General features: G+C 40.3%; 1 protein-coding gene and 1 long non-coding RNA gene across 2 annotated transcripts; one reads left to right on the top strand and one right to left on the bottom strand.

Annotated features, from left to right (window-relative positions):
• Nucleotides 1-2,318: 2,318 nt before the first annotated feature.
• Nucleotides 2,319-5,294, top strand: LOC104237573 (uncharacterized). Its single transcript, XM_070146161.1, has 7 exons — nt 2,319-2,543; nt 2,652-2,878; nt 3,089-3,280; nt 3,400-3,601; nt 3,909-4,276; nt 4,691-5,095; nt 5,210-5,294. The coding sequence occupies exons 1-7, from the start codon at nt 2,319-2,321 to the stop codon at nt 5,292-5,294; spliced, it is 1,704 nt and encodes a 567-aa protein (XP_070002262.1).
• Nucleotides 5,295-27,490: 22,196 nt separating this feature from the next.
• On the bottom strand, nt 27,491-41,740 carry LOC138891213 (uncharacterized). Its single transcript, XR_011407552.1, has 2 exons — nt 41,217-41,740; nt 27,491-27,702 (listed from the first exon to the last, which is right to left on the bottom strand). It is a non-coding gene; the product is annotated as an uncharacterized lncRNA (long non-coding RNA).
• Between the last annotated feature and the right edge of the window lie 30,349 nt (nt 41,741-72,089).

The following is a 72,089-nucleotide window of genomic DNA, read 5'->3' on the forward strand; positions in this document are numbered from 1 at the left end:
GCCTCTAAAGGAACATAAGTGCTGCAACATAGCCGGAACAGGGCCCCGACATACCCATAATGTCTATAACAAAAATGCATACCAAGACCAAGGCAAGTCCGGAGAAGGGATCTCGCCAATCACCACTGAACTGGACAGCCTACTGTGGTGGGGGAGTTGCACCTGCCTATCTATCAGGACCTGCAGCACGACATGCATCGTCCACAAATAAAAGGACGTCAATACGAATAAAACTGAGTATGTAAGGCAGGGAACCATAAATACGAACAGTAATGTAAGCAGGGATAGAGAATATACAACCTGGAACATATGAGTACCTCTGAGGGCTACTAACATGAAATGCATGATACATATGTATGTATACATAAACTTTTAAAACATACGCCTCTGTGGGTATCATCATCATCATATCGTACCCAACCATAATAGGCTCGGTAAAAACGTACCCGGCCGTCATAAGGCTTGGTAGAATCGTACCCGGCCACGTGGAGCTCGGTAAAACCCAACTGATCAGTGGTTACACAATATGTGCTGTACCTGGCCGACTATAGCGCGGCTCGGTAGAGTAAAATAGATACATATATATAATGCATGCTCGACTCATGGAATCACATTCTAAACCTTTCGGAGTGACGTAAGGTCGGTATCCTCTGTACACGTTATTAGGACCAACTCTTCATTACGAACCTTATAAGAATCAGGAAGTACCAACAACATTGATAACATAAGAATAAGAGAAGCAACATTAACATCAATCGTTCCATAAGAGGGAAAGCAATGTAAGTACTGCTAGCTTCTAAGAGTAGAGTATCTTTGGAAGCTCGTTCATTACATTATGTACAATCAGAGTCGTGCAAAAGAAGAAAAGGGATAGCCTCACATACCTTGTATATACTGCCCCAATCACAAGCTATGCAATTGTCACAACTCCTTAGTCTACAATAAGAGGAACGATACTATCGTTATCATTTAAGCGTCATAACTATTATGTATCGACCACAACCTATTTTACGTTGAAACAGACAGCACCTCCCCTATATATATGACTTCACTCCATTCAAAACAATCACCAAACAGCCCAAACAACATCAATAATAAACATATTGTGCCTCCCAAAATAATCCACGCACAACCTAATTACATCATACATACGACGACCACCGTAGTTGTGTCAAACGACCCGGAAATATGACGAATAACTATCAGCCCAAAACCCTACATATATATGGTGTTTCTCCACACCCTTCCACCTCCAAAACTCCACAAAATAGTAGTAAAACACGCAACCCAATAGTAACACAAAATAGTCCGCTACAAGTGAATAACTCAAACTCACGGCTTTCGATCACCATCCCGTGAGTTCTTACATGTATAGAACGAATTACCATGAATTCATAGCAGAGAAAAATGTATGAAAGATGGCAGTAACTTACCTTACTTGTTGGATAACTCATCCCTTCCTTTGGTTCTTCAAACTCTAGGTTTTACCTCAAATAGAAATTGAAAGAGAGGGAAAATCGATTAGGGTTTGTGTGGGATTTTTGGGGAGGAGTTGCAAGGGTTAACTTTGGTTTTGAGGGTCTGAAATATGGATGAAATAACTGAGTTCATAACCCCTTAAAAGTCCTCTCTTGGCCGACCTAGGTATTTTAATTTTGTCCTATCATTTTGGCAAGTAGGTGATGCACCTACTTGTCATCTACCAATCTGCGCAGGCTTGCGAAAATATGAATATCTCTATACTCCGAGGTCGTATTGACAAACGGTTTAATGCGTTGGAAACTAGACTCATAGATCTTTAATTTGCTGCATAGATCACCCCGTAATTCCTTGTAAATTAGGATAAAAGCTTAAAAATATTTAACCTAATGTTTAAGTAAAATTATGAACCTAAGTTGCGACAACGTTTGTCGACTTTTGTTTCATAACTCGTTTGACTTCAAGACTTATGATACGGATATTTTATGATTCAAATAACTTAATACATGACCTCTTTAGTGTATTAATAACCTCTAGGTTTACCTAAAAATACGACTTACAACATCCTTGATTCGTTTATCTTCTAATACTTGTTAATCACCCTTATACACCCTTGTATCACTTAAGACCAATAGGATTAACTTCTTATAATCTCAAAGGTAATTCCTTCTTGGATTTATGTTAACTAATATATGGCATGAACTAACGCGTGTGGATATGGGTTGTAACATCCATGTACCATTGGGAGTGCGGATTTTGCAAAGGCATTGTGTGATTTGGGAGCAAACATTAATTTGATGCCTTACTCCGTGTTCAAAACTTTGGGTATTGGTCAACCGATGCCTACTTCAATGAGATTGCAAATGGAAGATAGAGCGATGAAGATGTCGCTTGGTATTATTGATGATGTTCTTGTCCGGGTGGACATGTTTATTTTTCCTGCTGATTTTGTGATTCTTGACTGCGAAGTTGACTATGAGGTGCCTATAATATTGGGAAGGCCTTTCCTAGCAACTCAAAAGGTATTGGTTGATGTGGAAGCAGGGGAGCTCACCTTCCGTGTGGTACGAAAAATTTATCTTTCATGTGTGCAAATCAATGGGGCAGCCGAATAGTACTAAAGTTTGCTCTTTTGTGGATCTTGCCACGGAAGTGATAGTTGATGATACTAGTGCATGGTCAATGTGGAGGATCCTTTAGAAGAGGTATTGTTGAACCTTGATGTGAATGAGGACGAAGGTAGGGTGGAGTGTGTCAATGCTTTGCACGGAATGGGTTCTTATTCTTATGAGCCCCATAAGCTTTCTTTGGATCTTGAGAATATAAAGACTCTGCCAACAAAGCCTTTAATTGAGGAACCTCATGTTTTGGAGTTGAAGCCTTTGCCTTCACACCTCAGGTATGAATTCTTGGGCCCTAGTTCAACATTACCTGTTATTTTTTATTCTCGTCTTACTAACGTGCAGGTAAATGCCACACTGGAGGTGCTCCAAAGAAGAAATAAGGCAATTGGATGGACTCTAGCTGATATTCATGGAATAAGCCCCGCCTTTTGCATGCACAAGATTATACTTGAGGATGATGCCAAGCCCTTCATATAACATCAAAGGAGGTTGAATGAGGCTATACAAGAGGTTGTCAAAAAGAAGGTGATCAAGTGGCTAGATGCAGTGATTGTGTACCCCATCTCAGATAGTTTTTGGACTTCATTGATGCAATGTGTGACGGAGAAGGGTGGTATGACTGTGGTCACCAATGAGCAGAATGAGTTGATTCCCATAGGACTGTCAACGGATGAAAGGTGTGCATGGACTACCGAAAATTGAATAAAGCGATCCACAAAGATCATTTTCCATTGCCCTTTCTTGACCAGATGCTGGATAGACTTGTTGGGCGTGCCTTCTACTACTTTTTGTATAGGTACTCAGGTTACAACAAGATTTTGATTGCTCTGGAAAATCAGGAGAAAACCACATTCACATGTCCGTATGATAATTTTGCATTTTCTAGGATGCCATTTGGTTTGTGTAATGCACTGGCTACCTTTCAGCGCTGTATGATGGCTATATTTATCGACATGGTGGAGGACTTCTTGGAAGTGTTCATGGATGATTTCAGTGTTGTGGGTGACTCTTTTTAAGAATTCTTGGGTAAAATTGATAAAGTGTTGGCACGATGTGAGGAGACAAATCTAGTGCTTAACTGGGAAAAATGCCACTTTATGGTCGAGGAGGGCATTGTCCTCGGCCATAAGATCTCAAAGAATGGTATTGAGGTGGACAAGGCAAAAATTGAAGTGATTTCAAAGCTTCCTCCTCCTACTTTAGTTAAGGGGGGTTAGAAGTTTTCTTGGGCATGCGGGGTTCTACCGAAGATTCATCAAAGACTTTTCTAAGGTAGTGAATCCTTTGTGGAAATTATTGGAAAAGGATGCAAAGTTCGTGTTTAATGATGAATGCATGAAAGCTTTTGAACTTCTCAAGTACAAATTGACAACCACTCCCATTACTACCGCACCCAATTGGAGCTTACCTTTTGAGCTCATGTGTGATGCAAGTGATATTAGGGTAGGATCGGTCTTGGGTCAAAGAGTAAACAAGATGTTTCACCCGGTGTATGATGGAAGCAAAACAATGAATGATGCTCAAGTAAATTACACGGTGGCGGAAAAAGAGTTGCTAGCAATTGTGTTTGCAATGGAGAAGTTTAGGCCTTATCTCATGGGTGCCAAGGTGATAGTTCATACTGACCATGCAGCACTCCACTACTTGATGACAAAGAAGGATTCCAAGGCTAGGTAGATGAGATGGGTTCTATTGCTTCAAGAGTTTGACCTTGAGATTGTTGATCGAAAAGGGAGTGAAAACCAAGTGGAGGATCACTTGTCCTGCTTGGAGGAGGAGGGGAGGCCCCATGATGGCCTCAAAATTAATGATTCATTCCTTGATGAGCAACTCCTCTCCGTATCTGTGAATAGTATGCCTTGGTTCGCAGATGTTGCCAACTTTCTTGTGACCGGTATTATTCCGTGTGAGCTCTCTTCTAACCAAAGGAAGAAGCTTAAATGGGATAGCTTGGACTACTACTAGGATGAGCCTTATTTTTCTAAAATTTATAATGATGGTGTGATCCGGAGATGTGTTCTGGAAGAGGAGCAAATGAGTATTCTTGATGCTTGACATTCCTCTCTCTACGGTGGTCACCATGGTAGGGCGAGGACAGCTTTAAAGGTGGTTAGCTGTGGTTTTTATTGCCCTACATTGTACAAGGATGCGGGTGAGCTAGTAAAGAGATGTGATGAGTGTCAGAGAGCTGGTGGAATTTCAAAGAAGGATGAAATACCTCTCACCACTATTCTTGAGGTTGACATGTTTGATGTGTGTAACATTGACTTTATGGGGCCTTTTGTGAGTTCATGTGGCAACACGTACATTCTGGTGGCTGTTTATTATGTTTCCAAGTTGGTTGAGGCCGTGACTTTACCTAACAATGAGGCCCGGAGTGTGGTGGCTTTTCTCAAGACTAATATCTTTACTCGGTTTGGCACTCCTAGAGCAATCATCAGTGATGGGGGTTCTCATTTCTGCAATAAGGTATTTGACACTTTGATTGCAAAGTATGGTGTCAATCACAAAGTTTAAACTCCTTACCATCCTCAGGCTAGTGGGAAAGTTTAGGTCTCCAATAGAGAGATAAAGAGCATATTGTCAAAGACTGTCAATGTAAATAGGACTGACTGGTCAAAGAAACTGGATGATGCTTTATGTGCTTACAGGACTTCTTACAAGACTCCAATTGGTATGTCTCCGTGCTAGTTGGTATTTGGAAAAGTGTATCATCTTCTGGTTGAGTTAGAGCACAAGGCCATGTGGGTTTTGAAAAAGTTAAATCTTGAATGGGATGTTGCAACAAATCTCTGGGTAGAGCAACTCAATGAGCTTGATGAGTTCAGGTTTCATGCCTATTCCAGCTCGTCCTTGTATAAGGACAAGATAAAGTACTTACATGACAAGTATGACCGTTGTCACACCTCCTTTTTGTGCGCCCCGCCCCGAAGGGTTAAATGTGCGAGGGAGTTTTTCCAATTTAAGTGACAATATTCGAAATGAGATTATTTAATTCAGAGTCGCCACTTGGGAAAGGTTTGGCTTTTGGTGTCCCAAGTCACCGGTTTATCTTGAATCCCAAATCGAGGAAATTTTCGACTTTTCCAAATGAAGTCTGCGAACCAGAAATTCTAAGTAAGGAATTCTGTTGACCCGAGGGAAGGTGTTAGGCACCCTCGAATCTCGTGGTTCTAGCACGGTCGCTTAAATTGTTATAATGGCTGAATATCTGATTTAAATACATGTTATGACTTACGTTCTTTTATTAAGTTTAAACCGCTTTTATTATTATCATTTATTTTTATAGAATTGCAACGTCGTGAAAATGCATCTCGAACCACGTCACAATCAATGCACCCGTGATCATCAACACATTTGACTCTGTTGAGATTTGGATTTGGGTCACATCAATGTGCACCCGAATTTAAGAATATAATTTAATTAAGCCGCGCTTGAAGAGTCTAACACGTTATTATTTTTGGAGAAGGCCATGAGATTCACTAAACGGCCTGTCCTGAATTCTAAATATTTGTTATGGTTAGTTATTGAGGGCCCCGCAGTTTGCATTCTTATTTGGCGAGGCTCGTCTCATTATTTTAGAGAAAGGATATCCTGAAGCGACTACATTTCTATTACATTTGTCTCTAAAAATAAAAGAGAAAAATACCAAACTTACTTGTTTAAGCAACTAACATACTAAATCTCTACTATATGTGACGAGTCCGAATTTTGCTTGATTGCCTAATTGGTTGTTTATGAGGTGAGAATTATTTCATGCCTCATCTTCAAAGAGTGAATAAGCTTTGTTAATTTGATAAGAGAGATTGCAAGCAACAAATAACTCATACTAAACTTACATTAAACAAACCTTAAGTTTGAACTTTATAATTAACTTATTTAGGCTTGATAAATGAAATCGGCTACTTATTAAGAAAAAAACTACTATTAATTGGATTCGAGAATGCCTATTAGTTTTCCTCGAAAGTCATCGCATTATTCCGAAACAATGAATCTATATTGAAGCCCATATCGAACTTATATAGAAACAAGTAATCTAACAAAAGGGTTGGCATACATTATCACCCTGTTAACGTAACGCTGCATGAGAATTAGTTTGAGGTTCACTTATCTTTGAAATCAAATGGAACCGAATATAGATGATTCGATAGTTCAGAGATCTAGGCAAAAATACATACATATGCTTGCTATGATTCTATGTTATGATGTCATAACTGAAACAAAACTAATTGTTGTATGCATTAAAACACATCTGATCTAACAAGCAAATGCTATCTAATTGTTCATCTCAAATCAGAATGTATGTTAATTTATACAAAATATTTGCAGTTTGCGGTTAAACAAATACAGGCTAAACTAACATTCGACCTATTTTGAACACAAGTATTATAAAGTAAACATGCATTCTTTTCTTTATTTCTGCTTCAAACTTCAAACTTTCAACAACATATGGTTTCAGAAGTTGTGTACCTGGAAATGTTTGACAATTGAAGAAAAAGAGAAGTCAGCAATGGCAACAAGTGCAGCAGCAGTAACAGCAGGTAACCAATAGAACAAATCCCAGTGCAAGATGCAGTTAGAGCCGATGAAAAATGGCAGAATGAAGCAAATTCCAGTAGTATGGAATCAGAATTTAGGCAGAACAAATCCAGAAATGAACTAATGCTACAACACAACCAGTAACCTCAATCAAGACTCAGAAGAAAACCATATGGAGCAAGGAAATCCAGACTAGTGAGAATCAAGACAAAGATGAAAATGCAGTCCCTTTTTCGGTGCTATGCTTCTCCCTCTCTATTTCCGTCTGTGTGTGTATATATCAAAATCTGTTTCCCCTAGGTTTTGTATGCCTCCTCTTTTCTGATGGAAGTCCTCCCCTTTTATAAGCCTTAACATCAGCCCTTTAACAAACTGTTAGACCAAAAGAACACCCCTCCCATGTGCTATCTTCTTTTCAGTTTCCACTTAGCTATTTTAAGTATTAACCCCCCCATCACATTCCCTGGCAGACTTACTCTTTTAAATGAGGTTTAATACTTCTTAAACTAAAGCAGGGTAATGGGCAGCAGAATATATCTGACAGCATATGCTGTCAAACTATTTTTAAATCAAAAAGCCCTTTATGCAGGAACCAGGTTGTGCATAAATGCACTTGTGGTGCACAAATGCACATGTTGCGCACAGGTGCACATGCCCTCCAATTCAGAACTTAAACAAAACATTCCTTTTACATTTCTGATTCAAATTAACAACTATAAGTAAACAAACTCAGTTCCTAATTGATTCAAGCACATGCTTAGCAGAAGTAAGTCGATTTGTTATTGTTCGGACAACTGAAACTAATTGACGACATATGTCGACTCGACTATACTAGTTATAATACATACAATCGTAACCAAAAATCAGACATTTAACAGTATCACACAAGGGGTTCAGATTGCAATGTTAATACAGAAAGGCCCTAGGAACTAAATGAACGAACCAATTCAAATTCATTTGATTGTACAACTTACACATACACATTATCAGTGAACAGAAGAGGGACTTAATCAAACACGTAGGTTCAAACAAAGTGGACAGGACACAGTTGATAAAATTCAAAACACAAATTTTCACAAAACATGAACAGCCTTTTAAACAATCACATGGACTAAAACAAATAAAGAAAAGAAAGCAAAACTCACCTTAAACCCCGAAAAATCAAAAAACCCTAGCTTGGACTCGAACAGACCTTTCTTAAGGCTGAACGGACTTTAATCGAAGTGTTTCTCATATGAGAAACACTTCGATTAAGGTCCATTAGACCTTAATCTCTTGGTTTAAACAAGATACAGACCAGTGACGAGGAACCCTAAGGTTCCAAAAATTAGATCCGGGATTCATGCTTCCCTGGTCAGATTCGGACCAAACCAAGCATGGTTTGGTCACGAGGGGGTCTGGGGAGCGTCTGGTGTGAAGTTGAGGCCGACTGGTGTAAATCAGGTTCCGACTCGAATCTTCAAATGAAGATTCGAGAAGGTGGGAGGGGATTCGAAGTGTGTGATTGGTGGATTTGGGTTCAGGATGGTGAGGAGCATCTACGGTGTTAAGGGTGGGGTCACCGGCGTCCATGCCGCCGGCTTTTCATGGTGAAAGTATACAGGGGCGGCTAGGGTTTGAAGGGGAAGGGTCTGGTGAAGACGAAGGCTGGGGTATTGGATAGGGGGCAGGGTATGGTTGTAGGTTTATATAGTTAGTGGATAGGTGGATCCTGGCCGTTGGATGAGACATGATGAAGGGCCAGGATCCTTCGACTAACAGGGAACGGCGTCGTTTCAAGGGTAAAGGGTTGAGGTCGGTCCGGGTGAGACGGGTCGGGTCTGTTAGTGGGTTCGGGGTGAGAGATCTTGGCCGTTGATCTTTCAGAGATCAACGGCTTAGATCAGCCTGGATTAAAACGGTGTCATTTGGACGTTCTTGAAGTAGGCTGGTCACGGACCGGGCAAGCATGGGTTTTGGGCTGAGTTTGTTTGGGCCAATTTGTTTAAAATTGGACTGGCCCAAGTCCGAATTTTTTTTCCTTTTATTATTCTTTTATTTTCTTCTTTATTTTAAAAACAAAACCTAAGTAAATCAAATTAAAATTAAATAAACACTTAATACAATTATTTGCACACACATATTAAAATATTTAAAACAGGTAAAATCAAACAAAAACAAAATCACGGACAAAGATGCCTATTTATGATTTTCTATTTAACGAACGAATCCCGGTTCAAATTACGCATGACACATACATTTTTTGTATTTTGCTTTAATAAAAATTAAATGGGCAAAAATTATAAATAATTAACGAAGTGCCATGTAAAATCCAAAAAATTGTACAATAGGACCATTTGTTATTATTTTTATTTCTTTTTGGAGTGATTGTTGCGTAAAACAAAAATCACGTGCTCACAGCTGCCCCTCTTTGTTCGGAAACACGAAGAGTTTTCGTGCAAAGATAAAGTGAGCGGATATAAGCAATTTTTGCCTATGGACTACTCCGTGTGAAGCATGTTTTGAAAGTTTTGACCGAATCTTGCTTCAAAGATTTCCTACATATCCCGGGCTAAACAGGAATCAGGTCAATGTAGTTCGGGAAGCTTCGGTAGCTGGGACTACCATGGGATTGCAATGCTTGCTGTTACTGATGTTGCTGTTGTCACCTGCTTTAATGACCGCCTTATTACAACCAAAGAAAAATTGAAACTGAACTAAATACTTATATGCATGTCAACTGCTAGTTACAAGATCCCTATCTATGATTCTTCTGCGACTTGATCATGGGTCTTAGCTGATTTCGCTTGGAGACTTCGATCCGAATCTTGATACCTTCGAGACTTAGGTGCTTGTTTAACCTCTGGGATACTCAGTGAGATGTGACTGGCAGAGTTCTGGACCTCAATCAAAACTTGGAATGATCCGCCTTCCATTTTCTCCGGCATCTCGTGACATCTTCTTTTTGTCCTTTTCTTTCTTTTTTGGATTCTGAGTTGAGACTCATCTCGCGGGTCATTTCGATCCGTGTGGCTCGAGGTTAGACCTGCGGAAGAAAACAAACAAACGAACGAAATTTTCTGCCCCAGTTTCACTAGGAAAATTTCGTTAATTATTCGCCAGGAAGTTCATAAAATTGAGGAAGGAAGATAAAAATGCTTAGTTCAGGGTTGGAGCCCTAATACCGACTAGCTGGGGAGAAGCTCAGCTTAGGGTTTTAAAACCCAAATGCTGATTGCAAGGAAAAGCTCAGTTTAGGGTTTAAAACCCTAATGCTGGCTGAATGGGAAAAGTTCAGTTTAGGGTTTAAAACCCTAATGCTGACTAAAGGAAAAATTCAGTTTAGGGTTTAAAACCCTAATGCTGATTGCATGGAAAAGCTAAGTTTAGGGTTTAAAACCCTAATGCTGGCTGAATGGAAAAAAGTTCAGTTTAGGGTTTAAAACCCTAATGCTGACTAAAGGAAAAATTCAGTTTAGTGTTTAAAACCCTAATGCTAGCGGAATGGAAAAAAGTTCAGTTTAGGGTTTAAAACCCTAATGCTGACTAAAGGGAAAATTCAGTTTAGGGTTTAAAACCCTAATGCTGACTGCATTGAAAAGCTCAGTTTAGGGTTTAAAACCCTAATGCTGGCGGAATGGAAAAAAGTTCAGTTTAGGGTTTAAAACCCTAATGCTGACTGAAAGGAAAAATTCAGTTTAGGGTTTTAAAACCCTAATGCTGACTAAAGGGAAAATTCAGTTTAGGGTTTAAAACCCTAATGCTGACTGCATTGAAAAGCTCAGTTTAGGGTTTAAAACCCTAATGCTGGCGGAATGGAAAAAAGTTCAGTTTAGGGTTTAAAACCCTAATGCTGACTGAAAGGAAAATTCAGTTTAGGGTTTAAAACCCTAATGCTGACTGCATTGAAAAGCTCAGTTTAGGGTTTAAAACCCTAATGCTGGCGGAATGGAAAAAAGTTCAGTTTAGGGTTTAAAACCCTAATGCTGACTGAAAGGAAAATTCAGTTTAGGGTTTAAAACCCTAATGCTGACTGCATTGAAAAGCTCAGTTTAGGGTTTAAAACCCTAATGCTGGCGGAATGGAAAAAAGTTCAGTTTAGGGTTTAAAACCCTAATGCTGACTGAAAGGAAAAATTCAGTTTAGGGTTTTAAAACCCTAATGCTGACTAAAGGGAAAATTCAGTTTAGGGTTTAAAACCCTAATGCTGACTGCATTGAAAAGCTCAGTTTAGGGTTTAAAACCCTAATGCTGGCGGAATGAAAAAAAGTTCAGTTTAGGGTTTAAAACCCTAATGCTGACTGAAAGGAAAATTCAGTTTAGGGTTTAAAACCCTAATGCTGACTGCATTGAAAAGCTCAGTTTAGGGTTTAAAACCCTAATGTTGGCGGAATGGAAAAAAGTTCAGTTTAGGGTTTAAAACCCTAATGCTGACTAAAAGGAAAATTCAGTTTAGGGTTTAAAACCCTAATGCTGACTGCATTGAAAAGCTCAGTTTAGGGTTTAAAACCCTAATGCTGGCGGAATGGAAAAAAGTTCAGTTTACGGTTTAAAACCCTAATACTGACTGAAAGGAAAATTCAGTTTAGGGTTTAAAACCCTAATGCTGACTGCAGGGAAAAGCTCAGTTTAGGGTTTAAAACCCTAATGCTGGCTGAATGGAAAAAAGTTCAGTTTAGGGTTTAAAACCCTAATGCTGACTGAAGGAAAAATTCAGTTTAGGGTTTAAAACCCTAATGCTGATTGCATGGAAAAGCTCAGTTTAGGGTTTAAAACCCTAATGCTGGCTGAATGGAAAAAAGTTCAGTTTAGGGTTTAAAACACTAATGCTGACTGAATGGAAAAGCTCAGTTTAGGGTTTAAAACCCTAATGCTGGCGGAATGGAAAAAAGTTCAGTTTAGGGTTTAAAACCCTAATGCTGACTGAAAGGAAAAATTCAGTTTAGGGTTTTAAAACCCTAATGCTGACTAAATGGAAAATTAAGTTTAGGGTTTAAAACCCTAATGCTGACTGCATTGAAAAGCTCAGTTTAGGGTTTAAAACCCTAATGCTGGCGGAATGGAAAAAAGTTCAGTTTAGGGTTTAAAACCCCTAATGCTGACTGAAAGGAAAATTCAGTTTAGGGTTTAAAACCCTAATGCTGACTGCATTGAAAAGCTCAGTTTAGGGTTTAAAACCCTAATGCTGGCTGAATGAAAAAAGTTCAGTTTAGGGTTTAAAACCCTAATGCTGACTGAAGGAAAAATTCAGTTTAGGGTTTAAAATCCTAATGCTGATTGCATGGAAAAGCTCAGTTTAGGGTTTAAAACCCTAATGCTGGCTGAATGGAAAAAAGTTCAGTTTAGGGGTGGAAAAGCTCAGTTTAGGGTTTAAAACCTAAATGCTGGCTGAATGAAAAAAGTTCAGTTTAGGGTTTAAAACCCTAATGCTGACTAGCTGGGGACAAAATTCGAGAACAACAACTGACCTCTTTTTTTTTTTTTGAATTTTCTTGTTTTAGTAAAAGACAAAAGGGAGTTTCGTGGAAACTTACCTTTCGAGTGAATTCCTTATTGCCAAAATATTTCTTGTACCCATGTACCTTCTTCTTTGGGCGACGCGCGCTTCTTGCACGATTGTCTTGGATTAAACCTGTTTCAACTCTTCAGATAAAGAACAATTGTTAGTTCGGAAATGACGGTCGGTTTGGTGACCTAGATCGTTCCCGGTTGCTTTATTGCGTCTTTATTTCTGTTGCGAAGTCCCGCCATTGATTTGATTCATATGTCGGAACCTTTTAGACTGCTCAGGCTTGTATTTCTAGATTCTGTGATGATTTGCCTCGTAAGGCTCTTTTTCTTTCTCTCTTTTTTGTGTCCCGTTTTGCTTGGAGGTTCTCAACGCGGATTTTATTGGAGGTATTCTGTGGGGATTTGTACAAAAGGAAGCTCTGTGGGGGAATATTTACAAAGTGGATTCTTTGTGCGGATTTTTGTACAATGGGGCATGCTGGGTAATTGTTTCGAAGCGGGCTTTCCACGATTTGATGGGGTAAGCTTGTTGAGGAATTTTTACAAAGGGACTCGCTGGGGAGGTGCTGGGGAAATTCCAACGGGGATTTTTTCTTTTTTTTTTTTCTTTTTTTTTCTTTTTTTTTTATTTTGGGGAGACTCTGTGGGGGATTGTACAAGGAGAGACTCTGTGGGGATTCGTCCGAAGGCGGACTTGCTGGGGGAAATTTCTCTTTTTCCTCTTTACTTTGAACGCCATCAAACATCATGATTTATCAAGTTTGGACAGACGTACCAACGAAACGGGGTGTTTTCCTTCATGAGACGGTATTCCGTGAAAACAAACTTGCCACCTGCCCTTTCCGGTGTATCCTGAACTTGGGGTTAAAACATAAAAAGGGATTCGAAGAGAAACAAAGGAAGGAGAAAACAAATTTCAAGAAGGGAATGTCTCTTTCAGGACGAGAAAGACTTATCTGAGGAAGATAACGCTGGCTTTAAATGACATGACATGCTCTTTGGACTGGACGCCTGACCTTCCATGAACTTGCGTTTCCCTGAACCAGAACGGATCTGTGATTCCAAACCGGTGGAACTTTGCCGAGACCTCCTTGGGGTGGAGTCATTCTTTTCGGCCAACAGCGCCCTTTGCGGGTTTTCGCCGGCTGACCTCTCTCATTTCTCTTCCTGTCATCGCTTGACAGCACTCTTTGTGAGTTTTTACTAAACAAGCTCTCTCATTTTTGTTTCTCTACTCCCGTCGCCTCGTGGTGCCCGAAGGTTTTCACCGACGAGACTCTCTCATTTTATCTCTCTCAATTCAGAGTGTGCCGGTCTCCATTTGTGACGCTTATTGGTTCCCCACTATCTTTGGTAATTGATTTGAAGGCTTGTGCTTGGTAAAGAGAGGTAGATGATACTAACTTCTCAACTGCTCGACGTGCCCCGGTTTCAATTTCAAGGCGAATGGGATTTTATTGTTGGTGTGACTGAACCTCAGGGAGAGGCTGCCTACGTATCCTTTCGGAATCAAGTCAAACGTAGTTCAGGCCTCAATCAATGTTTTTGTTTTGTTGTTTTTTTTATAAGCGGCCCAAAGGCTCGTAGAGAGAATTGGGTAGTGTTTGGGAGTAGTGGGGAATAAAACCTTCGTCATTTTCAAATGTGTCAGGACCACTGGAGTATAATTTAGACGTAGTATCTCTTGACTGCATCTGTATTTACTGCTGTTTCGGGGTCATTTCCTTCGATATCACCTAAATACAACGCTCCTCTCGGCAATATCTTCCTTATGATGTATGGGCCTTTCCAATTTGGAGCAAACTTCCCTTTTGCTTCCTCATGATGTGGCAGAATACGCCTCAGTACCAACTGACCTACTTCGAAATTCCTGGGTCGGACTTTCTTGTTGTAAGCACGGGCCATCCTTCATTGGTACAACTGTCCATGACAAACCGCGGCCATTCGCTTTTCATCAATCAAAGTCAATTGCTCTAACCGAGTCTTGACCCACTTGCTGTCTTCGATTTCCGCTTCGACAATGGTTCGAAGCGAAGGAATTTCCACCTCTGGTGGTATTACAACCTCGGTCCCATAAACCAAAAGATAAGGAGTCGCTCCTACTGATGTGCGTACCGTAGTGCGATACCCCAACAACGCAAATGGTAACTGCTCATGCCACTGTCGGGAACTTTGGATGGTTTTCCTCAAAATCTTCTTGATGTTTTTATTCGCTGCTTCTATAGCGCCATTGGCCTTTGGCCGATAAGGAGTAGAATTCCTATGCGTTATTTTGAATTGCTCGCATACATCTCCCATCAAGTGACTGTTCAAGTTTGCTGCGTTATCTGTAATGATAGTCGCAGGAATACCGAAACGACAGATAAGATTTGAGTGTACAAAATCCACTACAGCTTTTTTAGTGACCGACTTGAGAGTGACAGCCTCTACCCATTTTGTGAAGTAGTCTATGGCAACCAGTATAAACCTGTGTCCATTCGAAGCCTTTGGTTCGATTGGTCCAATGACGTCCATGCCCCAGGCGACAAATGGCCAAGGTGCAGACATGGGATGCAGCTCCGTGGGAGGTGCATGAATCAAATCACCGTGCACCTGACATTGATGACACTTCCGAACGAAGCTAAAGCAATCCTTTTCCATGGTCATCCAGTAATAACCTGCTCGAAGGATTTTCTTTGCTAAGACATACCCGTTCATGTGAGGTCCGCACACACCTGCGTGTACTTCGTGCATGATCTTCCTTGCTTCCTCGATATCGACACATCTTAGGAGATTGAGGTCCGGGGTCCTCTTATATAACAGTTCACCGCTCAGAAAGAAACCACTTGCATGTCGCCTAATGGTCCTCTTTTGATCTCCAGTAGCGTGCTCGGGGTATTCTTGTGTCTTTAGGAACCTCTTGATGTCATGGTACCAAGGCTGCGTATTTGATCCCGCCTCGATTACACTGCAGTAACCGTGTCTTTCCTTGATTTGGATTTCCAAAGGATCGACGTGGGCGTTGCCCGGGTAGGGTAGCATTGAAGCCAAAGTAGCAAGTGCATCTGCCAGTTCATTGTGACACCTCGGGATATACCTGAACTCTATTGATGTAAAGCGCTTGCTGAGGTCCTCCACATGCTGTCGGTATGGGATAAGTTTGACATCCCGAGTTTCCCATTCACCTTGACTTGTCGGATAATCAGGTCAGAATCTCCCATAATCAGTAAGTCTTCGACATCCTGATCGATTGCCATATGCATGCCCATGATGCAGGCTTCATACTCAGCTGTATTATTTGTGCAAAAGAAACGAAGTCTAGCTGTGGCGGGATAATGCTGACCAGAAGGCGAGATCAAAATTGCCCCAATCCCTACACCCTTGGCGTTCACGGCTCCATCAAAGAACATCTTCCAGACATGAGCGTCCTCCGAGACCACTTCTACGGTGTTTACTTCTTCATCTGGAAAGTAGGTACTCAATGGCTGGTATTCCTCATCGACTGGATTTTCGGCCAAATGATCTGCTAGCGCCTGGGCTTTCATTGCCATGCGAGTGACATAGACTATGTCGAATTCCGTAAGCAAGATTTGCCATTTAGCCAGTCTCCCAGTAGGCATTAGTTTATGAAATATATACTTCAAAGGATCCAACCTGCTTATGAGGAACGTAGTGTGGGCTTGGAGATAATGTCTCAGCTTTTGAGCAACCCACGTGAGAGCGCAGCATGTCCTCTCCAGCAGAGTGTATTTGGCCTCGTAGCCGGTGAATTTCTTGCTCAAGTAGTAGATTGCTTGCTCCTTCTTTCCGGTTACGTCGTGTTGCCCGAGGACGCAACCGAAAGAGTTCTCCAAGACTGTCAGATACAAGAAAAGTGGCCTCCCTGGTTCTGGAGGGACCAAGACTGGGGGATTCGAAAGGTATTCTTTGACTTTATCAAAGGCTTCTTGACACTCTGTTGTCCACTTAATCGCCGCATCTTTCCTTAACAGCTTGAATATGGGTTCACACGTGCTTGTCAGCTGGGCAATAAACCGACTGATGTAGTTCAACCTGCCCAACAGACTCATCACGTCTTTCTTTGTTCTTGGAGGAGGCAAATCTCTGATGGATTTTATCTTAGTTGGATCTAGCTCGATACCTCTCCTGCTTACGATGAAGCCCAAAAGTTTGCCCGACGGAACTCCGAAAGCGCATTTGGCTGGGTTCAGCTTCAAGTCATACTTCCTTAATCTCTCGAAGAATTTCCTCAAGTCTTGGATGTGATTATCCTGCGTCCTGGACTTGACTATCACGTCGTCCACGTACACCTCTATTTCCTGATGCATCATGTCATGAAAAATGGCAGTCATGGCCCTCATGTAAGTAGCCCCAGCATTCTTCAAACCAAATGGCATGACCCGATAACAGTAGGTGCCCCAAGGCGTGGTGAAGGCAGTTTTCTCGGCGTCCTCTTCATCCATCAATACCTGATGATACCCAGCGTAACAATCTACGAAAGACTGTATTTCGTGTTTGGCACAATTATCAACGAGGATGTGGATGTTGGGCAGTGGGAAATTATCTTTAGGACTTGCTCTGTTCAGATCTCGGTAATCTACACATACCCGAGTTTTCCCGTCCTTTTTTGGTACTGGAACCACATTCGCCAACCATGTTGTATATTGGACTACCCGAATCACTCCCGTTTTCAGTTGTTTGGTGATCTCCTCTTTAATCTTGTCACTGACCTCAGTTTTGAACTTTCGTTGCTTTTGTTGAACTGGAGGACAATCAGGATGAATCGGCAATTTATGAACCACTAGATCAACACCTAGTCCCGGCATGTCATCATATGACCAAGCAAACACGTCTTTAAATTCAAAAAGAAGTTGGATTATCGCATCTCGCGTTTTCTTGTCCGTGTGAATGCTTATTTTGGTCTCCCGGATTTCTTCAGGAGTTCCTAAATTAACCGGTTTGGTGTCATTCAGATTTGGCTTAGGTTTATTCTCAAAATGTTCCAACTCTCGGTTTATTTCCCTAAAAGCTTCTTCCTCATCATATTCTGGTTCTGGGTTCATTAATTCGCAGTTAAATAGCTCGTTGTGATCTGGGCGTGAAGTCCGCAAGCATGTCATATTTAAAGCCGCATTATTATAACTGAAAGGAAAGATAAAAGGAAAAATAACAAAAATCAGAACAAAAGAAAGAATGGGAAAGCAATGATGATTTTTTTTTTTATTTTCTTTGGAAAGTTGGAAGACAACAATGTTTACAACTTAGGAATTCAAAACAACAATGGAAAGGAAGAAAACGTTCAAGTTATGTCCTGGAGATAACTTGTGACACAGGAAAGGTGGTAGGACAGGTCTACCCGGACTTCCGTCTAGTCGGGAATGGCGTGGCCTCCCAGTTTTGAAGTTTGGCGTTCGGCCCTACGTACATCATCTCAGCAGTGCTTGTGCCTTCACCTGGTTGAACCATATGGATCTCGTAAAGCATCTCTCTCATCGCTCCACATATCTCCTCGATTTCCTCAACTGTGAAGACCTCATCATCTTCTTCTTCGGCGTACCTTGGCCTGATGAAAGTTGCATATAAATCTGGCAGTGGTCGAGGTAACTTCCAACCCTCATTTTTCCTTTTCTTTGCCCACTCTTCGTCTGCTGGAGTAGGTTTGAAACCTAGTCCAAAAGGTTTCTTGGTGACTGGCAAGGTAATGGGTTCTGTTATTCCCTGAAGGGTTCGTCCAAGCCCCTTCCCTGGCCTAAATCCGTGCCGGATCATCTCTTTGGCCACCATAACCGAGGCGTTAGACAAGAAAGGCTGGGGGCAGGGTATTCCCTCTTCGTGCTGCTCTGCCAGTACAATCTTAAAAGCTTGATAGACCGTATGTTCGCTCCCTTCTCTCGGTTCCAGATATGGGATGGATGGGTCCCGATAAATAGCATGCTCATCTTCCCCATGGACCACGATCTCTCGGTCTTCGTACTCGAACTTCACCATCTGGTGAAGAGTGGAAGGCACGGCTCCTGCCGCATGGATCCAAGGTCTGCCAAGGAGAAAATTGTAGGATGTATCCATGTCGAGCACCTGGAAGGTTACTTGAAATTCGACTGGTCCTATGACCAACAACAGGTCTATTTCTCCCATGGTATCTCTCTTGATGCCGTCGAAAGCCCTTACGCAGACATTGTTGGGTCGGATTCTTCCGGTCCCAATTTCCATTCTTTGTAGCGTGGAGAGCGGGCAAATGTCAACGCCTGAGCCCCCATCCAACATTACCCGCTTGACATAATAGTCCTCGCATTTAACTGTTAGATGCAAAGCCTTGTTGTGTGCCGCTCCTTTCGGGGGTAGATCGTTCTTGCTGAAAGAGATTTGGTTGACGGGAGAAGAATCTTTCTGTCATCCGCTCTAATTGTTCTACCGAGGTTTCAACTGGCACATATGCTTCATTCAGGGTCTTCAGTAAGATCTTTTGATGCTCGGTCGACCTCATTAACAATGACAGCATGGACACTTGCTCGGGGTACTTGCGCAGTTGATCTATCACTTCGTAATCCGGCATTTTCATTTGTTGGAAGAACACTTCTGCTTCTTCAACACTTACGAGCTTCTTTGGCGGGAAGCGCCTTTGTGTGGCGTCGTTCAGTTCTTGGGTATTTGAATACCTTCCAATGAAAGTATTTTCTGGACGTTCTCCCATGACCTCTTTACCTTTGTACATTACCAAAGTCTTTTGATAATTCCACGGTACTGTGGACGGGTTGGTCATTGGCTTTTGTGGCACGCGTCCGATAACCACTGGCTCATTCAGCCGAGGTGGTTGAATCGTCCCCCGGACCACATAGGCCCCTTTCGGCACGTACATAGGTTTTGTCTTTTTGATTCCGAAGTTCTGCGTCTTCTCAGCTCGGCCTCGTGGTATGTAAAGAACTCCATCCTTTACTGGTACCACTTTCTTCTCCACCTTCTTTTCAGGAACTTTCTTTATAGCTTTGGCCTCCTCCCCTTTTTCTGGTTTCTGGTCTGTTTCGGGCCTCTTTCCCGTGTCGACAATGGCAATTATGGCTTTCAGAGCAGGGTCGAACTCTTTGTCTTCACAAATCATTCCGATCAGCGGCCCATTATTGTGAGCAGGTAATGGATTGTTAGTTACATTCGGGATCTCCTCGTCCCTTAGCACTATTTTCCCTTGCTCTATCAAATTTTCGACCACTCTTTTCAACGACCAGCAGTCATTTGTATCATGTCCCTCGGCCCCTGAATGATAGGCGCATCTGACTCCAGCTTTGTAAGAAGGTGACGTCGGGTTTTGCCTTGTTTGAGGGATTGGTTGCAAGAAACCCAACTGGACCAGCTTTGGGAACAAAGTTGAGTATGGTTCACCGATGGGCGTGAAAGTCCGCCTTCTGGGTGGCTCCTGAGGGCGGAAGTTATTCTGCGGGGGTTGTGGGTTATAGTGGTTGCGGTAAGGAGGCTGATTTCTGGGAGGTGGAGCTGGGCCTCGGTTGGCTTGTTGCGGTGGATGGGCATAAGGCTGGGCATTCATGGCCATATAAGGTTGATGGGCATATGCCAAATTTGAGTGGGGGTAGTAGTGTTGTGGGGTTCTTTCCGGAAAACGGGGCCTGGGATGACGATACTCCCTTGCTTTCGAGGCTGCCATAGTCATTTCTTCCTTCTTCTTCCCTCTTGTCATTCCTCCGGACCCGCTTTGGACGGCCTGGGAAGTCGCCCTTATGGCTGCTTGACTCAGAATCCTACCTGTTTTCAGGCCATTTTCCACCATCTCTCCAATCTTGATCGCTTCCGCGAATGGCTTACCCATGGCTGACATCATGTTTTGGAAATAATCAGACTCTTGAGCCTGGAGAAAGGTAGTGACCATCTCCACTTCATCCATGGGAGGCTTCACTCTTGACGCCTGTTCACGCCACTTAATAGCATATTCTCTGAAGCTTTCTGAAGGTTTCTTCTTCAAATTCGACAGAGAATTTCGGTCTGGCGCAATGTCGATGTTATACTGGAATTGTTTCACAAAATCTCTGGCGAGATCATCCCATATATGCCATCGGGACATTTCCTGGTCCATATACCATTCCGAGGCTATCCCTACTAGACTTTCCCCAAAATATGCCATTAGCAGTTCTTCTTTTCCGCCGGCTCCCCGCAATTGGTTGCAGTATTTCTTAAGATGTGCAATGGGGTCACCGTGCCCATCGTATTTCTCGAACTTTGGGGTCTTGAAACCCGTTGGCAGGTGCACGTGAGGGAACATGCACAGGTCGGCGTAAGAGACGCTCTTCTGTCCGCTCAATCCTTGCATATTCTTCAAACTTTGTTCAAGGCTTCTCATTCTCTTGGCAATCTCATTTTGTTCTGCAATTCTGGGGTTCTGATCCTGCCCGGGTGCAAGCTCGCACTGAGGCGGTAGAGGATTAGTGCTGGTAGCGAACCTAGTTGGTTCCATTGAGAACGATGGTGCTTGGAATGTAAAAGAGGATGAGTCAAAGCTTGGCTTGTACGTGGTAGGCTGTGCCGTAATCGGGCAAGGCGATGCAGTAAAGATGTTCATGCTTGCATCAGTGGATGACATTCGGGGATGAGGCTCAGAAGGCGATCCAGCAGAGAAGGCTGAGGTGGCTGGGTACCCGAATGGGGTAGCAGGATAATTTATGGGGACATTAGAAGTCCCACTCGACCTGGAGAATAATTCAGGAATCCGGGGACGACACTTGGCGGTTCTTTCCCATTATTCCAGTCGTCCAGCATTTCCAACATGCGGAGCCGTAGGATTCTATTTTCCTCCGCAGTTGCGGATTCAGGTGTGAGGACGGCTGAGATCGAGCTCTCCTCGGAAACAGGGATTGTTTGCAATGGAATTTCTGAAGACATTTCCACACTTCCTTTTGACCTGGTGAAGTAAGCGTGAGTACTGCTTCTGGTCCTAACAACAGGTAGTTGAACACTTCTCCTTGACCTCGTGAAATATGAGTGCAAGGCCAGACTTTCACCAAACCAACCGTCTTTCCAAAAAACCTGGAGGATACTCAACGACAAACGCACGGTTAATTTTGCAGCAAATAACAAATAGTTAATCTCACGTTGGGCATGATGCACCTATACAGTTAAGTGGATTACTACATGTTTGCTACGAGAGCATGCGTCCTTCCGGCATTTTTCCTCTTATTAGTTTTCCCCATTTTTCTTTTTTTTTTCTTTTTTTTTTTCTTTTTTTTTTATTTTTTATTATTTTGCAGTAAAAGAAATGCGACCGGATCCGATGAGGATTGCCTACGTATCACGATGCCTACGTGAATCAGATCATTACGTAGTTCGAAAAATACAAATGAGCGTAAAAGAAGCAACCTCTTTATTGTTGAAATGGTCTATTACAAACTACATTTTGCAAAAGAAAAAGCAAACTTTGAAAATAAACCTAGACTCAAAATAGACCAAAAATCACCCTGATGGGAAAAACAGGCAGAAGATGCTAAGATACAAGCTTGACTTATGAGTGCATTATGGTTTTGAAAATTGGTGTCCGCGGGGCATCGTTCGGCCTCGCCGCGGTCCTAGGCGTGAGATCCCTCTCAAGTTGCTCCAGCTCATGCATAGTCTGCTTGACATAACCCATCACTGCCGAGAGGACGGTAACGCTGGACATGTTCTCACATCGTAGACATCGTCTGGTGATGGCATGGGCAATGGCCTTGATCCTATCTCTGGTTTGCTTCTTCTCTACGAGTAGGCGTTTTATCTGATCGCTACATATCTTGAATACTTGGGCATCCTGTATATGCCGATGCTTCAGTTGCAGTACTTCCAACTTCATCTGGGCCATTGAGTCGTACCAGTATCTGCTCTCAATTTGGAAATCCTTGGCCTGATTAGCTGCTTTGATCTCAAGTGCAGCCATCTCTATCTTTATTTTAGCAACAGTTTTCTCGTGGTCGCCTTCCAATTGATTCAAGTATCGGCGATGCTTATCTGTTCTCGTATCCCACTGTGCCCTGAGCTCCGCTATGAGATTTTCAGATTTCTCCAAACCATCTTGCCATTCCCTGATTTCACTTTTTAACCCTTTTATCAGCTGCTCGTCTGATCGACGCCTTGGCTGTTTATCTGCATCCAACCTTATCTGTTTGATCTGGGCTCTGAGCATTTCATTTTCTTGAATTAACCTGTTCCGCTCTCCCAGATCGGTAGCAATTTGCACGTTGTGCTCGTATTTCATGCCTTCTACTTGTTGCTTCAACCTGCTGATTTCGGCGCAATAGCCTCTTTCCTTCGCTAACCAATCCCACTGCTTTTGCGATGATTCGGTGAAATTCCGGATGTGGGGTCTCTTAGCCGGCCTTTCATGCTCAAATTCCCTTCTATACCATGCAAGGTATCCTGGCGCCGTCTCTCCTTTGGCTCGATCCCGCACGCAAGTATCTGATTTCAAATATTGACACTCACTCCAGATTTGGCGAATCTTCGCTTCTGGGAATTGTCCGTTAGGACTTATCTCAACTGCTTGAGTGCTAAGATCTTCCTCATGAGGTACTGTCTGGCATCTTCCGAACTGTCTCAAAACTCGGCAGGGTGCGTAAGGTTGAATGCTCTTAAGCCCCATTAATAAGAAATGAGTTTTAGCTGCCGACATATATAGGATCTCATCAACAGGCAACCATCCTAACGTCCATTGTATTTGGCTGGCAGTAAGAGCTTGAAAGAACGAGGTCCATGCCAGGACTCCTTTGGGCAAACTGATCTCTTTGGTTCTCGTGTAAGATTCTTCTATGCAAGTCTTTTCCGGGGAACCATGGCTCAAAATTTCGGAATGATGGCAGAGGTGCTCGGTCATCCATATCTGTAGGAGCAAGTTACAACCTTCGAAGAAATTTCCCCCAGCTTTACAAGCTGTAAGAGTTCGAAAGATGTCAGATACCACCATAGGCGCGAGAGTACTGTCACTTTGCGTGAGTAAAGTGCTGACGACCCCGGATATCTTCAAATCAATGTTTCCGTCTTTCCTTGGAAATACCAGAAGGCCCAGGAACATCACCATGAACGCTACCCGTCTGTGTTTGTCCCACTTCTGACGAACACCTTTGCTGCACAGTTTGTTGATTGGATTATTGAATCCCCCTCATGACCGTACCTATCATATATGAAGCATGGAGTACAAAATCCGGCTGCCAGATCCGGGTTGTGGACTGTTCTGGGTATCTTCAATGAATCTAGAAACCGATGTACCGTGACAACTCTTGGGGCGACCAAGTATTTTTGCCTCAACGGAAGTTCAGCATTCCCGATGTACCCGGCCATTTCTTCCAAAGTCGGGGTGAGTTCAAAATCAGAGAAATGGAAAACATTGTGCGCCGGGTCCCAGTAGGTAACCAAAGCTCTTATGATATCTCCCCGAGGCTGGATTTCCAACAAACCCACGAGACCTTTCAGATATTTCTTGACCTCATTTTGTCCTTCAACACCTAGATCATTCCACCATAGCCGTAACTTGACAGGGATTTTGGTCATTATTGAAAAATGTTCATTTTGCATCGTGCTCATCCTGCACATTTATTAAGGTGATTTTAACAAAAATGACTTGACTCAAAAATATTTTACAAAGGGGATCAAGTTTTGAACACGGCCTTTAAACACTTTGAGGACGAAGATTTTAAGGCTGTGTGGGTCAACTGGACAAAAATGCTAAACAAGATCCAAAGGTGGCTGTTTATGCAAAGTCAGCCTTCCGGCGTCCCTTTTCGGGAACATTCGGCTATTTATGACAAAACAGCATCACCTGACTTATTTATGACTCTTTTAAAATTTTGACACATCTATTTTTTCTATTTATTTATTGATTTTGGCTATTTTAGCAAAAATGGGGGTTGAACCCGACGAGGGTTGCCTACGTATCTCACATCCGGTGAGAATCAAACCGGCGTAGTTCTGCATCGTGAATGGAGTAAGTAAACTAACTCTTTTTTTTTTTGGAATTTTCGAAAGAAATGCTTTAAAAGAAGAAAGAAGATATATTTTTTTATTTTGATTTTTGTTTTATTTTTTTTAAAGAAAGACTTCTAAAAAAAGTTATTTGCTTTTGACTTGAACTTTGGGAATATATATATATATATATTTTATTTTATTGTTTTTTTTAAAAAAAAAAAGAAAAGAAAAATGTGTTTGGTTGATTTTTCATTTGTTTCACCTTTTTCTACGGAAGAAAGAATATATTTTTTGATTCATGATGTTGCCTCTTAAATTTTGAAAGAGGGACTTTTAAGAAAATGATTTGGAATTTCTGAGTTTTTATTTATTTACAAAAACACTTCTAAAGAAAAGCGAAAATATTTTTTGGAATTAATTTTTCAAATATTTATTTTTTATGGACATTTACAAAAGAAAGACTAAAAAGAAAAGAGTATTTTTTGGATTTTTGTTGCTGATTTTTAATTCTTATTTCATTTTTCATATGAAAGACTTCAGAAAGAAGGAGACTATTTATTTTTTTTTATTTTGAGTTTAAAGAAAACTTCTATATTATTTTTATTTCTTTTTTTTTGTATTTTCTAAAGAAACATTTATAAAGAAAGAACTAAAGAAAAATATATTTTTTTAGGATTTTTAAAAATTGGGGCCGGAACCGATGAGGTTTGCCTACGTATCTCATATCCGGTGAGAATCAGACCCGCGTAGTTCGGTTAAATTAACCGAATTAATTTAGAACAAAATTCTTTCCTTTTATTTTTCAACAAACAACTTCCCAAAAATAAAAGACTATTTTTCTATCTTTTTGTTTTTCTTTTTCTTAGTAAATAAAACATTTTCCCCTTTTATTATCGCAAAATTTTGGCAGAGTTTTGACAGTAATTGGGCATTGCTATTTTTCAAAGTAGAAAATTAGCCTTATACACTGTTATATTTTATTATTTTTTTGTTTATATTTTCAAATACTCCAAAGTCAGGCAGCATGCATGTCCGAGACAAATAAATGCACGGAAACAAATAGGATGCAACAGGATGGTCTTTTCATTTCAGGTTGCTAGTCCTAGACGGACCCAACCCCTGTGTTGAGTCCCCTAAGTCAAATGCAACATGATGCAAATAAGCGTTCCTACTAGGGATCCGGCATGAAGTCAAGTTATTCTAGGTTCGTAACCTGGGTATTTGTTCTAGACTGTGTACCCGAGCGGACAACTCGAGTCGAGGAGGGGGCTACGTACCGGGGACCCGCGAGATCGTCCGGCTTTGTAACTTGTCCGACCTCTTTCTTATTTCAGGTATTGACACTAACAGAATAGGGAGTCTCGACCAGCGAGCTTCTCCCCGGAGGTAAGAAAAGAAGGGTTTCGGCACAGTTTATATACAGTTCAGATAATATCAAAGCGGTAAAAGACAACATTTAGCACGTTATGCAAAAACATGTAATAAAGATCAGATAATAAAGCCAAATATAACAATTATTCTAAGCTCGAATTCTTGAACCCTGAACCAGTGGTTCTGGGTTAAATCCCCAGCAGAGTCGCCAGAGCTGTCACACCTCCTTTTTGCGCGCCCCGCCCCGAAGGGTTAAATGCGCGAGGGAGTTTTTCCAATTTAAGTGACAATATTCGAAATGGGATTATTTATTTAATTCAGAGTCGCCACTTGGGAAAGGTTTGGCTTTTGGTGTCCCAAGTCACCGGTTTATCTTGAATCCCAAATCGAGGAAATTTTCGACTTTTCCAAATGAAGTCTGCGAACCAGAAATTCTAAGTAAGGAATTCTGTTGACCCGAGGGAAGGTGTTAGGCACCCTCGAATCCCGTGGTTCTAGCATGGTCGCTTAAATTGTTATAATGGCTAAATATCTGATTTAAATACATGTTATGACTTACGTGCTTTTATTAAGTTTAAACCGCTTTTATTATTATCATTTATTTTTATAGAATTGCAACGTCGTGAAAATGCATCTCGAACCACGTCACAATCAATGCACCCGTAGTTGTTAACACATTTCGACTCCGTTGAGATTTGAATTTGGGTCACATAAATGCGCACCCGAATTTAAGAATGTAATTTAATTAAGCCGCGCCTAAAGAGTCTAACGCGTTATTATTTTTGGAGAAGGCCATGAGATTCACTAAACGGCCTGTCCTGAATTCTAAATATTTGTTATGGTTAGTTATTGAGGGCCCCGCAGTTTGCATTCTTATTTGGCGAGGCTCGTCTCATTATTTTAGAGAAAGGATATCCTGAAGCGACTACATTTCTATTACATTTGTCTCTAAAAATAAAAGAGAAAAATACCAAACTTACTTGTTTAAGCAACTAACATACTAAATCTCTACTATATGTGACGAGTCCGAATTTTGCTTGATTGCCTAATTGGTTGTTTATGAGGTGAGAATTATTTCATGCCTCGTCTTCAAAGAGTGAATAAGCTTTGTTAATTTGATAAGAGAGATTGCAAGCAACAAATAACTCATACTAAACTTACATTAAACAAACCTTAAGTTTGAACTTTATAATTAACTTATTTAGGCTTGATAAATGAAATCGGCTACTTATTAAGAAAAAAACTACTATTAATTGGATTCGAGAATGCCTATTAGTTTTCCTCGAAAGTCATCGCATTATTCCGAAACAATGAATCTATATTGAAGCCCATATCGAACTTATATAGAAACAAGTAATCTAACAAAAGGGTTGGCATACATTATCACCCTGTTAACGTAATGCTGCATGATAATTAGTTTGAGGTACACTTATCTTTGAAATCAAATGGAACCGGATATAGCTGATTCGATAGTTCAGAGATCTAGGCAAAAATACATACATATGCTTGCTATGATTCTATATTATGATGTCATAACTGAAACAAAACTAATGGTTGTATGCATTAAAACACATCTGATCTAACAAGCAAATGCTATCTAATTGTTCATCTCAAATCAGAATGTATGTTAATTTATACAAAGTATTTGCAGTTTGCGGTTAAACAAATACAGGCTAAACTAACATTCGACCTATTTTGAACATAAGTATTATAAAGTAAACAGACATTCTTTTCTTTATTTCTGCTTCAAACATCAAACTTTCAACAACATATGGTTTCAGAAGTTGTGTACCTGGAAATGTTTGACAATTGAAGAAAAAGAGAAGTCAGCAATGGCAACAAGTGCAGCAGCAGTAACAGCAGGTAACCAATAGAACAAATCCCAGTGCAAGATGCAGTTAGAGCCGATGAAAAATAGCAGAATGAAGCAAATTCCAGTAGTATGGAATCATAATTTAGGCAGAACAAATCCAGAAATGAACTAATGCTACAACACAACCAGTAACCTCAATCAAGACTCAGAAGAAAATCATATGGAGCAAGGAAATCCAGACCAGTGAGAATCAAGACAAAGATAAAAATGCAGTCCCTTTTTCGGTGCTATGCTTCTCCCTCTCTATTTCTGTCTGTGTGTGTGTATATATCAAAATCTGTTTCCCCTAGGTTTTGTATGCCTCCTCTTTTCTGATGGAAGTCCTCCCCTTTTATAAGCCTTAACATCAGCCCTTTAACAAACTGTTAGACCAAAAGAACACCCTTCCCATGTGCTATCTTCTTTTCAGTTTCCACTTAGCTATTTTAGTATTAACCCCCCCCCCCATCACATTCCCTGGCAGACTTACTCTTTTAAATGAGGTTTAATACTTCTTAAACTAAAGCAGGGTAATGGGCAGCAAAATATATCTGACAGCATATGCTGTCAAACTATTTTTAGATCAAAAAGCCCTTTATGCAGGAACCAGGTTATGCATAAATGCACCTGTGGTGCACAAATGCACATGTTGCGCACAGGTGCACATGCCCTCCAATTCAGAACTTAAACAAAACATTCCTTTTACATTTCTGATTCAAATTAACAACTATAAGTAAACAAACTCAGTTCCTAATTGATTCAAGCACATGCTTAGCAGAAGTAAGTCGATTTGTTATTGTTCGGACAACTGGAACTAATTGACGACATATGTCGACTCGACTATACTAGTTATAACACATACAATCGTAACCAAAAATCAGACATTTAACAGTATCACACAAGGGGTTCAGATTGCAATGTTAATACAGAAAGGCCCTAGGAACTAAATGAACGAACCAATTCAAATTCATTTGATTGTACAGCTTACACATACACATTATCAGTGAACATAAGAGGGACTTAATCAAACACGTAGGTTCAAACAAAGTGGACAGGACACAGTTGATAAAATTCAAAACACAAATTTTCACAAAACATGAACAGCCTTTTAAACAATCACATGGACTAAAACAAATAAAGAAAAGAAAGCAAAACTCACCTTAAACCCCGAAAAATCAAAAACCCTAGCTTGGACTCGAACAGACCTAGGCTGAACGGACTTTAATCGAAGTGTTTCTCATATGAGAAACACTTCGATTAAGGTCCATTAGACCTTAATCTCTTGGTTTAAACGAGATACGGACCAGTGACGAGGAACCCTAAGGTTCCAAAAATTAGATCCGGGATTCATGCTTCCCTGGTCAGATTCGGACAAGCATGGTTTGGTCACGAGGGGGGGTCTGGGGAGCGTCTGGTGTGAAGTTGAGGCCGACTGGTGTAAATCAGGTTCCGACTCGAATCTTCAAATGAAGATTCGAGAAGGTGGGAGGGGATTCGAAGTGTGTGATTGGTGGATTTGGGTTCAGGATGGTGAGGAGCATCTACGGTGTTAAGGGTGGGGTCACCGGCGTCCATGCCGCCGACTTTTCATGGTGAAAGTATACAGGGGCGGCTAGGGTTTGAAGGGGAAGGGTCTGGTGAAGACGAAGGCTGGGGTATTGGATAGGGGGCAGGGTATGGTTGTAGGTTTATATAGTTAGTGGATAGGTGGATCCTAGCCTTTGGATGAGACATGATGAAGGGCCAGGATCCTTCGACTAACAGGGAACGGCGTTGTTTCAAGGGTAAAGGGTTGAGGTCGGTCCGGGTGAGACGGGTCGGGTCTGTTAGTGGGTTCGGGGTGAGAGATCTTGGCCGTTGATCTTTCAGAGATCAACGGCTCAGATCAGCCTAAAACGGCGTCGTTTGGACGTTCTTGAAGTAGGCTGGTCACGGACCGGGCAAGCATGGGTTTTGGGCTGAGTTTGTTTTGGCCAATTTGTTTAAAATTGGACTGGCCCAAGTCCGAATTTTTTTTTCCTTTTATTATTATTTTATTTTCTTCTTTATTTTAAAAACAAAACCTAAGTAAATCAAATTAAAATTAAATAAACACTTAATACAATTATTTGCACACACATATTAAAATATTTAAAACAGGTAAAATCAAACAAAAATAAAATCACGGACAAAGATGCCTATTTATGATTTTCTATTTAACGAACGGATCCCGGTTCAAATTACGCATGACACATACATTTTTTGTATTTTGCTTTAATAAAAATAAAATGGGCAAAAATTATAAATAATTAACAAAGTGCCATGTAAAATCCAAAAAATTGTACAATAGGACCATTTGTTATTATTTTTATTTCTTTTTGGAGTGATTGTCGCGTAAAACAAAAATCACGTGCTCACAACCGTAGCAACAAATTCAAGGAAGGTGACTTGGTTCTCTTATTCAACTCTTGGTTACGACTGTTTCCGGGAAAGCTCAAGTCAAAATGGAGTGGTCCTTTTGAGGTGGTGCATGTAACTCCATTTGGTGCTCTTGATTTGAAAAACAAAAATGGTGAAATCTTCAGAGTTAATGGGCACAGAGTGAAGCATTATCTTGGCAAGTTTGATGACAGCTACGTGGTGGCAATGATCCATATCAAATGATTGATGGTAACCTGTGTCGTGCCACGGTGTTAAATCAGACGCTTCTTGGGAGGCAACCCATGTGTTTTCTTCTTTTTGATTTTCTTCTTAGTGTAGGATTTGTTTTGGACTAACAAGTTATGAGATGTGTGTAGGAATGTTTGATGCAGTGCAAGACAAAGATGGAAAAATTTGACAAGAATGTAGTTGGACCGCTGACAGCGCTCCATTTTTCGCGGTCAGCAGTGGCTAGTTCTCGGAGGCATAATTTGGTAGCGGACGCGGGTTTGAAAAGTCTAAAATGAGACTTCTATGAAGTTTCATCCGTGTTCGCGGAGGATTTTTCGCGGTCAGCGGTGCCTTTCCGCGTTCGCGCAAGCAAGCAGCCTGTTTGTAAGTCCAAAGCACAGACTGTGGTGAAATTCCGCGGCTGCTCCAAGTAAGTTCGGTGGATCCCAGGGTAATTTGTATAAATAGAAGGTCGTGAAACCTTTTTACCTTTTTTGATCTCTGAACTCTCAAACTTCATTTTTACTACTCACTCAAGCCCTAATCCACACAAACACAATAATTAAAGTCCATTCTCATCACTCATCACACAACTGGTAATTTCATTTCATAATTGTTCTTTAATTTGTACTTGTTTTTCTTTTATTTGTTAGTTTTTACTTCTTCTTCTTCTTCTTCTTCTTCTTCTTCTTTTCTTTTAATTTTTAATTAGGGTTCATTATTGTTAATTAATTGTTTCTTAAATAGTTTGGGATAATTAGTTAATACATAGTTGGGGTCAATAATGTATGAGATATCCGCTAATGGCAAGAAAAATTGAACCCTAGGTTACTCAGTGGGTTTTTGAATTCCGCAACCACGGATGTTTTTCCGCAGTCAGCATTCATGAGAAAAATCTGAGTTTGGAAGTCTTGAATACCGTGGTCAGCGGTGGCAAATTCCGCTGACAGCGGCCCGCTTTAAGTGGCCACACTACATTTTCCGCGGTCAGCGGCATATATGTTCAGAGAAGTACATATAATGGGTCCTCCGTCGCGGTTGTTTTTCCGCGAACAATGGTGAAAATTCTGCAGCCGCACCCAAGATTCGACGGCTAGCCGCTCTGTAGAATTAGAGGATGGGTAGTCTGATCCCCATGCCTCCGCAGTCGCGGCCCTTTTTCCGCTCTCAGCGGTACTCATTTTGCGGTCAAACCTTTTTATCCGCTACCAGCGATTCTGAAAGTTGTTACACCACTATCAATTGTGCATCTACTTTTCTTTACTGCTTCTTGTAACACCAATACTAATGAGATTCCTTGACTATGTATGCAGACAATGGTTATAACAAAAGGTGGCAATGACAAATAAAAAGGGAAAGCAGAGTCCTCCCGAGGTAGGGGACAAGGACAAATCAAGTTACCCCTAGCAGTGCAACAATCTATTGGGAAAATGCAGAAAGACATCAAAGTTGCAAATAGAGCTGCATCCCACTCCGAGGGGAGTGAGTATGTTCCCTCCCGGGAGGCTTCAGAGGATGATTTTGTGCCTACTCATGTACCATACTTCCTAGAGAAATTTCGATTGAGACACGTGCCTGTACCCCCAACTTCTCCTACTTCTCCTGCTTCTTCTGAGTCATCTGATGGATCGGCGGAGAGTAGTGAATCTTCAGCATCAGCCTCTCCTACTGCCTCCCCACATAGACCGGAGCCCATTAATGTAGATGCTGAGACACCAGATGATGGAAGAAGGGGTGACACCCAGACTGGAGGGTTGGAAAGAACAAGAAACCCAGAGGTATGATAATAGAGATTTGTCAGTGAGCAAGCCTACCATAAATTCAGAGAGTGGTCAATTTATAGAGCGGGATCTTCTGCCCCACAACCCCAATGTGAAACGACAATTTGATGAAAGAGTGGGTTGGAAACACTTCACAAGCGGGCTGTTGGATGTTAATGAGCATCTAGTTAAGGAATTTTATGCCAATGCCGCCCATATCCAAAAGGGCACATTTGTGACTAAGGTGCGGAATCTGAAGATCAAGTTTGATGGGAAGACTCTGAATGACTATATTGGTTTCAATGATGAAGACGAGTCATTGTACTTAGAGAAAGTCGCCATGGATAACGCGGCCTGCCCTTGGTTGGCATCAATACTTGCTCTCCCGGGTAATACTCCAACTTGGTTGATAGCAGGGGTCCCTATCTACAGGAACACCTTGAACTTCGAGGAAAAGGGTTGGGAGATATTTGTGTGCAGTAGATTAGACCCCACTACTCATGATAGTGACATGCCAGTTTCCCAGACGATTATAGTGGCATCCATTATGGCTAGGTACCCAATCAATGTCAAAAATATCATGTCCAGGGTAATCACCAGAGTGGTCAACAAGGGTGAGAGATCCTACCCCTTTCCAAACTTCCTTACCATGTACTTAGAGGATTAGGAGGATGAGAAAAGGGATTTCAATGTCAAGGTGAAACCCAAGAAGCCTTTCTCATGGTACAGCCTTCAGGGTCCAAGCAATCCCAAATCCAAGGGCAAAGCTACTACTTCTACTGGCCAATCTGAAGAGCCAACAGTGGTGGTCACTGATTCTGAGCCTCCCACTGCCATACCAGATCCTTCCCCATGACCATCTACTTTTATGCCTTCCTCAGTACCCTCCTCATCAGAATACCCTTTGACTGCACATAGGCTAAACCAGACTCTCTCCAGCATCAACAATTGGATGTAGGCAGCAATATCAAAGTTGTCTGTACTATCGAGCTTAATGGCAGCCCACTCAGTTCCCGCACAGCCTTAGGTGCCAGCTTCAGTGGAGGAATCTCTCAAGGAGTTTCTAGACAACCAGAAGAAGCTTCTAGACAACCAAAAGCTCATCATGGATGCTCTGGCAGATCAAGGTAAAGCAATTAAGGAGTTGAGCAAGTAGACGAAGAAGCTGAAAAAGACTCGGGCTTTAAAGGAGTCGGTAAAGCTGTTGAAAGGAGAAGTGGAAAAGATGAAATCAGCTGGCGACCTACCATTGGAGTTATTATTACAGGACCAAATTTCAACAGCTAAGGCAGAGCAGATATTGGATCAGGAGGCTGATGGAGAGCCTAGGAGGAGGAGACTGATTCCCCAGGTAGAATACGTGGAGATTGAGCTTGAGGACCCTGAGGGAGGTGCCTCAGGCCAGGCACAGGACCCCGAGGGAGGTGATCCAGGGACCCAACCACAGGACCTCATGCAGACAGAGGACCCATAGGGAGTTTTCTTTACTCTCTAACCCCTTCTTCATCTTATTTTTGCTATTAGCATTAAGGGCAATGCTAGTTTTTATTTGTGGGGTGGTCCTATTTTGATGATTTGATAATTGAATTGTAATTATGATACTGATTTTTCTTTATTGTTATTTTGCACTTTTGGTATTACATAACTTTACCATTTATTTTTCACTTTTTGTTATTTTTCCGTTTTCGGTATGTATATAAAGTTACTTTTCCATGTATATATTCATTCCCTCTTATGCATGTTCGTCTCAACTCCTATTGTACATATTCAGTTTACTTTCCGTAGTTTATTTTGTAACTTCTTTTAAAATTTTCCTTAATAGTATAGCTTCTTATTTCATTTAGTAGCTTCTTTTTAAGTTCATAGCTTCTTATTTTTACAAGTTTTCGTATCAATAAGACTTTGGTTTTCTTAATGCCATGGTTCTTTCCAAAGGTGGAATTTATGTGAACCGGGTGGCTCTTCCTGATGATGGATAACATGACAACCTTCTTAAGGGTTTGAGTCTGTTTTCTTTTCGTTTTTGTGTAAATAGTAGCTAGTGAACAATAGTGCCTCATGCAAAGCTTCACTTGGGCCTAACACACTTACCTTTGACCTTATGGTTAAAAACAAATTGATGTGTAAATGATGGTAATAGTTGTGACCTTTAGACTCTTGTGTTGACTTAACAATCATCGTTTTTGTGTAAATAGTAGCTAGTGAACAATAGTGCCTCATGCAAAGCTTCACTTGGGCCTAACACACTTACCTTTGACCTTATGGTTAAAAACAAATTGATGTGTAAATGATGGTAATAGTTGTGACCTTTAGACTCTTGTGTTGACTTAACAATCATCGAGTGGTTTTTAGGAACTATTTGTGTTGCTTAATCTTAGCTAAAGTTGTTGTGGGCCCCCGACTCTGTTCTCTTTAGCAATCCGATAGCTTGTGAGGTGAGGTTTTTATTTGCAAGTCCAAGTCCCGTGCCAACAAGTCTAGAACTTGCCCTGAATGTTTGTCTAGGCAAATTCCTAAGTGTAGCTCGAGTTGAGAAGTGATTATAGGCTCTCCTTGGTCCAAATTAAGACTTGAAAACATCCATAGCCCACCAAAAATGATATCCGTAGTCAACCCCGTTGAGCCATAGTATTCTTTCAAAACCATGATACAAGCCTTTATCCGTTTTAAAATGATCCTATCTTGGCACCCGGTCTTTCCTTAGCACAAGGCAAAAGCATAAGTTTAGGGGGAGAGACGAGGAATGCAAATGTGATAAATGGTACAAAATGAAGAAAAGGGAAGGCAAAAAAAAAAGAAAGAAAAGCCAAAAAGTCAAAAAGAAAGTGAACAATGTAGAAGAAATGAAGGGATTCAATAAAAGCAAAGATGAAAAACTTGAAAAGACTAGAAAGGAGAAAAGGGATTGAAATGAGCAAGAAAGAGTGATAGTGTGTGTCTCTAGCCCCTAAGGAAGAAGTAAATGACTCAAAGAGTCAAGAAAATGTGAGCCAAAATAAAGAAAATGAAGTGCTTAAGGAAAGATGAAACCTTCATAGACCAATATATCCTAACTTGAACCAAAAGCCTTCATTACATTCCCGCAAAAGCCCTATATGATATTGAATTGAGTGAGCTTACATTAGTGGTGACTCACATAAGGGGCAAGCTTATGGTACTTAGAGCCGGACTTGTGACCTTCCTTTGAGAGAGATGAGTGTATTTTCCACAATCCTTATTCTGAGTGCTACAGTCTAAAAGTGAGGTTTGCTATGGAGAGTCAATGAGTATGAGTTTGGGTTCCACAACTACTAATGTAGTAGAAAGAGTTTCTTTGATGAGTTGAGTCAACTCTTGATTCTTCTGTGTCGCACTAAAGCCATGGTGCTAAAAAGGTTGTGTATTGTTAATAATGCATTTGAGTTGAGGGTAATTGTTAGTCCCAATTGATTCTTGTTGAGGTTACTTTAGCACAGCTGGAATTTTCCTTTCTTTTATCTTAAAGAGGTGGGAATTACTTTGTTTGCTTGAGGACAAGCAAAAGCTTAAGTTTGGGGGAGTTGATAACTAGGAATTCTAGCTTATTTTATACTCTTTTTTGCTTAGGTTTTGGATTAAAAGTGTGTGCAAGTATTCCCTAAAGCTAACTTATTATGCTTGTTTGCAGTCTTTGGTCAAAAAGAGACAACAAAGTCATAACCAGCTCATAAAGCAGTGAAACCTGCACAAGTTCAAAAGCTGAGTCAAAAGGGCGTTGATAGCGAAGAAATAGAAGCGGACGAGGAGGTCTCACCACTAAGACAGTCTTAACTACGCTCTCAGTGGTAACAAGGTTCAAAGAGTCAACAATTGGGCTTAACAGTCACCGCTGCCCGCGGTGAAATTATGCGGTAGCGGAACCATCTGGCACGGCCGCGGTCCAATTCAACCCTCAGTGGAATGAAGAATCAGAGAACTAAAGTTTGGAACTCAAATTGAAAGGCGCGGTCCGCGATCATATTTCTCGGCCGCGGTTGAAGGAGCGCTGAGGCGGTTGATTTTCCACTCCCAGCAGATTCAAGTTCAGACCCCAACTCAGAAGAGAAGAACCGCGGTCCACGCTTGCTTTTGCGCGGCCACGGAAGTCATAGCGCTGAGGCGACCTATTTTCCCCTATCAACGGAATCTCCGTAGGGGCAATTTTGTCCAAAAAAATTAGCTGTGTATAAATAGTTCTTTTTCAGAATTTTAGGGCATTTGTTGCTTTGAAGAGCATGTGAACAACCATTTTTAGCCTTTTAGAGTAATTTTAGAACATCTTTAGCAATTAATCATAGATTTTACTCATGTAATTACTTTTTATGGCTTATATTTCATCTCCATCTTTGATTTCTTCTTTGATTATGAGTAACTAAATCCATTAGCTAGGGTTGTGGCCCAAACCTAGTGTGGATATTTAATGGTTCTTCAATTTTAGGGCTTAAATGTTTATGGGTTAATAATATTTAGCTTGATTCATGATTTAATTGTTGAATTGGTGGTTGCAAATACTGATTTGTGCCTTTTTGACTTAGGCTCTTCTTGAGAAAGAGAGACTAAGTCTAGGAAATTCAAGCTAACAAGGAATTGGGGTGCATTCAAGAGATTGATAGCCTCAATTAAAGGGTTAAACCTAGAGATAGTAATACCCGACTTGAGCTAATTTTGCTTGTATTGTTTAAACACCCAATTGGGCTTGATAAAGCCAATTAGGGAAAAGTCACTCAAACTACCGAGAGGTATAGAGTGAGTAATTATGTGAAATGGTTATATCATGAACCCAATTATAACAAGTCTGCCCTAAGTCTTAGACCCCGTTAGATACCTACCTAGGTGTAAGTCACTTCTCTAGTGCCTTTTTACCAATTGAGAAAACCCTTACAAAAAAATCATACTTAGCTTAATTTCAATCTTCATTAGTATTAAAAGTAGAATAGCAACCAAAACAAAGCATGATTGGAAGTGTAATTAAGAACATCGCACATAGCTAGATTAGATAGAAACCTAATTCCAAACTAATATTAGCTCTCTGTGGATTCGATCCTGACCTTTCGAGTGAAAGCTGCATCGACCACTCTTGCCATTCGATAGTGGTACAGGGTTGGAGCCGATCACCTGCACATTTATAATTGGGACTACGAGACGTTATCCCTGGAGATCCCCATGTACTGGATAATTACTTGGGACTACGGATCGGTATTCTAGGAGATTTTCCCACATATTTATAATTTGGACTACGGGATGATATCCCGGGAGATGCTCTGCACATTTACGTTTGGGACTACGGGACAATATCCTGGTAGATCCTCTGTTGCTACTCTGTGTACTGAGTTATATTTTTTTTGTGATGTTATTCTCATTCGACTGTTAGTATTTTAACTATACTGTCACATTTCATACTATTTTACCTTGTTTATATATATATATATATATATATATATATATATATATATATATACCAGTAGGGCCCTGACCTTTCTCGTCACTACTCGATCGAGGTTAAGCTTGACACTTACTGGGTACCGCTGTGGTGTACTCATGCCCTTTCCTGCATATGCTTTTCGTGTGCATATCTAGGTTCTACTTCTCAGCCATACTTCCAGTGGAGAGACGATCCCGAGACTTTGAGGTATATCTGCCGCGTCCGCAGACCTAGAAGTCCCTCTCTATTCCTCCTTTAGTTATAGACTTCCTATATTTTTCTTCGTTGTTAGACTTTCTGGAGATAGATACCTTATGTACTTCTGTAGCTTGTGATTTCATGAGATTCCGGGTTTTGGGAGTGTTTTCGTTCAGTTTGAGATAGTGATATTGTATATGTCGAGCGGCATTTTGAACTTCTTTATTATGTTACCCGTAAATTGCTAGTTTTGTGTCTTATTTCCTTTTTTACCCGCAAATTGCTAGGCTTACCTAGTCGTAAAGACTAGGTGCCGTCACGACAGTTCACGGAGGGAGAACTTGGGTCGTGACATTTATGTATCGTTACTTGGATCATGCCAAAAGAAAGAAGGAATAGCCTTAAATTATTTTGATTTTTGAAGAACTCACGACCATCCACTCTCTATAAGAGATTCACTTGGATTTTAAGTCAACACATGAATTCATATTGAAGAAATATGAAGCAAACTAATTGTAGTAATATGGAAGCTCACGGTCAGCCCACTCCATAAGATATTCAATTCCATTCTTGATATTTTATCCTTTGTTACAAAGGAATAAGCATTTCATCCTTGTAGGAAATCTTAAATGGGTGTGTCCCACTTAGTGGATGCCTTAGTCATTTTAAATCCTCCAACATGTGACATTTAAGCAAGACTTTAAGAGTCACTTTATAAGTTTAGGGGTGCTGCCACGCTAAGGCATATCCAAAGCGTTAATTAATTTCCACCAATTCCTTAATTAAATAGTTAATCTCTCATTAACCAATAATTAACCAATCATTTATATCATTAAGAATTATCTGGAATTACTTAAAATACTAATTACTTTTAACATACTTTATATACTTTACTATCATGGTCATGTGGTATACTACTAGTCCATAAATACGGGGTATTATAACTTGGATCGAATTTTATCCCGAAATGTCAAACTTCAGCGATACTCAATTTCTTCAACTTGTTTACCCTCTCACCTTCACGACTTTACTTATCACTTGTTATAAATATCATAAGAACTTATAACCTCAAAATAATCTTGTCCTCATCCTAAAGTACTACTATTAAAATATTAGTAAATCATGGTACCATATAAAATTAATACATACACTATTATTTTATTAAAACATCCATGAAAAAATACATATATTTTCTCAACTTCTAATTTTCCTAATCTCATATAAAGAGTACAAATTTTCGTATGCTTAATTCTTAAAATGATAAAAAGATAACCTTATTTTCTCGTGTAAAAAATAATTTCTATTTTTACAATAAATAAAATCTCATAAACTTTCTCATATTATTTATGTGTATAATTTAAAGCATATTCGAAAGTAGTAACAATTAATAACTATATGAAATCATTTTTCAAAAAATTTTACAAAAATGTTTCACTAAAAATACCATATCAAATGTGTATAACGGTATCAATGTTGTTAAACTTACGGGGTCTTACAATAACATAGTCGCAACCTCTATAATCTCATAAATGATCTTAATCCCTTCAAGATCATATGGATTACTACGACTGATCCTAATATTAAAGCATGGGATGTAACCCAAACCGACATATATTTATATAATTTTTATGTATGCTTTTAAGACTTTTTATAGAATTTTCTTTAAAAAATATCAAAAAATATTTGTGATTCACTTTTGGGATGTAATATTTAGTTAAATATGAAGTGCTCCATATATATTAACGTTAAATAATAGGTTGTATGATCACTTTCTTATCAAATGTCAGTTAAATGTGTCAATCTCTTTGTTCTTCCATATTCGTATATCAAGATCTATTAAACTTTTAGATCTTTTTCGAATTTAAAATAATATTTCGATAATTTAAAATTAAATAGAACATATCATTATATAAGTTTATATTAATTTTTGTATTATTAAATTCGGTTAACCTTGAAAGTGTACATCAACGTAAAAGTATTATCAGACGACTAACTAAAAGATAACTATCATGTGTTACTGAGAAAATTCATCCATAAGAATATTTTAATAGAACATATATTTGTCAATTTATTTTTAATATTTACTAAACATACATTTACTTAAAATTAACAAAGCAAGATTAAAACAATACTCATAAAAAACCCGACAAAATCGAACCAATCCAAACTGATATAGTTGGTTTGGTTTGCTTTTTGATAAAAACCGAACCAACCCGGTCCATGTACACCCCTAATGTGTCGCAAAAGTTTTTTTTAACTCGATTTTAACTATTAATTTTGATATCAAGTGTCACACCTCCTTTTTCCTACCCCTAGAAGGAGTATAAGGGAGTTTTTTTTCAATTTAAGTGACAATCGAAAGGGGATTATTTAATTAAAAATCAGAGCCGTCACTTGGGATAATTTATGGTGTCCCAAGTCACCGGTTTAAATCCCGAATCGTGGAAAGATTGACTCTGTTTTACAGTCCGCGAACATAGAAATTCAGGTAAGGAATTTTGTTAACCCAAGAGAATGTGTTAGGCATTTCCGGGTTCTGTGATTTTAGCACGGTCGCTCAACTGTTATTATTTGACTAATTATCTGGTTAATTATATATTTTAAACCTATTGTGCATCTTATTCCTTCTACCGCTTTTAAAAATCCATGATTGTCATACAGCTAATTATTTGATTACACATTGCGAATCATGTCACGGAAACCGTACCCACGATCTACAACATGTTTATTTATTAACAAGATTAAATTGTGGTTGTGTCACATAAATGTAACCCCGAATTTTAGAAATTAAGCATCACAACTACGTCACGGGAACCGTATCTGTAACTATGACAATTTATTTAATTAACGCGTCTAAAGCAAACTACGAAGTTTCAAGGCATTTTCTACATGAATTAAAGTAATTAATATGAGGGCCATAGATTATGATTTTGTTTGTATATATTTTTAAAAGAAAAGATTTATTTCACTAAGACAAACTAAAGATACTCATACTTTAATCTAATTTAAAATTAAATATCATGTCCACGTCATGGGAACCATACCCGTAATCACGATGATGAATTAATCGCGCCTAAAGTTTGCCTACCCACATGTGACCGGTCCTAAACATGCTCCTAGCGGTTAAAGAAAGTAATAAGGAAATAACAGAAACAACAAAATGTCCAAGGCTGAATTCTATGCATTTTTAACCCCAACCACCTAAGGTCCAGTTATCATCCAAAGTTGATATCAATTTACAATTGTCCTTTTATCTAATGCACTAGCACTTTCAAGTCTAAACAAATTGAATTCCTAGCGAAATTATGAAAATATTTGCACTCATTCAACTATAAATCATGAATTGTTTACATAGCAACCACGACGAAGCAGTTAGAATAAAAACAGATATTAGAAATAAGGAAACACAAATGGAAATCAAGTAGGATCAGTGAAGAGAAATGGACCTTCAATTGAAACTTCCTTTCAAATTAGATTAATAGGCGGATCTGAATTAGGCGTACAACACCAAGTGACGTCCTTGACTGGAACTTTCCAGAAACACGAATTGCACCTCGACGGAGAACCTTACTGACTCAACTTGCATTGAAATGGAACCTTCCTCTATGTTTAGACCCGACTAAGAACGAAAATTTCTAGAACAGGGCATTTCGCGATTGTGGTTAGAAGAGGTGGATTTATCTGAATGGCGTAGGAATGAGCGAAGGCAGATCTACAATATTTTTACATGGTGAAGCTATGGTGATATGGCCATGAAAATGGAGGACAATAGCGATGGTGGGGTTTTGGTATTTTACAGCAGTGATCGAAACAGATGGTTATGGGTGCGGTGTTCTATATACTAGACATGCTCTGTTTTCTCTCCGTCTCCATCCTCTCAGTGCTCGTCCACCCTCTCTCTCCTTTTGTCTTGGGTATATGTAAATTGCAGCTTGGAGAATAAGAAAAAATTGTGGGGTCCCTCTTCTAGAGTCTTCTATGTTGGTGCTTCTTCTTCGAAAATAAGGGAGAGAACGTGCCTAGATAATTTGTGCCTGAAGGTGGTCCCACCAAAATTAGAGAATAATTTCAAAAATTATGTTTGGAGAAGGTTCTGTTTAGTGGGAAGGGGGCACATGCCCAGTGAGGAATTAAATTGAGAGTTCGTTAGAGTTGGGGATAAAGGTAAAGAAATAATAATAACAAAAGTGGAAAATACTATAAATACTACCAATATTAAAATATAAAATTCCTAATGAAATTGTGAATGCCACCTACTGTTACTTGCCATATCCAAAGGAAAACATTTTCGTTTCTTTTTATTAGGTTCATTGTTTCCGTTTCTTTCTTTTCTAATTTCTTTTTTTTCATTTTTTTATTATCATTTTTTCAAAAGGTAAACCCCAAAACGTTAATTATCTAAAATATTACGGAATAGTCAAAAGAGAAATAAGACGGCTATATTAAAGAAATCTAAATATTACTCAATACTTATGAAAGACCTACAACTTAAAAGTTTTACTAACTACGTAAAAGTATTTATTTTTAAAACTTTTCTTTTTATCTTTTAAAAATAAAATTTCAAAGCTATATTAACTAGCTAGACAAAATACCAACAAACTAAAATAAAGGAAAATATTTTTTTGTAATTTTCATTTATAGATAATATAAAGTAAAAAGTTAAAAAATAGTAAAAATAGTACTATTAGACCTAAACTAAGTATTTAAACGCTAAAATATGTAAAATCTTGAGGAGGGTCAAAATTACATGTCTACATCAAGTCAGTCCAAATCAACTCCAATCTTCCTCAAATTTGTATATATTGATTCATCTATATGTTTTCAATAAATTTCAATTATACGCATTGAAAAAAGCCATTTGTTGCTTAAATTTTTGGAATCTTGTATATATATTTTATCACCTTATTCGCTATATATATATATATATATTGCACTTCATCACCTTGTTTGCTACCTCATCCATGAAATTACCTTTCCGTCTTGCATCTAATATTGTTGATCACGCTCAAAAATATGGAAAGAAATCTTTACATGTGATTCTTGGTGTCACGACCCAAAACCCAGCCCGGTCGTGATGGTGCCTATCATGGAACTAGGCCAACCGACACGTTCCCAAGCTAATACAACATTTCATTAAGATTTAGATAATAGCCTTTTTCACACTGAAATTTTCAACAAAGAAGTAAGTTCAAAACCAAAATGCGGAAATAAAAGCCCGACCTCGGGTGTCACTAAGTCATGAGCAAACTACAACTGTTCCTAAGTACGACAAAAACTGAAAGTAGTATGGAAATCAACTACTAATATCTAAATGGGGATAGAATGGAGGAGGACAAGGTTGCGATCGCCATGCAGCTATCTTGCCAACTCCGAGATATCCGCGGCGGATGAAGATCAATGCTCGCTAGCACGTTCAACAATCCATGAATTTGCACACAAGGTGCAGGGAGTAATATGAGTACGCCAACTCAGTAAGTAATAAAAGTAAATAATGACTAAGCAGTAGGAAACACATAAAATCCACATCATGAAAACTTAGTAAGTACAACATGCCTTTAAATCAGTATATGAGTCAAATCATCTCGTTTCAAATCCGGTTTCAGTAAAACCTTTTAAAATATCTTTCAATAGTGTTCGAACAAGTGGTAAAATAGTGAGTAAAATGATGAACATAATAGCCCTTCAGGAAAAACATCACTTGTGAACCGCCCCTCGGGCAAACCTCACAGTCATAATCATAATCAGCCCCTTGGACACAACATGAATCAAGAACAGCCCCTCGGGAAAAACATGGATCAAGAACAGCCCCTCGAGTAACACTTCATATCATAAATAGCCCCTCGGGCTAACATTATATCACTCACTCAGGGTAACCGCGCTTACTGGGGGTGTACAGACACTCCGGAGGGGCTCCTACAACCCAAGCACTATAATAAGTCACCTCTTCGCATAATCAAATAGTCCATTTGCCTCATAACAAGCCACCTCGTGGCATAATAAATCAGGCCCTGCGCCTCATAATCATGAATCAGTAACATCATGCTGCGGCGTGCAACCTGATCCCATAATATCCTCACAAATCAGGCCCTCGGCCTCACTCAGTTATCAACCTCTCAAGCCACTCGGGCTATCAGTAAAAACAGGGTGCTCAGATAATAAAAACATTTTCATATATGTTTCAAAACAGTATAGTAAAAACTAAGTTATAACATGATTGAGTATAGAGTTTCAATTGAAAACAGTAAGAGGACAGTAAGAAAAGGCCCCTCAAGGTTCAAACAACTTTGGCACAAGGCCCAAACATGACATTCAGCCCAATTTATAGAAATTCTTTATAAAACACATAAGTATCATATAGTTTCAATCAAATACACAACTTATAGTTGCTACGGGACAGGCCGAGTCACAATCCCTAATGGTTTACGCCCACACGCTCATCATCCAGCATGTGCATCACCTCAAAATAGTGAAACGATGTGAAATCCGAGGTTTCATACCCTCAGGACAAGATTTACAATCAATACTTACCACAACATCGTTAATACTCTACTCCACAATGCCCTTGCCTCTTAAACCAACCTCCAAAAGCCTTGAATCTAGCCACAAACAATTCGATACAATCAACACGAGCAAAATGGACCAATCCCATAAGAAAATACTAAGCTTAAGGCCAAAAGTCAAAAAGTCAACTCAAAAGTTAGGCCTCGGGCCCACATCTCGAAATCCAACCAAAGTCACAAAATCCAACAACTTACTAGATTACGAGACTAACCATACTAGTTTCTCTCAATTCCGACTTCGAATCGGCTTTCAAATACCAAAAGTTCATTTTATGAAGTTCCACAATTTCCCCAAATTTTCACCCCAAATCACTAAACAAATGATAAAATCACTGATAGATTCATATATTTTAGCCAAATCCAAGTTAGAATTACTTACCCCGATGAATTTCTTAAAAAACCATCAAAAAATCGCCAAGATCCGAACACTCTAGGTCAAAATATGAAATAAAACCCTGAATCTCATATTTATAGTGCACCTCTCGGATTTCCATTTCTGCTGACATCCAAAAATCACCGCCCCAGCGAACTTCCACCGCTGACCGCGCTTCTGGTGGCTGCACAGACAGGCCTTCATATTTTAGCCATAACTTTCTCTACAAATATCCAAATGATTATTTCTTTATCTTTCTCGAAACTAAACACGCAGGGCTACAACTTTCATTTTTGAATCATCTCAACATTCCTTGTAGATAAAAAGATATAGACTTCCGAAGTCGGACCAAAGAACCTGCAGATTCTTCCCTGGAGCGTCTCGACGCCCCAAATTTCGCCCTCAGCGGAAAGTCCTTCGCCCCAAGCGAAAATTAAGCACCAGAACCATGCCTGAGTTCCGGTAATGCCCGGACTCGCTCAAAACTCACCCGAAACACACCCGAGGCCTTCGTAACCTCAACTAAATATGCCATCAAGTCCTAAAATACCATACCAACTCAATCGAGATCTCGAATCACCTCAAACAATAGAAAAACATGAATTACACACCAATTCAAGCTTAATGGATTTGAAACGTCAAACTTTCACAATCGATGCCGAAACCTATGAAACCTCGTCCGAATGACCTTAAATTTTGCACACACATTGAAAATGACATTATGAGCATACTCCAACTCCCGGGATTCTATTCCGACTCTGATATTAAATTTTCCACTACCGATTAGAAATTGCCAAATTCCCAATTTCGCCAATTCAAGCCTAATTCCATTACTGGCCTCCAAATCACAAACCGGATGGGCTCTTAAGTCCATAATTACTTAACGGAGCTAACAGAGTCATCAAAATTAAAATCCGAGGTCAAATACTAAAAAGTTAAAACTTGGTCAAACCTTTCAAATTTAAGCTTCAACCTGAGAATCTTTCTTTCATATCTATTCCGATTAACCTGAAAACCAAAACCGATGATTTACATAAGTCATAATACATCATACGAGGCTAATCATGCCCGAGAACTTGCAAGCAAAGTGAAAGTGCTCAAAACGACCGGTCGGGTCGTTACATCCTCCCCCACTTAAACATACGTTCATCCTCGAACGTGTCGAAAGTTGTTCCAAAAGCCAAAAAACTCCATGTATCCTCACTATGCACATACTCGAGGGTGATCCCACGTTACCCTATTCCATATCGGTCCGATAGCACAACATAACTGAAATTTCGCAATCCATCCTACCCATAAACGTTAGAACCAGATTTCCACTTCCGAAATCATCTATAAGATTAGAATTTCACATTTTGTGACGACCCAAAGGGTCATCACCTATTTTTACCCATTATGTGCTTCCGAGACCTTGAAAACCTCATTTAAAGTTGCCTTGATTTGCGTGCGCAGTCCGGGCGTGTAGCCGGAAAGCTTAAATATGAAATTTTGTGAAAAATGCTAAGTTTTGATGTTAAAATGAATAAATTTGACTTCGGTCAATATTTTGGATAAACGGACCCGGACCCGTGATTTGACGGTCCCGGAAGACCCATAGGAAAATATGGGACTCGGGCGTATGCCCTGAATCGGAATCCGAGGTCCCTAGCCCGAGAAGTGAATTTTTTAAGGAAATTGTTTTTCTGAAAATGTCTAAGGAAATTGAAATGAAATTTGATTAGAACGAGTTGGTATCAGGCCCGTATTTTGGTTTCGGTGCCCGGTATAGGTCTTATATATGACTTGAGCCATTTATATAAAATTTGGTTAAAGACGGACTTCGTTTGACGCGATCCGGACCTTAATTGAGAAATGTGATGTTTAAAAGAGTTTTGAGAAATTTTATCGATCTTGAGGTTTAATTCAATGCTCATGATGTTATTTTGGTAATTTGATGACATGAATATGTCCGTAGGATGTTTTTGTGGTTGTTTGTATAATTGGGTTGGAGTTTCGAGGGCTCGGGTGAGTTCGAGTAGGTTCCGGATGCCTTAGGCTTAGAAAGTCAGATGTTGCAGGTTCAGGAATGTTGCAGGCCTCTGAACCCTTTAGTGCAGTCCGCGAGAAATTGTGTGCGACCGCAGAGGGGCCAGCGTGGCCGCGGTCGCCTTTGTGCGGGGCACGGTGGAGGCTGCGTGGCCGCAGTCGCCTTTGTGCGGTCCGCACAGGGTGCTGAACTGCAAGTCTTCACCGAGGCCTGTGCAGCCGTAGTCCGTTTAATGCGGTCCACAGTGGAGCTCCGCGACCGGGGTCCTTTTTATGCGGTCCACAGTGAGGGTCTGAGAGGGGTATAAATATACGGGATTTTCAGTTATTTTTTACTTTTCAAAACCCCAAAAACATAAGAGGCAATTTTTCAAACAACATTTCTTCTCCAAATCAATTGTAAGTCATTTTTAAATAGTTTTCTTCAATCATTAACATCTTTTAACATGGTTTCAACTTAAAATCAAAGATTTTCATGGGGGAAATTGGGTGTTTTGGGTAGAACCTATGTCTTCCAAAAATTGGGGATTTGGACCTCAATTTGAGGTCCGATTTCAAAACAAACTATACATTTGGATTCGTGGGGGAATGGGTAATCGGGTTTTGGTCCGAACCTCGGGTTTCGACCACGTGGGCCTGGGGGTGATTTTGACTTTTTGGGTAAAACTTTGGAAAAACTCATTTTCATGCATTGGGGTTGATTCATTTAGCACTTATTGATGTAATTAAGTAACTTGTGACTAGATTCGAGAGGATTGGTGGTGGAATCAAGGGGATAAAGCTATAATTGAGGCTTGAGTGGTGTTCAAAGCTTCGAGGTAAGTGTTTGGTCTAACCTTAGCTTGAAGGATTAGGAGTTGAGTCTTATTTGCTATGTGCTAATTGTCGAGTACGACGTATATGCATGGTGACGAGTATCTATATGTTGGTGTCTAGCATGACCGTGAGTTTTCAATTGCGGATATTCTGATCTTGTTGTATCTTTCATGACTTAATGATGATTTCTATATGTTGTAAAAAGCATGTGAAAGAAATTGTGATCTTTGAACTTTGAGAAGCATTGGCTCGAGTGGTAATACGAATTGTGAAAGTATATGAGATAAATGGAACCCTTTGGAGCATTGGCTCAAGTGGTAAAGTGACTTATAAAGTAAGAAGTGAAAGAAAGAGAAAGAGTTATTGAATTGTTCCCTTGCCGGGATGCTTGTTACTTTGTTGATTGTCTCCCTTGCCAGGATGTTGAGATTTATTGATATTGTTCCCTTGCCGGGACATAGCTGTTTAATTGTATTCCCTTGCCGGGATTTCTATTATTATTATTATTATTTGTTTAATCTCTTGCCCTTTGTTTGTGATTGTTGTTTGGGTGAGGAAGAGTGATAAAGCACGAAAGGTGATGACGTGCATTGTTTGCTATTATGAGGAAAGAGTGTAAAACACGAAGGGTGATGTTGTGTCGTATGATGTACCATTCCGTATCGATATTCATTGACTATTTTGTGAGGAAAGAGAGTAAAAGCACGAAGGGTGATGTCTTGCACATTATTAAGATACGATTGATTTGATGAGGACGAGAGTAAAAGCATGAAGGGTGATGTCATGCATTTGTTGATTTCTGATTTCCTTATCGATATCCAAGTTATGTTGTTTCTTTCATTACTTGTTGTTATTTGATTTACTTTGAGGTATTAGATTTCCTTACCCTATTTGCCTTGTGATTGTTGTTTGGGTGAGGAAGAGCGTAAAACACGAAGGGTGATGTCGTGCAAATTGTTGATTTCTGCTTCCTTGTTGATATTCTAGTTATGTTGTTTCCTTCCTTACTTGATGCCTTTCTATTCGGAACTATATTCACCCCCACAACATGTTTCCCCTTCCTACATTGACTGGTTATTCCTGTATCTCTTTTTCGCTGTGTGTGTGTGTGTGTGTATATATATATATATATATATATATATATATATATGAACTATACAGGTTTATTTGGAGTCTGGTCCTAGCCTCGTCACTACTTCGTCGAGGTTAGGCTGGACACTTACCAGCACATAGGGTCGGTTGTGCTAATACTACACTCTGTGCTCTTTTGCACAGATCTAGGTATTGGACAACAGTAGTAGCGTGGGAGCCAACCTTCAGTCCACCGAGACACCGAGGTAGCCTTGCAGGCATCCGCAGGCCCGACATCTCCTCTATCTTATATTTCATTCTGTTATCTCATATACTAGAAACAAATAGTGTTATATTTCTTTCAAACGGTTGTATTTAGTACTCTTAGTAGTTCGTGATTAATGTGACACCAGTTCTTGGGTAGAGGCATATGTTGATTTCCGCATTATTGTTCAGTTTCTTTAATTTATGTCTTCCGCATATTTATTTAATTCCGTTGTTTTCATGATATTACTAATAATTGTCAAAAGAAGTAATTTGTTAATGAAGTAGCAGTTAAGAAATGACTTTCCTAGATTACATTAGTAGGCGCCATCACGACTCCCGAGGGTGAGAAATTCGGGTCGTGACAAGTTGGTATCAGAGCTTTAGGTTACATACATCTCACAACTCACGGACAAACTCAGTGGAGCCTGAGAGATCGGTACGGAGATGTCTGTATTTATCCCTCAGAGGCTACAGAGTTAGGAAAATTTCACATTTGTTCTTTCTTGTCGTGCAAATTTATTCCTCAAATGCTAATTGGATTTCTACTCTGCTCTTTCGCAGATGGCGAGAACACGCACTTCCTCATCTACCGCTCAGCAACCTGAGCCCCCAGCATTAGCTCCTATTAGGGACAGAGGGCAAGGTCGAGGCCGTGCTAGAGGCCGAGGTAGGGGCAGAGCTCAGCCCCGAGCAGCAGCACTAGTTGCGAAGCTCAGGTTAATTTTGAAGAGGAGGTTCCGGCCCCAGCAGTTCCGGTGGGCCCAGCTCAGGTCCCAGAGTGGTTCATTGCCACCCAAGTTCTTCAGGATGCTCTGGTCCGATTGGTGGGCCTCGCGGAGAGTGTTACCCGAGCGGGTTTGCTTCCTGTAGCACCAACCACTTCTCAGGCTGGAGGAGGGGCTCAAACTCCTGCTACGCGCACTCTAGAGCAGGTAGCTCCCTAGGTTCAGGTTCCAGCGGTTCAACCAGCTGTGGCAGTTCAGCCGGGAGTAGTAGCTCAGACTGGCAATGGAGCGGCTATGTCCGCCGATGCTTTGTGGAGGCTGGATAGGTTCACCAAGCTCTTTACTTCTACATTCAGCGGTGCATCTACTAAGGATCCCTAGGATTATCTAGATAGTTGTCACAAGGTTTTTTGGAACATGGGGATCATTGAGACCAATGGAGTTGATTTTTCTACCTTTCGTCTGTCTGGATCCGCCAAGACTTGGTGGAGGGATTATTGCTTAGCTAGACCAGCCGGTTCTCCATCTTTGACTTGGGAGCAGTTCACAGCGTTGTTTTTGGAGATGTTTCTCCCCGTGACTCAGAGGGAGGCCTTTCGGAGGCAGTTTGAGTGCCTCCAGCAGGGTTCCATGATGGTCACCCAGTATGAGACCAGGTTCATCGATCTAGCTCGCCATGCTCTTGTCATACTTCCCACCGAGAAAGAGAGAGAGGGTAAGGAGGTTTATTGATGGTCTTATTCAGCCGATTCGTCTTCATATGGCCAAGGAGGTCGGGAGTAAGATCACTTTCCAAGAGGCGGCCAATGTGGCCCGCAGAGTTGAGATGGTTCTGTCACTGGGAGGTGGTCATGGGTCGGATAAGAGGCCCTGTCATTCGGGCAGATTCAGTCAGCCCCGTCATTCATATGGTAGAGGCCATCCTCCTAGGTCCTTTCAGTCAGCTCTCCAGGTCTCTCATGGTACTTCAGGTGATCGTGGTTCTCATACGCACTATTCTGATCAGCAGCCTTATTGTGCACCACCAACTCTCATCATTTCACCGCCACTTCGGAGTTTCCGAGGTGATCATTCAGGTCGACAGGGCCAGCAGTTTTAGTAGCCAAGAGCTTGTTACACTTGTGGTGATCCCGGTCACATTGCTAGGTTTTGCCCTCGAGCACCAGGTAGCTCTCAACATCAGGGTTCTTGTGTTATGGTACAGGCACTAGGCGTTCCATAGCCCTCCCAGTCAGTTAGAAGTGGGGGGTAGAGGTGCTAGAAGTGGAGGTAGAGGTCCTAAAGGTGGATCTTAGGACGCCAGAGGTGGAGGCCAGCCAACAGAAGGCCATCCGAGAGAGGTAGTTCAGGGTAGTAGGGCCCAGCCCGGATGTTACGCCCTTCCAGCTAGGCCCGAGGCTGAGGCTTCAGATGCAGTCATTATAGGTACCATTCTGGTTTCTGATAGAGATGCTTCAGTGCTATTTGATCCAGGGTCTATGTATTCATATATGTCATCTTATTTGCACCGTACCTGGTCATGCCTAGTGATTCATTGAGTATTCTTATTTATGTGTCTACACCGGTGGGTGATTCTATTGTGGTCGATCGAGTTCATCATTCTTGTATTGTGGTGATTGGGGGTCTTGAGACCCGTGTTGATTTGTTGTTGTTAGACATGGTCGACTTCGATGTTATATTGGGGATGGACTGGTTATCCCGTACAACGCCATCTTGGAATGTCACTCCAAGACTGTGACCTTAGCGTTACCGGATTTTCCCCGTTTAGAGTAGAGAGGGACTCCTGGTTATTCTACCCGCAGTGTTATCTCGTACGTGAAGGCTCGACATATGGTCGAGAAGGGGTATTTGGCCTATTTGGCTTATGTTTGCGATTCCAGTGTTGAGGTTCCCTCTATTGATTCGGTGCCCGTGGTTTGTGAGTTTCCTGATGTTTTCCCTTCAGACCTGTCGGGTATGCCACCCAACATGGATATTGATTTCTACATCGATTTGGTTCCGGGCATTCAGCCCATTTCTATTCCGCCATATCGCATGGCCTCGCCAAAGTTGAAAGAATTGAAGGAGCAGTTGCAAGACTTGCTTGAGAAGGGTTTTATTAGACCCAGTGTTTCTCCTTGGGGTGCGCCGGTGTTGTTTGTCAATAAAAAGGATGGTTCGATGAGAATGTGCATTAATTACCGGCAGTTGAACAAGGTCACCATCAAGAATAAGTATCCACTGCCGAGGATTGATGATTTGTTCGATCAGCTTCAGGGTGCCAAGGTATTTTCAAAGATAGACTTGAGATCTGGCTACCATCAGTTGAGGATTAGGGCATCCGATGTCCCTAAGACAGCTTTTCGCACTCGGTATAGGCATTACGAGTTCTTAGTCATGTCATTTGGGTTGACAAATGCCCCAGCAGCTTTTATGGATTTGATGAACCGAGTGTTCAGGCCTTATTTGGACTCGTTTGTGATAGTTTTCATTGATGATATTCTGGTATATTCCCACAGCCAGGAAGAGCACGAGCTGCATATCAGAGTGGTTCTTCAGACTCTGAAGGATAGTCAGCTATATGCGAAGTTCTCGAAGTGTGAGTTCTGGTTTAGTTCAGTTGCATTCCTGGGTCATGTCGTATCAGCAGAGGGTATTCAGGTTGACCCGAAGAAGATTGAAGTAGTCAAGAACTGGCCTAGACTAGCATCAGCTACAGATATTCGGAGTTTCTTGGGATTGGCAGGCTACTATCGTCGGTTCGTGGAGGGGTTCTCATCTATCGCAGCCCCGATGACCAGGTTGACCCAGAAGGGTGCCCAGTTCAGATGGTCAGACGAGTGTGAGGCAAGCTTTCAGAGGCTCAAGGCAGCTCTGACTACGACACCGGTGTTAGTATTGCCCACGGGTTCAAGGCCTTACACAGTCTATTGTGATGCTTCCCATATTGGGCTAGTGCAGTATTGATGCAGGATGGCAAGGTCATTGCCTATGCTTTGAGGCAGTTGAAGATTCATGAGAAGAACTATCCAGTTCATGATTTGGAGTTGGCAGTCATTGTTCACGCATTGAAGATCTGGAGGCATTATCTGTATGGCATGGCATGTGAGGTGTTCACTGATCAAAAGAGTCTTCAGTATTTATTCAAGCAAAAGGAGTTAAATTTGAGGCATAGGAGGTGGTTGGAGTTGTTGAAGGATTATGACATCACTATCTTATATCACCCGGGAAAGGCCAATGTGGTGGTCGATGCTTTAAGTAGAAAGTTAGCTAGTATGGGCAGTCTTGCTTATATCCCAGTCGGTGAGAGGCCGCTTGATTTGGATGTTCAGGCCTTAGCTAATCGATTCATGACGTTGGATATTTTTGAGCCTAGTCGGGTATTAGCTTGCACGGTCACTCGTTCTTCGTTATTGGAGGGTATCCGTGATCGGTAGTTTGATAATCCCCATTTGTATGTCCTTAGAGACACGGTGCAGCGTGGAGGTGCCAAGCAAGTTACCTTAAATACTGATGAAGTTTTGAGATTGCAGGGTCGAGTTTGTGTGCCTAATATGGATGGGCTTCGAGAGTTGATTTTAGAGGAGGCCCATAGTTCCCGGTACTCTATTCATCCGGGCGCTGCGAAGATGTATCAGGATTTGCGGTAGCATTATTGGTGGCATAGAATGAAGAATGATATTGTTGCATATGTGGCCCGGTGTTTGAATTGTCACCAAGTTAAGTATGAGCATCAGAGGACTGGTGGTTTATTTCAAAGGATTGAGCTTCCCGAGTGTAAGTGGGAGCGGATCACTATGGACTTCGTTACTGGACTTCCGCTGACCTGGAAAAAGTTTGACACAGTTTGGGTCATTGTTGATAGGCTAACCAAGTTAGCGCATTTTATTCCTATGGCAGCCTCTTATTCATCCGAGAGGTTAGCTGAGATTTATATCTGGGAGATTGTTCGCCTTCATGGTATGCCGGTATCTATCATTTCGGATCAAGGTACGCAGTTTACATCGCGTTTCTGGAAAGCCGTTTAGCGAGAGTTAGGAACCCAGGTTGAGTTGAGTATAACATTTCATCCTCAGATGGACGGGCAGTCCGAGCAAACTATTCAGATATTGGAGGATATGCTCTGAGCTTGTGTTATTGACTTTGGAGGTTCGTGGGATCCGTTTTTACCTTTAGCAGAGTTTGCCTACAACAACAGTTACCAGTTGAGTATCCAGATGGCTCCTTATGAGGCTTTATATGGTAGGCGGTGTCGATCTCCGGTTGGATGGTTTGAACCGGCAAGTTCGTCAGTTGAGATCCAAGAGTTTTTCTTCTGTTCGTGTTCAGTGGAGAAGTCAGCCTCTTGAGGCATCAACCTGGGAGTCCGAGTTCGATATGCGGAGTCGTTATCCTCATTTATTCCCCGACTCAGATACTTCCTTCTTCTGTCCGTTCAAGGACGAATGGTTGTTTTAGAGGTGGAGAATGTGACGACCCAAAGGGTCATCACCTGTTTTCTAACCCATTATATGCTTACGAGGCCTTGAAAACCTTATTTAGAGTTGCCTCGATTTGCGTGCGCAGTCCAGGCGCATAACCGGAAAACTTAAATATGAAATTTTGTGAAAAATGCTAAGTTTTGAAGTTAAAATGAATAAATTTGACTTCGGTCAATATTTTGGGTAAACGGACCCGGACCCGTGATTTGAAGGTCCCGGAGGGCCCATAGGAAAATATGGGACTCGGTCGTAAGCCCAGAATCGGAATCCGAGGTCTCTAGCCTAAGAAGTGAATTTTTTTAAGGAAATTGTTTTTCTGAAAATGTCTAAGGAAATTGAAATGAAATTTGATTAGAACGAGTTGGTATCGAGCCTGTATTTTGGTTCCGGTGCTTGGTACAGGTCTTATATATGACTTGAGTCATTTCTATGAAATTTGGTTAAAGACGGATGTCGTTTGACGCGATCCGGACCTTAATTGAGAAATGTGATGTTTAAAAGAGTTTTGAGAAATTTCATCGATCTTGAGTTTTAATTCGATGCTCGTGATGTTATTTTGGTAATTCGATGACATGAATATGTCCGTAGGATATTTTTGAGGTTGTTTGTATACTTGGGTTGGAGTTTCGAGGGCTCGGGTGAGTTCGAGTAGGTTCCGGGTTGCCTTAGGCTTAGAAAGTCAGATGTTGTAGGTTCAGGAATGTTGCAGGCCTCTGAACCCTTTAGTGCGGTCCGCGAGAAATCGCGTGGGACCGCAGAGGGTCCAGCGTGGCCGCGGTTGCCTTTGTGCGGGGCGCGGTGGAGGCTATGCGACTGCGGTCGCCTTTGTGCGTTCCGCAGGGTGCTGAACTACAGGTCTTCAGGGAGGCCTGTACAGCCGCAACCCGTTTAATGCGGTCCGCGGTGAGGCTCTGAGAGGGGTATAAATAGACGGGATTTTCAGCTATTTTTCACTTTTCAAAACCTCAAAAACATAAGAGGCGATTTTTCAAACAACCTTTCTTCTCCAAATCAATTGTAAGTCATTTTTAACTAGTTTTCTTCAATCATAAACATCTTTTAACATGGTTTCAACTTAAAATCAAAGATTTTCATGGGGGAAATTGAGTGTTTTGGGTAGAACCTAGGTCTTCCAAAAATTGGGGATTTGGACCTCAATTTGAGGTCCGATTTCAAAACAAACTATCCATTTGGATTCGTGGGGGAATGGGTATTCGGGTTTTGGTCCGAACCTCGGGTTTCGACCACATGGGCCCGGGGGTGATTTTGACTTTTTGGGTCAAACTTTGGGAAAACTCATTTTCATGCATTGGGGTTGATTCATTTAGCACTTATTGATGTAATTAAGTAACTTGTGACTAGATTCGAGCGGATTGGTGGTGGAATCAAGGGGGTAAAGCTATAATTGAGGCTTGAGTGGTGTTCAAAGCTTCTAGGTAAGTGTTTGGTCTAACCTTAGCTTGAGGGATTAGGAGTTGAGTCTTATTTGCTATGTGCTAATTGTTGAGTACGATGTATAGGCATGGTGATGAGTATCTATACCTTGGTGTCTAGCATGACCATGAGTCTTTATATTGCGGATATTCTGATCTTGTTGTATCTTTCATGCCTTAATGATGATTTCTATATGTTGTAAAAAGCATGTGAAAGAAATTGTGATCTTTGAACTCCAAGAAGCATTGGCTCGAGTGGTAATACGAATTGTGAAAGTATATGAGATAAATGGAACCTTTTTGGAGCATTGGCTCAAGTGGTAAAGTGAGTTATAAAGTAAGAAGTGAAAGAAAGAGAAAGAGTTATTGAATTGTTCCCTTGCCGGGATGCTTGTTGCTTTGTTGATTATCTCCCTTGCCGGGATGTTGAGATTTATTGATATTCTTCCCTTGCCGGGACTTAGCTATTTAATTGTATTCCCTTGCTGGGATTTCTATTATTATTATTTGTTTAATCTGTTGCCTCTTGTTTGTGATTGTTGTTTGGGTGAGGAAGAGCGATAAAGCACGAAGGGTGATGCCGTGCATTGTTTGCTATTGTGAGTAAAGAGTGTAAAGCACAAAAGGTGATGCCGTGCCGTATGATGTACCATTCCGCACCGATATTCATTGACTATTTTGTGACGAAAGAGAGTAAAATCACGAAGGGCGATGCCGTGTGCATTATTGAGATACGATTGATTTGGTGAGGACGAGAGTAAAAGCACGAAGGGTGATGTCGTGCATTTGTTGATTTCTGATTTCCTTGTCGATATCCAAGTTATGTTGTTTCTTTCATTACTTGTTGTTATTTGATTTACTTTGAGGTATTAGATTTTCTTACCCTATTTGCCTTGTGATTGTTGTTTGGGTGAGGAAGAGCATAAAGCACGAAGGGTGATGCAGTGTATTGTTTTGGTGAGAACGAAAGTAAAAGCACAAAGGGTGATGCCGTGCAAATTATTGATTTTTGCTTCCTTGTTGATATTCTAGTTATGTTGTTTCCTTCCTTACTTGATGCCTTTATATTCGGAACTATATTCACCCCCACAACATGTTTCCCCTTCCCGCATTGACTGGTTATTCCTGTATATCTTTTTCGCTGTATATATAAATATATATGAACTGTACAGGTTTATTTGGAGTCTGGTCCTAGCCTTGTCACTACTTCGCCGAGGTTAGGCTGGACACTTACTAGCACATGGGGTCGGTTGTGCTGATACTACACTCTGTGCTCTTTTGCACAGATCCAGGTATTGGACAGCAGTAGTAGCGCGGGAGCCATCCTTCAGTCCACCGAGACACCGAGGCAGCCTTGCAGTCGTCCGCACGCTCGGCATCTCCTCTATCTTATATTTCATTATGTTATCTCATATACTCGAGATAAACAGCGTTATATTTCTTTCAAACGGTTATATTTAGTACTCTTAGTAGTTCGTGAGTAATGTGACACCAGTTCTTGGGTAGAGGCATATGTTGATTTCCGCATTATTATTCAGTTTCTTTAATTTACGTCTTCCACATATTTATTTAATTTCGTTGTTTTCATGATATTACTGATAATTGTCAAAAGAAGTAATTCGTTAATGAAGTAGCAGTTAAGAATTGGCTTGCCTAGCTCACATAAGTAGGCGCCATCACGACTCCCGAAGGTGGAAAATCTGGGTCGTGACACATCTATACATTGTTTAAGCCCGAACAAGCTGTATCAAACCATACCAGTCACCCAAGATGTAATCACCTGATATACCACATAACTCAAACCCTCATAGCGATAACTTCTAATCACAGAAGCTACTCAAACAACCCAATTCTGGTAATAACCCTCTTATCAAACCAAAGCTTTATTCCAACACTTACGTATACTACTAATGAGGAACGAAACACGCAGAAATCATAATCATTCCTCAGTTCAACCAGTCATGGATCTCCCACTCCTTCGGTAAGGACTATAGTAAATTGCTAAGCCGAACTTCAATATTATCCTTCCAACATGCTGAAATCGAATCCGATAGTATCCATTCTAGGCCCAATGACCTTATCTCATCCAACATGACTACTCTAGTGATATGACACATCAATATACTCTAAAGCCACAACCCGTGCATTCCGCACACCAATAAGCAACAATCCGAATATACTCAAATCATGAAAAATGACTCAAATGAGAGAGTTGTACTGCAAGCTCACTAGCATCACCACAACACGATGGTAAGAACCAATCACACACCATAGAACCAGAACACACAAATTTAACCCGAAGGATCATACCTCCATATAACTTTACTACAATGCGCGATCCTATCCAAACACTGGCATGCATATATACCTTGAGCCACCCTGCTAAAAATCCATACCCATTCGAAATTCCACATCAAGAACCCAAAGTGCATTATCACAACCACAGAGAGCAAATAACACAAAACCGCCATCTGAAAGAATGTAGCTAACTCGCAATCACTCACGCAATACCCGAATGCTCATCTTGCTCAATTTTTACCATAAAGCCCAAATAGACCATATTCTTGTGCATAAAACCAACGAATCCCAATCCCGCATAGCATATAAGAGTAGCTCACAAATAACCTCAGAACACAAATAAGCTCAACGACAATCGAATGGCACCTCCCTCAACAATAGCAGTTCGGAGTCAACATATCCGACTCGATGCAGAACACACATCCATGTTGGGCCTACCAATGAACCCCAAATTAACTCTGGTTACCCACAATAGATGAATAATTATCCGAAAGTTCATAATGACTAAATCATAGAACATACTATCATCTGACTAGCTTGCCCACATCTTCACAGTCCACAACCACGAGATAACCTGTTTATGAGAACCTTCAGTCTCCAAATCCATAAAGCACACGAATCATCATATCCGATTCCAACTCCACCACCCGAATATCTAACACATCCCTAATACTCGATCATCCCATGAGGGGTACTTCTAGAATTCTTTTGTGCCACCAAGCAAACTTTGAGTATCAGCAGTCGATCAGACAAGACAATGCCACAATACCAATGAAGTATCCATAACTCAAACACATCGCCCTTTCTGAAATGTATACCCTCATCAAGCCACACAAACCAGTGATCTTATTTATCTAGTCATCTAAAACTATCCATGTTGCCTAAGAATCTATGACCTTCCTTTCAAAACTGAACTGTGACCTTACACATGTAGACATGTGATTTTTGACCCTCCCCAAGATTTTTTATATATTAGCGTGTAAATATTTAATTTAGGCATAATATAGATATTTTAAGCAATCTTGACTCTTTTACTTTATTTTATTACAAGAAAACAAAAATTACAAAAAATAGGTTCATTAATGTTTTGTAGTCATTTTTAATCTTAAAAAAATAATAATATATACAACAATAGTATCATATTTTTATTTTAATATGATATTTGAAAATACTAAAAATAGATTTGTTTTAATGGTTAGTTTTATTTTAAATAATTATTTGAATAGTAGTAATAATTAATAAATGGGCCCGTATTTTTAATCTCGTTCGCAGCGAAAGAATAGAACTTGGGCTCGAGCAACCCATTTTTAGGCTTAATTTTGGACCTAGCTCACAATTGCCAAGCTCATAATTCCTAGGCCCATACCCCTTAACCTAAAAACCCTACCAAAAACCTACAATATAAAAACAAGAAAAAGGCTGAACAACGAAAGAGAACGGAACAAAAAAGCTGAAGATCAGCGCAGCCTTTCAAGAGCCCCATCCCCCCTCTTCATCGTCTTCTTCGACCCCTCCCCCCACTGGTCTTCGTCTTCCCCGTATCAGGTTGAAGCAGCGCTTCCACCTTCAACCAAACCGACGAACCAGCCCCGTCAGCCACGCCGCCTGTCCGCCGAAAAACAACGACGAATCAGACCCTACCCCGTTGTGCTGCTTCTTCTTCTCCAATTGAAAACTAACGAAAAACCATGTCCTCTCCTTCCATGGCTTGAACTTCAACCAAAAACAAGATCCCTAACACAAAGACCCTCCATATCCATTGGATATCTACATACACACAAGAACACACATACTTTGAGATTTATCTGATGTAAAACTCATAAGATAACTACAGAACAAAGCACATAAAACTTTCTGTTTCATCTTCCTAGTGTTATATTTTTGCTTTTCCATGAACGGAGTTTGCTTGAGCGATTCGAGTTTACGCCGAGGCCCGTCGTTGAATGTTGTCGTGGTTTCGGTGAATCCCGAGTTTTCCGATTGAGTATCAACGATCGTTTCTGTTGATCTTTGGTCGAAGCCTGTTCGAGGTTGTCGCGTCGAGTTTCTAGTCACTGGTTCATTTGCTCGTAAAGGCTTATCGGGTGCTCTTTTCTTAATCCTTCTTTCAAAAAGTGTGCTGCAGTAGAGGTGCATTCCTCAAAACCTTAATGTTGTTTCATCTCATTATTTTAGTTTGGTGAAGGATATCGATTAATTTGGTATAGCATGTTATGTTGGTGTGTTTTCATTTGTTGTTTTAGTCTCATTATTTGGTTAAGTGCTTTAACGTGACAGTGAATAATTGTTATTTCAACGCAACCTTGAATCATATCATTATAAGTTTCGTAGCTTATCCGGTAAAAGGGAAGAAGTTTAACCTGGGAGAAGCGGATCTTGAAATTGAAAAACGAGAGGTCAAATTCTTTCTTATGTCTATTATAGTTCGCGTTGGTTTCGCTAATTTCGGATTACTCTCATTTTAGTTGATCAGTCGACTCTTTCACAAGTCCAATGGCCCATTAATGGTTCTCAAATCAGTTTTGGTTAGGCGTTTGTCCTTTTTTGACTACTATGTTGTAAATTAGTTTTTTTTTCATATATGCCTTTGGTATTTGTTTATCCTGTTTGGTATGTCTTTTCTTACCTCAAGTGCCCAGATGCTTATTCAGAGTATTTGTTTTGTTAGTCTTTTCCATATTCGCGTGAATGATTGTTATGTCGGGGAGTGGGGAAAATCAAAGCCTGTTAGTGTTTAAACTTGTTCACATCCTTTAGGAATTGAGCTTGGTCAAATACATGAAACTAGGAGCTTAAGAGGGAATGAGCCTGAAACTTAGTAAAGGTACTCCATAATCTCGAGCCCTTTGCTCACAACCATCGAATTAGGAACTACACATCTAATGAACCTCGTAGTTACTTTAGGCATAACCTAATCTATTATTATGATTGTGTACACGTTCGCGTGACATAATTACGATTCTTTTAAAAATAAATCGAGGTATGCGTTCACACAACTTCGACCAAATTTTCTTAAATAAATAAACAAAGCATTATTAATTATGGACACGTTCGCCTGACATGATTTTTGACGCGCCAAAGGAAAAGAGTATACGTACGCGTAACTCAATTCTTTAATTACGAATAATCAAGTGATTTAAAAGTGGTTAATAGATAAATGCACATAGGTCCTAAAAATGAATATTTAAACAATTTAAGCCAAGTATAAATTGCTAAGCGACCGTGCTAGAACCACGGAACTTGGGAGTGCCTAACACCTTCTCCTGGGTTAACAGAATTCCTTACCCGGATTTCTGGTTCGCAGGCTGTAGAACATAGTCAACTTCCTCGATTCGGGATTTTAAACCGGTGACTTGGGACACCCTAAATTATCCCAAGTGGCGACTCTGAATCTTTTGATAAATAAATCCCATTTCGATTGTCCTTTAATTGGAAAAACTCCCTTATACCCTTCCGGGGGTGTGTAAAAGGAGGTGTGACAGCTCTGGCGACTGTGTTGGGGATTGAACCCAGAATCTCTGGTTCAGGGTTCAAGAATTCGAGATTGTTATTTTTAATTGGCTTCATTTATTGTTAATATTACTGTATTCTGTGAATCTTTTGTGCTAAATTTTATCTGTTTACTGCTTTATTATTGTTTGAATTGTATATAAATGTTTTCTTACGCCACCTCTCTGAGTCTTCTGAAAATGGTGCACACGTTCGCGTGACCCGCTTTTTCTGTAGAAATTATACCAAATAGAACGAGGTTGGGCAAGTGACAAGGCCGGGTAGACTTCAGTGCTCCCGGTACGTCGCCCCCTCTTCGGCCCCAGTTGTCCGGTCGGGTACCCAAGTCTAGACCAAAACCCCAGGAGTTAAACCTAGAAAAACACAGCTTCATGTCGGATCCCTAATAGGAGCGTTTGTTTGCATCATGTGCATTTGACTTAGGGGACTCAACACAGGGGTTGAGTCCGTCTAGGATAGGTGTACCCAAAATAACAGACCATCTTGATGCATCTTATGTGCTACATGTTGCATTTATTCAAGGGTAAAAGGGTTATTTGGCGGACTAATGATAGCTGAGGGTAATTGAAGAAATGAAAAAAAAATAATGAAAAAAAAAGAAAAGAAAAAAAAGAAAAAGAGTGGGTGAAGTGTGAAGATAAAGCGAGTGGGGCTTAATTATGTTTTCTTTTACGTTTTGTTAAGAAAAAAAGAGCTTGAAAAATTCAAAAGATTTTTGTACTTTTTCATCATTTTTCAAAAATCAAAAATCAAAAAAGGGGAAAAAGAAAATAAAAAAAGAGTTTACATGTTTCATCATTTTTCAAAAAAAAAAAAGAGAAAGAAAAGAAACAAAAACATATTTTCTCTAAATTAGTTGTAATTTTTATTTCTCGCCCGTATCCAATCTGCCCGAACTACGCGAACCTGATTCTCGTCTCTCGGGGCGGAATACGTAGGCAACCCACATAGGGTCTAGTCTTCCTAGTAAATCTTAAGTTCTTGGCTTTGAGGGTCTTAGCCAAATTTTGCACTTCTAGCCACCTTTTGGCCAAATAAGTCATTTTGCAAAAATAGTCCCAATTATGTCTTGCATGTGTTTAATAGGGAGTGTTATTATCTCACATAGTGCTGGTTAAAGTTTTCTCATACAGGTGTGGATTTACACCCCGTGACCATCCGGTCAGGATCGCTCAGTCAGGAGTTGCTTAAGGAGATTTGTTTTATTTTTATGTTTTGAGTTTGTTCCTCATTTAATGTCATCTTTTACTTTCTACTTTTGTACAGTAATGTCAAGTCTTTTTATTATTGTTATTTTCTGTTTTATATTTGAAAAAATGTGTTGTAACTCAAAATCCAAAAAAGAGATGTTGCATTTTATATTTCGTTTTAAATTTTTTTAGAATGCTAATTCTAGAAATGAGAAAATTTTGAGGTTGTTTTTCCTTTAGGCAATTAATATCTAGGACTTAAAATGAATTATTTTTAAGTTTCCTTTAGTATATTAGGACCAAAATTCAAAAAAAAAGAGAGAATTTTCTTTTAGTACTTCTTTAAAAGCTTTCTTTAGAGTGTTAATTCCAAAATCCAAAAAGATTTTCTTTTGAGGTGTCTCTTTGGGAAATTAGTGAAAAATAAAAAAAAAACTTTTATTTTCATTAGAACTTTAGGATATTGTACATAGAAAAAATAATTTATCTTTTATTTATCATTAGAATTTTTTTTAGGTAATCAAAATTGAAATCCAAAAGCATTTTGTTTTATCTTTTTCATTGCTCGTTTCGGAATATCGCGTCAGGATATCAAATGAAAAATTCAAAATATGTTTATGTGGTTTATTGTTTAGATTTACTTCTTATAAAAAACGAATCAAAAAAATATTTGTTTTCTCTTCTAAGGGTTTTCCTTAATAATTTCCCATGGAGTGTTTATTTAAAAAAAAAACGAAAAAAAGAAGTAAAATATATGCTCTTTAGGCTTGAGTTTAGAATAGGTTATAGAACATTAAGTCTAGAATTTTTAAAAACAAAAAAAAATTGTTTCTTTTATTTCCCTTTTCTCATCAGAGTCATTAAGGTAGAAACAGAGAACGTCAGTTTGTTTCCTTTATTTCCGATCTTCCCGAACTACGCAAAGATCTGATTCATGCGGCGTCATACATAGGCAACCTACATAGGGTTCGATCGAATCATTTTTTATTATTAAAAGAAAAAGAGAAAAAAGGAAAAACAAGAAAAGAGAAAAAAAGAGAGGTGAAATCGTGAGATGTGAGATATGAGAGAAAGAAAGGGGGATGATTAAAAAAAAGAGAAATAAAGGAAAATGAAGGAAAATGGGCAAGCCAGCAAGTGCTAGAAAAGCAAAGAAAATAGAGGTTGAAATGAATAAATTGGGATGATGCCAACTGATCTTTGTACCCTCGAAGTCATTTTAGAACCGATAACTGTGGCTAGGTGCATTGCACATAAAGTGAGATTATTTTATGTTAAATACCCTAACGCTACCGTGATGGTTTCATTTTGTTATATTCATATCAGAAGGGTGGTTTGTTTGTGGTTTTAAAGTGGTAGCTCTTCTCTACAACATAAGGTCAAAAGGCAATGGCAGACGACAATAGAACTGAGTTGGTTGATACCAGCGCTCGAAAGCAGTTGGTTGAACAGAACAATGGGTTGGTTGAAGAGGTAAAGATGTTTAAACAACACATGGCTGACATGTATCAGGCTTGGATGACTGGGAAGGTACCACCCCCTCCACCACATGGCTGACATGATACCAGCTTTGGAATGACATAATCGTCAAGATGTTGGTAATTGGCCTACATTGGGTGACATGGCTCAAGACTTTGTTCGATACTTTCAATATAGATCGGGTGTTACCCTAGACCTCTCCTCCCTATCTAAAATAGAAAAGAAGCCGGAGGAAAGCTTTAGGGAGTTTGGGCTTAGGTGAAGGGAGCAAGCTGCTCGAGTCAATACCCCGATTGGTGAAGAAGAAATGGTTGAGATTTTCCTACAAGCCTAGGGGCCCACCTACTTTAGTCATTTGATCCCGGCCTTGGGAAGGCCTTTCAAAGATGTGTTAAAAATGGGGGAGCTAGTAGAAGAAGGAATTAAGTCAGGCAAAATCATGAGTTGTTCGAAAGACATTCAAAACATCCCAGTAAGCTTGGGTGGAAGAAAGAGAAACAGAAAAGATGATGCGATGGGCTTTCCTGATCAACACTTCCAGCCTCGACATCGTCCACATGGATATCCTGATGCACCAGGTGATCCTCCCTAATGCCACTTCTCTCCACGGAACTCCCAAAATCGTACATCACTCTCTTAGTCCCCAGCTCTACAAAATGCCTATCCACCCCCATAAGCCTATCGAAAACCCCCTGGATCAGGTTTCCGGCCCAATCAAGCATTTAAGAATGAGAGGTTACTGAAAAAAGAAAAGGCTTTCACCCCATTGGGAGTGTCATATGCCAGTTTGTTCCAAAAGTTGAAGCAATTGGACATGTTGAAGCCGATCCAGATAAAAATGCCAAACCCTCTTCCAAAGAAGTTTTATTTTTTCTCAAAGGTGCGCATATTGCTCAGATGCCCTGGGGCATGACATAGAGAAGTGTTGGAATCTAAAGAAAGCAATTCAGAAGCTTATTGATGTAGGTGACATTGTCATGCAAAATCCAGAAGCAACAGATACTATCCAAAGTCCATCGCCTGAGACGCATATGGTGAGTATGATTTGTTTTGAAAAGGAATATGAAAATTCTTCTGAGATCCTCGAAGGCCCACGCGCTGTAAAGTTTTCAGTGCTATCAGAAGTTGATCTTAAGAACGAGCCAGCAAAGGGAACCCAAAAGCAATTTGTTAAGAACAATGTGATGGAAGTTTGTGAAGATCCTAGTAATGTTGATGCAGAATTCAGTGGCTAAGATGCCGAGCTTGGCAATTGGAAAGATGCTCCTGTCTTGGTTAGCCAGGGAGGAGTTTTGGTGGTTTATTTTGTTGTCATTTCTGTTGTCCGGGTTATTTCAGGGTTGTTGTCTTGTGACTCAAACCCTTCTATCCTCTTATTTTGCCTAGTTTGTTTAGTCTAGTAGCCTGTTTAGTGTTGTCTATGTTTGTAGCCCCAGTTTAGTTTGTTTGTTTTGTTGTCCAACCCCTGTCACCATCTGTCTAATGCAATTTTCTGTTTTCTGTGATTTCTAGTCATTTTCGTTTAGTTCTCTTTTCTTTTATAGTTCTTTTCTTATTGACTCTAGTAACATGACATGTATGCGTAATTCGCAGCCTGGTCTTAAAAATTCAGTTTAGTCATGAAGCAATGAATGAAACAATTTTGAAGATGATACGGACATTTGAGGAAAACAAGTAAAGGCATGTTGAGATCACTTCAAGCCCGAATTGTGTGAAACTGGGGCAGATAGAATATGAAGAAACCCTATTGAAATGCATCATGCCGCATCGGTTTGAAGCTAAAGGCAAGTTTGCCTAAATTGACAGGGATCATTCGTGGTAATGAGAGTGAGAGTGTTGTCCAATGGTTCTTTGTATATAACAAATGTAGAAGGCGAATGTGTGGATACGGTCGTCAAGTCTGGCGCAATCAAAAGATGTTACAAATGTTTTTCTTGGTTTGTTTAATTGTGTTGTTTGTATCTGGCATATTTTGAAGATTGGAATGACGAAGGTATTTTGTTCTGCTATCTAAACACTTTATCCTTCGTTACCCCTTTGAGCCTCATTTATTTTCTTTCATACCGCTCTTTCGGAATTAGTAGCAAAGATCAGAAACGCAAGCGTGAAAGATGAGTAAAGGAAAAAGATAAAAGAAAAGGAATGAAAAGAGAGAGAAGAAAAAGAAGAAGAAAGAGAAAAGAAAAAGAAAAGAGAAATAAAAAGAATAAGAAAGAGAAGAAAAACAACAACAAAAGAAAAAGAAGGAAAAAAGAGAAAAGGAAAAGAAAGAAAAATCACAACAAACAAAGTAATTCCTATGACATGAACTACGTTCGACCTGATTCCTTTTAAGGATACGTAGGAAGCCTCACGATTCGGTCCCATCAAAATAAAAATCCAAAAGTCCCCAAGCAAGAAACTGGGGCAGAAGTTATGGTTGGTGTAAGAAAATCTGGTTCCGAAAGTTGTAATGTTGAACCCATGTGAATTGTTTTGAGCCTTTGATATCCTTTCTTTTTTAACCCTATCCAAAAGCCCACGTTACGGTCCAAAGAAAGACCTTCCGATCAGTCTTCGAGGAATGCCTAGTCAAGAAAGGAGAGGTAATTCATATTAGGGGCAACACTCTGGTCCAAGCAGAAAAATAATGAAAATGAGAGATTCTTATTGGTGAATACTCTCATGGGCACCGTAGGGCAACGAGAGCTGAGAGAAATCCAAAAATGAGAGAGTCTTATTGGTGAAAACCCTTGCGGGCACCGTAAGGCAACGGTAAGTTGAGAGAAAGAACAAAATGAGAGAGGCTTGATAGTGAAAACCCTTCGGGCACTACAAGTCGAATAAGGATTGTGAATCAGATTGGATGATCGGAGAATTGAAGTCCAGTTTCACGGTTCAGAGGTATAACAGGGGTTGAACATCAGACTTGCTCAACAAAATAGGCTACAGGTGCATGTCATGGTCATTAGAGTGGTATCCATATCTGATAGGTTTCTACTTTGTAGGTTTCTTGTTATGAATCATCTCTTTCCTTTGTTCTTTACTCTGTTCCTTTTGTCTTGTTTACTTCCTCTTCCTGAGTCTGTTTGGTCAAAATAAGTGAGAAATGACTTCAAAATTTGCCACCAGCTTTTCAATTGCACAAAACGAGATCTGTCTAGTACATCAAAGTGTCATAAGTCAGGAAAGAACAACAAGCGATTGAGCTGGTAATAATCAACATGCTTTGGGATCCTTATGAAATACAAAGGTTTGGTACACATCAATTCAGGAACAATGCAACAGATGGAGGGTGTTAAGTGAACAGATCAAAGGTATTTTCGGTGAAACACGATGGTTTGGTACATATCAATTTATAAATAATGTAACAAGATGGAGGGGTTTGGTGAACGAATCAAAAGTATTTTTTGTGGTAAGATCGACAAAAGGTGTTTAATTAGTGACAAGCGAGGTCCTCCGAGCAGAAATCAAAGTTATCATGGCAAGTGGAGGAGCAACAGACCTCAAGGCCAGGGCTAGTGGTTTAAGTCAAGAAAAACAACATGCGCGATGAGTGGGTGGCAATTGTCGTGCTTTGGAATTCATGAGAAACACAAAGGTGCAGTACACGTCAACACAAGAGCATGATGCAATAGATGGAGGGTGTTAGGTGGACGGATCAAATGTATTTTCGGTAAAACACAAAGGTTAATGTCAGTTCATGAGCAGTTCAACAGATAGAAGGAATTGTGTCTGAACGGAGAAGGGGCATTTTCTGTGATAAGGATGGCAGAGAAAGTGGCTAGTCCATAAACAAGCAAGGTCCTCGAGGGGAAATCAGTTATCATAAGAAGTGAAGGAGCAACCGCCCTCAAAGTCAAGGCAACAAACCAACCACCACATTTTTAAAGTGATAAGATTTTTCTTTGATTTGAAACAGGGGCAGGAAATTTCGGTTGTTTCGGAGAAACCCTTCGTGGAGAAAGGCAGTCACCAAACAGGTTTGATTCTTGATTTTCAGGACCCTCCTCGAAAATGGGACCTAGTTTAAAGTTCAGAAGTAACATAATCTAGCATAAATGTATCCCAAAAGAATATAAGTTAACTTAGAAGTTTGCATGTTCGAGATAGGATTCAATTAAGAGTTTCCAGGACCCTCCTGAATAATGGGACTTAGTTCGATTAGATAACAACATTTAGCGTAAACTCTACTATAGGGTAGTATAATTCAGACATGAAAATTGTCACCCTTAAGATAAAATTTGACATTTGATTTTCAGGACCCTCCTGGATAATGGGGAGTAGTTTAAAGATTCTTTTAGATAACAAGATTTAGTAGAAGTCACACTTTAGAAGATATAACTTAGATTTTTAATTGTCATTTAACTAGGAATTTCAGGACCCTCCTGGATAATTGGACCTAGCTTTCAAATTCTTAGTAATATTGGGTAATATGATTAAGTTTAACACTTACATCTGTGCCCAACCACAAACTGGGGCAGAAAATTTTCTTTGTTTTTGTCTATTTTGTTGAAGTCAGGAGCTCGCCTGGAGAGCAGGGAATACATTTCAAGTTGAAGTCAGGAGCCCGCCTGGAGAGCAGGGAATACTTTCAAGCACAACAGTCAAGAGCCCGCCTAGAGAACAAGGGAGTACAATTTAAATTTTAGCTTTCAAATTCTTTGTGTTGTCTATCTTGAAGTTAAGATCCCGCCTGGAGAGCAGGGAGCACTTTCAAGTTGAAGTCAGGAGCCCGCCTGGAAAGCATGGAATACTTTCAAGTCAGCAATCAGGAGCCCGCCTGGAAAGTAGGGAATACATTCAAGCGTAGCAGTCAGGAGCCCGCCTGGAGAACAAGGGAGTACAATTTAAATTTTAGCTTTCAAATTCTTTGTTTTGTCTATGTTGAAGTCAGGAGCCCGCCTGGAGAGTAGGGAATACATTTCAAGTTGAAGTCAGGAGCCTGCCTAGAGAGCAGGGAATACTTTCAAGTTAGCAGTCAGGAGCCCGCCTGGAGAACAAGGCAGTACAATTTAAACTTTAGCTTTCAAATTCTTTGTTTTGTCTATGTTGAAGTCAGGAGCCCGCCTGGAGAGCAGGGAATACATTTCAAGTTGAAGTCAGGAGCCCGCCTGGAGAGAAGGGAATACTTTCAAGTTAGCAGTCAGGGGCCCGCTTGGAGAACAACGGAGTACAATTTAAGTTTCAGCTTTCAAATTCTTTGTTTTGTCTATGTTGAAGTCAGGAGCCCGCTTGGAGAGCAGTGAATACATTTCAAGTTGAAGTCGGGAGCCCGCCTGGAGAGCAAGGAATACTTTCAAGTTAGCAGTCAGGAGCCCGCCTGGAGAACAAGGGAGTACATCTTAAATTTTAGCTTTCAAATTCTTTGTTTTGTCTATCTTGAAGTCAGGAGCCCGCCTGGAGAGCAGGGAGCACTTTCAAGTTGAAGTCAGGAGCCCACCTGGAAAGCAGGGAATACTTTCAAGTCAGCAATCAGGAGCCCGCCTGGAGAACAAGGGAGTACAATTCAAGTTTTAGCTTTCAAGTTCTTATTGATATTTGGTAATGTGATCCATTTTACACTTACATCTGTGCCCAGCCACCAAACCGGGGCAGAGAATTTTCTTTGTTTTGTCTATTTTGTTGAAGTCAGGAGCCCGCCTGAAGAGCATGGAATACATTTCAAGTTCAGCGGTCAGGAGCCCGCCTGGAGAACAGGGAATACATTTCAAGTTGAAGTCAGGAGCCCGCCTGGAGAGCAAGGAATACTTTCAAGTTAGCAGTCAGGAGTCCGCCTGGAGAACAAGGGAGTACAATTTAAATTTTAGCTTTCAAATTCTTTGTTTTGTCTATATTGAAGTCAGGAGCCCGCGGAGAGCAGGGAGCACTTTCAAGTTGAAGTCAGGAGCCCGCCTGGAAAGCAGGGAATACTTTCAAATCAGCAATCAGGAGCCCGCCTGGAGAACAAGGGAGTACAATTCAAGTTTTAGCTTTCAAGTTCTTATTGATATTTGGTAATGTGATCCATTTTACACTTACATCTGTGCCCAGCCACCAAACCGGGGCAGAGAATTTTCTTTGTTTTGTGTATTTTGTTGAAGTCAGGAGCCCGCCTGGAGAGCAGGGAATACATTTCAAGTTCAGCTGTCAGGAGCCCGCCTGGAGAGCGGGGAATATATTTCAAGTTAGCAGTCAGGGACCTCGCCTGGAGAATAGGGTTAGTTTTTACTTTAGTCAAGCTTAGTTTATAGTTTTTCTAGTCTATTCTTTAGTTTAATTTCATCATTGCATCAATAGTACAAGTGGTTTACAATTTTTCTAAAAACTCACAAATCTTCCTAGTGCAATTTGGGGCAAAAAAATTTCTTTGTTTTGTCTATTTTGTTGTAATCAAGCGCCCACCTGGAGAACAAGGGGAGACAACTCAAGTTTCAAGGGAAAACAGTTTCGAAGGAAGACAGTTCAAGTTTCAAGGGAAAATGGTTCAAGGTGCAAGGGAAAATAGTGTCAAGTAACAAGAGAAGACGGTTCGAGCTCAACAGTCAGGCGTCCACCTGAAGAAAAGGAAAAGCATCTCAGATTGCAGTTCAAGTCAGCAACCAAAGAATCTCGCAGCAAGAATGCGAGTCAAAAGTCCGAGGTGATCAACAAAAGTTAGTCACAATAAAGAAAAAAAGAGAAAGACAAGAAGTGGATCCAAATACAGAAGTTGATGAAAGATGTGGGCTTGTCAAGACATGGCCAAGGTCACAAGCACTACATGTCCGGTCTTGGTCCAAAAATCTGAAGAAGAACGAGCTAGCACCTACAACTGGCAAGCGTTAAGGTTCAAATCTAAAGTCTGCATGAAGAACCACTCAAGACTCAAGATCAAGCTTCAGAAGACTTATAGATAGGAATCTTGTAACTCGTAATTGATAGGCTTAGCTAGTCTTTTTCATGTTTTGATTTTGATGTAATAGCAGGACTGCAGACCGGAACCTCGGCGGAACGGTACCTCGACCGGATCTCCACCTCGGCATACTCCGTCATCTCACTCATTTCTGAACTACACGTGGCCTGATTCCTTTATAGCCAAGGATATGTAGGCAGCCCAGATACCAGGGCTCGGTCACATTCCCTTCTCTCTTAGCTTTAGTCTCTCCAAATAAGGGTCGGGTCAAAAATCTGTCTAGTCAGTCTTTGTCTGAAAACTCTGTACGTTTCCAGTCAAAGAGGGGCAGCTGTAGACATGTGATTTTTGACCCTCCCCAAGATTTTTTATATATTAGCGTAAAATATCTAATTTAGGCCTAATATAAAGATTTGAAGCAATCTTGACTCTTCTACTTTATTTTATTACAAGAAAACAAAAATTACAAAAAATAGGTTCATTAATGTTTTGTAGTCATTTTTAATCTTAAAAAAAATATATACAACAATAGTATCGTATTTTTATTTTAATATGATATTTGAAAATACCAAAAATAGATTTGTTTTAATGGTTAGTTTTATTTTAAATAATTATTTGAATAGTAGTAATAATTAATAAATGGGTCCGTATTTTTAATCTCGTTCGCAGCGAAAGAATAGAACTTGGGCTCGAGCAACCCATTTTTAGGCTTAATTTTAGACATAGCTCACAATTGTCAAACCCATAATTCCTAGGCCCATACCTCTTAACCTAAAAGCCCTACCAAAAATCTACAATATAAAAGAAGAAAAAGGCTGAACAATGAAAGAGAAAGGAACAAAAAAGCTGAAGATCAACGCAGCCTTTCAAGAGCCCTACCCCCCCTCTTCATCGTCTTCTTCGACCCCTCCCCCCACTAGTCTTCGTCTTCCTCATGTCAGGTTGAACCAGCGCTTCCACCTTCAACCAAACCGACAAACCAGCCCCGTCAGCCACACCGCTTGTTCGCCGGAAAACAGCGACGAATCAGACCCCACCCCGTCGTGCTGCTTCTTCTTCTCCAATTGAAAACTAACGAAAAACTCTGTCCCCTCCTTCCATGGTTTGAACTTCAACCAAAAACAAGATCCCTAACACAAATACCCTCCATCTCCATTGGATATGTACATATACACAAGAACACACATACTTTGAGATTTCCCTGATGTAAAACTCATAAGATAACTATAGAACAAAGCACATAAAACTTTCTGTTTCAT

This window comes from Nicotiana sylvestris, chromosome 5, assembly GCF_000393655.2.
Source record: "Nicotiana sylvestris chromosome 5, ASM39365v2, whole genome shotgun sequence".
Lineage (NCBI taxonomy): Eukaryota > Viridiplantae > Streptophyta > Magnoliopsida > Solanales > Solanaceae > Nicotiana > Nicotiana sylvestris.

What these genes read in the sequence shown, in the direction of transcription:
- LOC104237573 (XM_070146161.1), top strand. Translation starts at nt 2,319, where the DNA reads ATGCCTACTTCAATGAGATTGCAAATGGAAGATAGAGCGATGAAGATG. An exon ending in GGGAGCTCACCTTCCGTGTG is followed by an intron (nt 2,544 to 2,651) that starts GTACGAAAAATT and finishes TGATGATACTAG; the next exon opens with TGCATGGTCAATGTGGAGGA. An exon ending in AAGAAGGATTCCAAGGCTAG is followed by an intron (nt 4,277 to 4,690) that starts GTAGATGAGATG and finishes TCACCATGGTAG; the next exon opens with GGCGAGGACAGCTTTAAAGG.